This window comes from Melitaea cinxia, chromosome 13 (genome assembly GCF_905220565.1).
Source record: "Melitaea cinxia chromosome 13, ilMelCinx1.1, whole genome shotgun sequence".
Taxonomy (NCBI): domain Eukaryota; kingdom Metazoa; phylum Arthropoda; class Insecta; order Lepidoptera; family Nymphalidae; genus Melitaea; species Melitaea cinxia.
The window spans coordinates 13986437-14058525 of record NC_059406.1 but is presented as its reverse complement, the minus strand read 5'-3'; the positions used below and the strand labels follow the sequence as shown (position 1 = coordinate 14058525).

Genomic DNA, 72089 nt, shown 5'->3' with positions numbered 1-72089 from the left:
GAATGTTACAGGCTGAATCGTACTTAACACCTCCCGTCTCCCGGACGTTCAAGCTGAACTACACTAACATTTGTTTATCAGTCAGATACTGGGAACACCAAACAAAGCGTTTTGAACATTGTTATTCTTAAGCTGACGATATGAATTTAAAAAAAAATTAACATTATATTGAAAGTTATATGAGAAGAAAAAGTTGTAATAAAAAAAATTCTACATGCAAATTGAAATAAATTAAAATAGGTACTGTTTACGAAGCAGCGGAAAATCTTATAGTCTCATAGTTTTTTTCTCTTTCATTAGGTTACTAACTACCCCAATTACATTAGCTCTGAGCGCTTTGTGCACAGAATAGAGACAGGGTTGCCGTTTTCAGAATTTTACTTAATTAACAAAAAAAAAAGTATCGTGCGCTATCTCTGAAATTCCGTGATCGAAATTATACCGTTGGAATATATTTTTATTTGATCATTAGATATAAAATGATTTCAGTACTAACTTTACTTTAAAAAAAAGTGTTGTGTTAGTTTCACATGGAATGATAGAGTAATATTAGGATGAAGTGTAACATTTATTCATTTTGATTTGTTTTTTTTTAAGTAGATAATATTTGTTTAATTTTTGTGGTTTGGAATAAATTAATACAATCCATTTTTTTAATATTTTATAAATAAAGTGTGAAAACGCAAAAAAGGAGAAAATAAACTTTAGAAGGTTAGCAAAAACGTAAGTTGAAGAAGTGTACAAAAAGTAGAAATTTTGGTACAAGCCCAGCACACAGAAACGAACCAAGCAGAACCAACTTAAAGAATTAGGTGCTGTCAAAATTACTGTAGTAACTGACACACATATCTGTGTAAGCAAAACACCTGGTCTGTGTGACTCAACAAGACGGTGTTGTAGGAAAATGATTAGAACTGTCAACCCTGTCGACGGTTCAGTTTTACTGTCACAGTTCTTATGTCCTTCCGAGCTTTTTAATTTTTTTTTTTTCCGAGTGTTTGTAAATTAACTGTTATTCATGTAGTTTTGTTATTTAAATATTACTGTAATTTTTAACTGTCTTTTGTTACTGTTAACTGAGCTAGAGCACAGCAGGAAATCCTGTTGAAAATCTGGAGTGGCCCGTCTGGGGAAGTACCTCGACCTTACAGAAGGTCACAGATAAATAATACTGCTTTCAAGCAATATTGTGTTCCTGTTGGTGAATAAGGTGACCAGAGCTCTTAGGTCCTCCTTATCCCCCATAAGGGGTAGGGTCGGCTAAGCGCTTGCGATGCTCTTTGTGTTAGGCTTATAATCAGTTGAGCCGTACACTTATTTGCCTACCCAATTGTTTAAAAAAAGAAAAAGCGTGTTAATACATTTTGTTTTTCACGACTTTTTTTTTATCTATTCATCCGATCGACCAATAGGGATATATCCACCAACCCGCAGCGTGGTCAATTAAGCTGCGATCCTTCTCCTACATAGAGGAAGAGATATATATATGCCCTGTGTGGAATATCACAAGCTAAATCAATTAATCAATCAAAGATGTTGGTTTTGATAGTAAATTTATTAATAATAATAATCATAATAATTGTAAGCTAGTGCTACTTTTAATTTATTTTAATAAAAGTATTATTGCTATATAAGGTTGTCGCTTTACTGTTAATTCTAACTCAGTTATCTCAGAAAATGTATTTTCTTAGATAAAGCTTGCTCTTCACATTACCCTTATGCTTTTTGCTCTAACATTGTTTTAGTACAAACTAATTATGTTATTTCTTAGTAAGTTTTAAACAAAATAAAAATATCATGATTTTTTTTTGACAACACAAGAAATAAATAATGTACTAATTTCACATTTATTAAAACGGATGACGTATACATAAAAAAAATGTTTCTTACTGATTTTATATGAATAAATAATTTTACTGTTGTCAAACATATATATTTACATAATAATTGTACTTGTTCTCGAACAAACATAAACGACTTAAATTTACATAAATAAAAAATAAATTACTAAGAAATAACAAAAAATATGCATTATTAACAATAAATCAAAAATACTCATCAACCTCGCCTAAATTTATACGAAACCACATGACAACGACCAGCTTGCGAATACAAGAAGAATTATTCAAATCGTTACACCTGGTAAAAAGCTATGAGGTAATATGCATAAAAAAATAAATTCGAATTGAAATCCTCGTCCTTGTTTTGAAGTCAGGTAAATATAACATAAGATTTAATTTATCAGACTTGTTTAGGAACCACATAGAACAAATATTATAATTAAGACAAACGCTAATGATCTTGTCGACTAGAACTAATTGCTAACAATTTTAATTACTGCCTTTAATGACTTGAGAACTTAAGACTTGCATTGCAGGCATACAACGTCTAAGTTTTACATACTGTAGTATTATTACTTATGTTTGATAGTAAATTACTTACTGAAACAAACTTTATTTCTTTATGCCGTATTTAATTTAAAAAATTATTAAATTTCACGTAATTTAATTTAGTTATATCTGTTACAGATTTGCCATAACAATAAAACTAAGTTTTTTTTTCGGAATAACACATTAAGTACTTGCAAACTCCAACAAAAAAATTTTCAATTCAATTGCATGTATTTGTTTGACGTCTTCGGGAAATGTGAATTTTATTTTATTTTATTTTTATTTATTACGTTTTTTTTTTTTAATTATGAATGAAATTACTTAAATGCATTACTTATATTAAAGTACAATAAAGACTAAATGATTTTAATAGTAGAAGACCCGGAACCTGCTTAATGGATGAAAATTATTTTACATTTAAAGGGTTGGCTGAAAATTCCTGGCCAAGCTGTATTTAATTCATCACTTCAGCGTATCGCAGTCCACTGCTGAGCATAAGCCTCTAGAAGTTCACGCCAAAAATGGCGTGAACTCATGTGTTTTGTCTATAGTCACCACGCTGGGCAGGTCGGTCGGTACCGCAGGGCTGGCTTTGTCGCACCGAAGACGCTGCTTCCCGTCTTCGGCCTGTGTATTTCAACGGCAGCAGTTGGGTGGTTATCCCGCCATCGGTCGGTTATATTATATTTAATTCAAAATTGAAAAATTTATTTTTATTTAATAATGTACTTACGAGTTTAAAGTATAAAAATACCTACCGACAGCCTATAAGAAAATGCATACGTTGTTATGTATTATTTTACTGGCATAACTACTGAGCTGGCAGGTATAAACGGGTATATTAATATATATTGTTCTAGATACTTTCACCCACGTGTTTAATTAATAAATCTTACATCAAAATGAGCACTTTTTCATGGGAATTCGATGACATAGAGTAGCCTGCTAAGAGTCTAGTTAGAATGGAGGTTGACGAATTTAATATAGCCCGGTCAGGAATTTTCCACCCAATCCTTTCGCGATTTATCTTTAACATACTAACGGAGATAATTATTTAATTTTCATCCATTAAACAGATGGATGAATATCACGTCTAGTTCGGTCTCTAAATTTTTTTATTTGTTTATTTATAAAAGCAAGTAGACGCGTTGGCGCAACTGTCACAGCACTGGTTTGTGGCTGTTGCGCTAGCGGTTGCGAGTTCGATCCCCGCACATGACAAACATTTGTATTGGTCATACAGATGTTTGCCGCGGTCGGGGTGTTTGTGCAGTCCTTGTGGGTCTCCCCACCGTGTACGTGACAGCACGTTAAGCCGTCGGTCCCGGTTTAGTGGTAGGGAATATATTCGCCAACCAGCATTGGAGCAGCGTGGTGGATTAAGCTCTGATCCTTCTCTTACATGGGGAAAGAGGCATATGCCCAGCAGTAGAATATTACAGGATAAAGCGAAACAAAAAATGCAATAAAAAGCATATTATGACTAACCATTTGGCGCAGTTTGTAAGGGCTCTGCTTTCTGTTCCGCGGGTTGTGGCTTCGATTTTCGCTTGAATCTGGGTGTAATATTTGTATTTATATAACACTAGCGACCCGCCAACACAATTTTCTTTTTAATTCAACTTTTAAATGTATATTCCTTACTGAGATCCAGTCGAGAAATTCGAAATTAACAAAACTCAATCATCGTAAAAAATAGAGTGACAGCAATTACACCGACGATAATAAAATTCTATTTCATAACGAACATCTCACTTTTTCACTTGCAGTCTTAATTACGTATCTGTCCATCAGGTTCTTAATAAAAACTTTTGTAAAAATAGTATGATATATTCTAGATTTTAAAACCTTTACGCTTGTTATTGAGAATTTGGTTTTTTTTTTGTTATCAAATAATTTTAACAAACGTAATTGTTACAACATGTAGAAACAAGTAATACACACTGGGGGTGTGTGCTCTCGTGCACGCATGTTTGTGTGTGTGTGTGTGTGTGTGCGTGAAATGTAATTGTGTTCATGCGCACTTGCTTATGTACATACTTATGGGCGTTTTTGAATGTATGTAAGTAAATCGTTTACACAAAATGAAACTAAAACAAATACAGTACAACCACAGAGAAACGATGTAATTTAACGGACGGTGACGCGTCTCTATTACGTTGGTGGATTCTATTCAAATAGTGTGTTCACATTGCTTGCTGTGACACAGTTTACGTAATCCACGTTTGCTAACGCAAAGTACTACATCGTTGGTTCGAGAGAGAAACATTGAATGGTGTATGATATACTGCTTACACTTTTACGTCAAGTGTTTTTCCATGTTGAATTTCAGGTTCTCGTTATTAAAATTAGTTTTCTATTATATGAGGTATAGTGTGTTATATAATTAAACTTTTTTACGCAATACAACCATTTATATGTTATAGCAATAAATCATCATTGCAGCCACTTTTTCAATACCGGTTATATTTAAAATATTTTAATCAAAATCGTATGAATGAAAAAATAAAACTCGTATTCTTTCGTTATAATATATTCAAAAATCACGGATACAATCATCTTTATGAAGAAAATCGTTGAAAAACGTACGCTGAACCACTGCAACGCTTCAGTTTTCTCTTTTCAATGAATTATTCCAATTTACAATTTGAAATCATTTGTTCAATTCAAGCTCTTTAAGACTTTAAAATTTCTTTGGAATTTTTTTCACTGAATGGAGGAATTTCGCTGTACGACTTTCCTTGTTAATGAGCTAATGAGTGCTGTGTAAAATGGGGTTAATTAATTTGAGTTAATATTAAATAAGAACTTAATAAATTTCGTTTGAAATCTACACTGAAATTGTTAGCTAAAGAATTTTTAATTGGTTGAACATTTATCCAAGGATTGAATAGCTCGAAAGTTTTTAAAATCGCTAACAGATGTAAGTTGAGTTTGTTTATTCAAAAGCGATTCATTTTGCTGAACTGTTGATTATCGAATATGTTTTATTAAAAAATTGTATCTATGTCCATAGACACAAATTTGGAACACAATATTCTTATAATCTATTTAGGTAGGGCGCAGTAGAAATTATCTTGCTCAATTTTGCAACAGCCCGACCCCACTCCCTTGTGTTTCCTTTGTATATTATACATATAAACTTTCTCCTAGAATCACTCTATGTACTAACGAAAACCGCATCATTATCCATTACGTAGTTTTAAAGATCTAAGCATACAGATAGCGGGAAGCAACTTTGTTTTATACTATGTAGTGATTATAGTGTTTAATAATAGGTCGGCTTATCCGATCTATATTTTCTTCATGTCTTCAATTCACGTACTATAATAAATTCTACATAGTCTACAAGGCATGTAAGCTGATCTTACCTTTATTAACATCTTACGTCAAAACTATCGTAAAACATTAAATCTGATATACGTTGTTTAAATATTATATTAGAACATTACTTATACCATAAAAAATGATAATATATTTCTATAACACATTTGGTAGTAACAAATTTGACAAAATTTTATTAAACATTATACATATTTACAATTTACAACTTAGGAACTAAATATTTACAGAAAGTTTTGGTACAAATCATGTCCGCGTGGAATTGTGCCAAGAATTTTAATGCTGGCAGCATTTCTCCGTTGAATCGCTATGCCGATTCTCTGGGCAAAAAATGCACCAGCACTCTTGTCATCAGTGGAGGCAATAAGGCGAGGAGTTATCTCATTAAAAAAAATTTTTAGCACTGCTACTCCAAGGTCCAAGTATTTCGACTGCAAACGGCACAAAGATGAAATTTGGAATTAGTGACGAATATTTGTGCCGTTTAGTCATTTCAACTTTTTCCGCTGCGGCTCCCGTTTTTAAGGCTGTTTCCCTGACATCAGACGGAGCAAGTGTATCAACGCAAGTTGCGTCCTACAAAAGCACCCGTCCCCTTTCTCAGGAAACCAACGTCAATCCATCAGGTCTCTTGCCATCATCATGACTAATTCCAGTAGGCTCGATAAGAGCAGGAACGTCGATGGTCGCATGAGCTCTTTTTATGGTATTATTTAGGGAACCATGGCGGGAAAACCTACTGGAACTCTTGTTTCAGGAAAGGCCGTGTAGTCCGAAAGAATTAACCTCTTTTCCGCGCGAAAAACCACATTTACTTATATTAATAATAGGTCGGGGAAAAATTCTTTTCATATTTTCTAGTAGAAAGTTGCAATAAAGGTTGTATGATGTATTGTTTATAGTTGGTAACTTTTGATACCATAAAAAGGTAACCTTTTAAAATGAAATAAAAAAGTAAATAACTGTTTCCCGCCTGCCAAAATTGGTGAATCCAATGAAAAAATATCGGTACATTTTAAAGTTTTACTTTATAAAAGACAAAAACACGAGTCAAGCGACGAAAAAGAAAATTGAAACTAACCTAATGCAGTATCAGTAAGAGTAACACAAAATTAGTTTCAGCGTTTTCAGTCAAAAAAATTTGAGATCAAAGATGCGTTTCACCCTAGTCGGTCAGTTGTAGATAAACATGACGACATTTTTGAAAAAGTGGACCTAGATTGTCATTTCACTAGTTACAATATAGCTTATTGACCATAAAACAGTTTTGATCCATTTAGAAAAGCTGGCTATACAAAAAAAAAACTCGATACATGTTTGTAGCATGAACTCACTGAGAGAAACCTAATGGACATAAAATATAAGGATAACTAGCTAAAGGATAATAATAATACAATTATATGAATAAAACAGTAACAGTAAGTACCGAATGCTCACCTTTATGATAACCGTTAGCAGTGCACTGAAAGACGAACTTGAAAAACAAAAGACAACCAGCTAAGTAAGTATTATATGAGGAGTCTACTAAGTTGTACAAAATTTTGTGAAGAAATATTATATCAAACATTTTACGCCTGTTACAAAGAGATAATATAATAAACTTTTCTAAAGTATCTTTTTATAAGTGATTTGTAATATGATGGTGATAATTACTGGATGTAATGAAAAAATTTTGAACTTATTCGATTCTTTTAATATGAACTTTGTAACAAAAACTCCATACAGCAATCAAGAAAAGTTTTGATAAAGATTTAGTATAGGAATTTTAGTGTAACTTTTAAAGAATTTATTTATCCGTGGTATAAAACCTAAACTTCTAAAAGCTGAAGCCAGTGTGATCAATGTATGAAATAAATGGCAGGGTCGAATCCATTATTAAACTCAAGTCTCTGATTGTTGTTACTCTTTTTAAAGCATTTTGATTTATGTGATAGTCGTAACATATTACATTTTTTATGAAAATACGATATTGTATAACATTTATCCTATTAAGAAATAGATCAGACTCGCAATAAGTGAGTAATCAGTGTAGATCTTCTCGGCATTTATAACAATCAGTTACAAATCTGATTATTCGATACAATTTAGTGTCGTCAGCATACAAGAAAGGGTGATTATATTTTAGAATCCTTGACCTTTGTCATCTATATAAACTGAATAGCAATGGACCAATGTGGGCGCCATGAGGAACGCCCGAGGGCACGGAAAGAAATTGGTTAGAAAAACCCTTTGCAAAGACTGACTGACTTCTGTTGCTAATGTAAACTTGGACCCACCTAAGGATGCTGCTATGTATACCGGCACTCGAATTTTTTTTATTAGCAAATCGTGCTTTATTCTATCGAAGGCTTTAGAGAAATTTGTACACACGTCTACCTTCAAGTTGCCATCCATGGCATGTAATAAAAAATCATTAAAAATAACATGTTAGTGTCGACACTATGGCGTTTAAAGAAAGCACCACGTTCCTGAGAGATTAAATATAGTATATAGGTCTCTATATACGTTACTGGTGACCGCCCTTTTGAGAAAAGTACGTCACCATGTCATATCTGGTATCAAATAACATACGAGTATATCAATTAGTGTAACTTTAATTAGAGAATGTGATCCGACTGATACAGTATTAAATTACTTCGCTTTATTCCTCGTGACAATTTACAATAATATTCAGTATCTAATGACTGATTTTATCTATGATATTGTTTTATATCTATAATAATGGGTACTTACCAGCATATTCAAGGTAAATTATGGATTGTTGACTGTTTATGTAGGTATCTATGGTTTTATTTTTGTTTTATATATGTTTTTTCCCTTCAGTAGGATAAGACACCGTGTCAGACAACATATACACACGATTATCTAGAACAGGGGCTCCCAAACTTATTTTGTCTACTGCCCACTTTGAGAATAAATTATTTTATAGTGCCCCCTTTGAGCAATCTTTTAAATAAATATTAGTTGATGTTCATAACTTGTAGTCGAGAGTCGAAAGCTCAGTCTGTGTCTAAGAGTCCTTATAAATTAAATGACAAATCGCCCCCAAGCCTCTACACAACGCCATCATTTTTTTTCTGGCTCTCTTACCAACCCCCTTTTGTACTGCAACGGCAACAAGGGGGTGTTATCGCCTACTTTGGGAAAGGCTGATCTAGACCATGACATATATTGTTATTGGCATTCTACCTTGCAATAAGACATTTACAATTTATTACAGTATAGTAAAAGTTCAAAGCATTATAGATATTATAACATAACAACTTCATAGAAAATTCACAACACGAACTCTTTATCCCAAAGCATGTTGCTGAAATTGCCTTTGGCTTGTTACCAAAATTTTCATAGAATAATGAGAATCGCTATAAAATGTGCTAAAAGAAATAGCGTCAAGGTGTTTAACGGACGTGAACATCTTATATGACTTCGCCTTTCAGAACCGTCGTTAAAATTTCACACGTTACTTTTATAATTGAAGCCATAAAAAATGTTATAAGAACTTTTAAAACATTTAGTGTTATATTTACGTTGTTATAATAATATTTGTCGTAGGCTTAAAAGAAGAAAATATTACGTCATAAAGACACCTGTCCCTTTTTTATATATGACTAAGGTAAGCAGTTATCCTAGCTTTTGGAAGCCTGTAACAATAATTTGTTGTCGATACAGTGCATTCCTAGAGTAACAGAACTATTAAGAGTAATAATAAATAAATATCTTATAACGTACACACACCGTCGTCTGTTCCTATGGTAAGCAACTTAATGCCTGTGTTATGGGTAACAGCCAACTGTTATAACTATTTTTTTTTTTTGATAAATATACATTAAAATAATACCTATACAAATACAAATATTACACCCAGACTCAGGTGGCAATCAAACCCGCAACCCGCGGAACAGAAAGCAGGGTCACTACAAACTGCACCTACGGGCTAGTCAGAAATCATGTCTGTAGAGTATCTGTAAGTTCTGAAGTATCAAGACGAATAGTTTTTAATATTTATTAGACTTTTTATAGTATATTTAATTCATTAAGCAAAAGTAATTACAACTACGTTCAAATCTTAACATTTTTTTTTGCTAAGGGAGCCATGCTTAAATTTTGGAGTGAAATATATCCTTTGTCTTAGCCAGTGGTATGAACTCAAATCATACCCAATTCAGATAGATAAGCAGACATGGAATCGAAACACTAATTTTGGCTTCAATATCAGTTATAGAATATTCTCTAAAAAGGTTATAGTTAGTGTTTTCAATGGGCAGAATTATAACTAATATTGTTTATAATAAGTATAGATGATATACTGATGTAAGTACTCGGTTCTGAGAAAACGCGTTTTAAAGAAAGACGTACAAAGATGTCTCTGGAAAACTCGCTTATACGCGTGTGTAAGTGTTATGTATTTCCGCCGATCCGCAGCAAAGTAGCGTCGCTGTAAACGACATATTCTATGGAAATGAAGCTCCAGTTATTAGTTTAAACGTTTGTTCCTAAAAGAACAGAAAGTCCACAAAGGAGATTACAAAATAATAAAAAAAAATGATAACAAACTATTTTATCATTTTTTTTATTGTTTTTTTTTATTTAATTACTTACTTGTTTTGTTATTTAATAAAATTATTATTTGTTTTACAACAAGAATACTACGCTAATAAAATTTAATAAGTTAAGAAAACACCTTTGAAATTTTGTTTTAATTTAACTTGTTTCAAGGAACAGAAGTTTAATTGTACGTCTAAAGTTATTAAAAGTAATTATAATAAGCGTTTACCTATAGTTTCATCGATTGTAGGTATTTATTAAATATTTAGTATAAATATTCATAAACTAATTTTACCCTCAAGAGTCCTTTCACACTATTCAATTCCCATAAGCCCTTAAGGTTTTATTTATAAAATATCAATTTAGGTACATTGTTTTAAAATTACAAATCTTTGTGTAAAGGAGCTGGTAACCCTATTATTATCTAATTTTATTGTAGTTTTTCTATTTTTTAAAGCCTCACGGATCGACGGAAAGATATTTTAATTTATCAAAATGAGTATAACAGTTCACTGAAAATATAGATAAAATTGACACATTAAGATTATTAGCTAACTTAATTGATAGTAAAAAAATAGGAAACATTCAGCCTATAACATCCTACTTCTGGGCATAGACCTCTTTCCCCGTGTTGGAAAAGGATCGGAGCTTAATCCACTACGCTGCTCCACTGCGAATTGGTGGATTTATTCCCTACTATGAGTAACGATCGCTATTAGATACTCATGATGTGTGACTATCACTATCACGTATTTATAATCCCAACCGGGACCGACGGGCGCCTTAACGTGCTTCCCAAAGCACGGTAGGGAGACCCATAAGCACAGACATCCAAACCAGATAGAAATATTTGTACAAATAAAAACCCCGATCCCGAAAAACCTATCCCGAGCGGGAATCAAACCCGCAAAATGTCGGTGTTTTAGGAGACTCAAACCACTACACCAGAGCAATTGTCGATAATATTTAATTTAAATAAAAAAGTGGTAAAACCATTCGGCTTCACTACTAGACCCTAAACACACAAAAGTATAGTTTTTGTCGACACAAGGCTTGATAACGTATATAATTTTAATGTTGTTTATTGTTAGTATTTATTAATACAAACTTATTATAAAACTATTCAAAGTTTCATATTACAATGAAAATCTTTGACAGGAGATGACACCATGCTATTTTTAATAAGTACGATTTTATTTTTGTGTTACCCTCACATTAGGAATTCTAAACATTTTTGAATATCATATCAAAAAGTTACGGGTCTCTGTAAAGAACTCACTATAGACGGCGCCACGGTTCGCTTAAACCGAAAATAAAAATCATCATATCAAAGATTTCGCTCTAGCGGGTACATCGTTCCATAGCTTAATTGGCTAGAGCGCCGACACGGTCAGTCGGAGACGCGGGTTCGAATCCCACTGGAGCGGTCAATTTTTGATATGATATTCAAAAATGTTAAAAAAAAATTAAACATATAAACTTACTCTGTAAATGGTGAATGAAGGAATAGATGCTAAGGGCACCTATACCTCAAAAATCAGGGCAACTATCCTTTGTGATTGGGATAGATGCCCACGTATTTTTTAAATAAATTATAAACAAAATAGCATCTATTTACAACTATATGCAGACACAATGACCCAGTATATTGACGTGATAAAAAATATAACGGAATTTATTACTATTTATAAAATTATACAACCTTAAATACCTTTAAAACTTTGACGTGTTTGTAAATTTCGCCACGGAGACAATTACACACACGAGCCTAACGCGTCCTTCCCACACGAATATTTGTGGGTATCTGAGGTACGGGGTGACTTCGACTCCTACTTATGCGATTAATTTTTATTTGTGAGTTCTGGATGTTAGGTTTTTAGAACATGAAGCATCTATCCCACTGCGGCATCTATCCCAGTTTGACCATATTTTTTTTATCGATATTAAAGTCGTGCGTAACAATTTTAAATGTTCGTGACATAGTTTTTTTTACAACAGAGGGACAAACTTCTTAGCATTCCATGGATTCACCGTGCGGGTGCCGGGTCCATCGTGTGGTAGACGGAGAAACTCAGAGCAGTTTCCAGGACTTGCGACCGAGGTGTAGGTTTAAGGAAGCTTCCTTTGAGATGCGCATCAACGCTCACGTTCACTGCTCGAGTTTCCTGCCCTGCCTAGCCAAATTTGGTAGGAACCTGTTGAACCTTAGACACTCGTTCTAAAAGAAAAACTTACTGTAGTTCTCGACAGGCCAAGGTCTTTCAGAAGATTATAAAGAGATTTTGCTGGTATACCTCTCACTCCTACTTCTACAGTGTATAAATTAAGCACATAACCATTTTTGTTAAGTTCGTTTGTTAGATTGTAATATTTATTTATTTTTATTGTGTGGTCTTTAGGAATGTTGGTTTCCCACGGTACAGTGAGCTCTACCAGTGTAATGTGTTTAAAGTCTTCCTAAAATATTCGTTTATTAATTAATTTATTCATTAATATTAATGGTTTACATTAGTTTCAAGTAGCATGAATGATTTCGCCAATGTCACGTAGCATCTAAGAAGATGTACAATCTAATGACATAATCCACATGAAGGTCACGTTTAAAAGATAACGTCTTTAGAATATTAGGTATTTGATCTGACTTTATAAGTTTTAAGGCCTTCACTCTCACTATGAACAATGTTGCTTTTACGCGATTTACTGCGCTTATCTTTTTGAAATTCGCGATATTTCGGCGACGTTACAGACGCCATGGTCACAGCTAACACTGTAAAATTAAAATCATCCTAATTAAAAAAAAAAGTGTTACAAAATATGCTTTTAAATTTACAATCCTAGTAAAGACTTGCTGTATATTTTAAACAAATTTTAAAGTAACACGCAGCCAACTATGAAAGTAGTCATCTCACAAAGTTTGCTGTATTCATGTATGGTAATTTCTTGGACTAAAAAGTCTTAAAGTCGTTGTCCGGGCAGTAAGTTGGTGCATAAAATTATGATTAACTTCTAACTATGTATTTCCAACATTTAGTTTAAAGACAATATTTATTGCTAATTTAAGGATAAAACACATTGGACTACACAATTTGTTTAATCCTTTATAGAAAATGTTACTTTCATTTTTATAAATAATATTTCTAATTTTATTACATTTTAAACTATACTTTGAAACCTAATTGGTAACATATAGGTAATGGGAAGTATTATAAAGATTAATTTTAAGACAATTCTGATATATGTAAATTCTTATTATAGATATGTAAATTCTTATTATAGAGACTGGGGTAGTACCTCGACCTTACAGAAGATCACAGCAAAATAATACTGTTTTCAAGCAGTATTGTGTTCCTGTTGGTGAGTAAGGTGACCAGAGCTCCTGGGGGGATTGGGGATTGGGTCGGCAACGCGCTTGCGACGCTTCTGGTGTTGCAGGCGTCTATAAGCTACGGTAATCGCTTACCATCAGGTGAGCCGTACGCTTGTTTGTTGACCTAGTGACATAAAAAAAAAAAAAAAAAAAAAAAAAAAAAAAAAAAAAAAGATACATAATATATAATCTGTGTAGTTATTTTGTACTTGTACAATTTATATTAATAAGAGTCTGCCAGGGTGTTGTTTCTTTTTAGACAACTATAGTATAATTCTAATAAAATAAGTGTTAAAATGACGCCGCGTTGGTGCAACGGTTACAGCCATGGATTGTAGCTGTTGCGCTTGGCGGTTGCGGGTTCGATCCCCGCATATGACAAACATTTGTATTGGCCATACAGGTGTTTGCCGTGGTCTGGGTGTTTGTGCAGTCCTTGTGGGTCTCCCCACCGTGCCTCGGAGAGTGCGTAAGCCGTCGGTCCCGGTTGTTATCATGTACACTTGATAGCGATCGTTACTCATAGTATATCCGCCAACCCGCATTGAAGCAGCGTAGTGGATTAGGCTCTGATCCTTCTCCTACATGGGGAAAAAGCCCAGCCCAGTAGTGGATATACAGATATTACAGGCTGAAGCGTAAGTGTTGAATTTGGGACATATTTAAATAATATTTTTTAAATATTTAGGTAAAAACTTTTTTCCTCCGCAACTCAATCATTTCAGCCTATCACAATCTACTGCTGGACCTATGTCCATACCCATATTCCTCTAAATTCACGCCAAATATTTCGTTTTTGCACTGCATATGCGGAAATAAAGACTTCACTCCTGAATACATCTGCTGTTCATCTATCCTGATTAACACGTAACTAGAATTCTGATACTTTAACTTACTGGTGCTGATTCTGCAGATATCACATTCCAAAATTCCGTTTTGTTGTACGTTACTGTATATCCACGTCTACTACCAAACACACTAATACACCGTTAGTTTTTTTTAAGCATCAGTATTAAATCACTTTTAAAATTATTTTTTATAGCATTGCATTTCAATATTGAAACGATTTTACGCTTAATCTGTTTGTATTAACTAAAATAATTACGTAGCATATTCGTTTATTAATTTAATATTAATTTCACCATTAAATTAATGGAATAAAATTGAGTTTGCTTTAAATTTGTATATGGTATTAATTTTTGCAATGAAATTGTTATTAATTTACTCTTTGAAAAAAGCCTGTAAATTATAAATACAATTAATATTTGTAATATATTAAATTCGGTAAGTTACAAAATTGATTTAATCACTTATTTCGAGGCTTATATTAATATTCTTCTTGATGATAAAGCCATGAATGTTAGTTTTAATATAGACTGGTAGTTTTGGCGTTACTATACTTATTTTAGTGCGAAGAAATTTTTCATGCCTCGTTAAGTGATTATAAAGCCTCTCCTAGATCCATCAATCTCTGTCAGCACAGTCTTCGCTTGCGTCAGTGCTAGACAGATTTCTTAATAAAATAAGTTAGATTTTTTTTTGGATTTATGACATTTCTTTGAAATTTTTTTCTTTTTTAATTTAGCCGGTGGAAATTAGTCACTGAATATAAAATTAGATACATTTTTATAAATGGTACATTTTTCCAACTTGATCTATATACTTGTAATTGTTTTATTAAAGCATAAATTTATATGAAATTTATTTTCACCTGTAATTGTGATGTCACTAGTTTTTACTGTAGTGTGTTTAATGTGTTTTTAATTATAAAAGAAATGAATAACGACATATGTATGTTTCTGAATTAAATTTCCTTCCTTGCTACATTATATTATAGTTATTGTTTAAAATTGATACGAATATGTATTTGATTACTTTATTTTAATTAGGATTCTACTGAATCCTCGTCATTGATACATTCTTATAGTAGTAATGATTCAAAATTCAAATGCAAGTATTTACAATTCGATAAAATGAAGCATTTTTTTTAAATTATTAAATTAATTAAAATTTAATAAAAAATAATAATAATACCGAAGATCGATTACTCAATGGATTTGTGGATAGTGAATTAAAAAAATAAGTTAGATTGGATTTTGACACATTCTGCCTAAGTCTGCTCGTCAACATTAATTCATTATATAATATTTCCTGTACATGGATAATCTTTCAAAAGATCCTAACAAGGGGGCGTCATATCCACACTGCCACTGATAATGGACAACATTCACACAAACGGTAGCACACAATAAGAAATAATCATTCTTTTGGTCACTTGTCAAGAGCAGCACTCGAAACTCGATATCAAACGCTCTTCATATTGAGCTCATTATTACAGGACTGTCCAAAAAGGTCTAATATATTTCTCTAGTATATTTTTGTGTATATATACATAAATACTTGCGTTTATGCTGTTTATAATTTTTATATATTTTGGGGATGTTTACAATAGGTTAAATATAGAAAAGCAAGAAACAACCGTCATCACGATTGTTCACGATAACCATACAGCCTGTTACATACCACTACTAAGCATAGGCCTCTTACTCCATGTCGGAAAAGAATCTGAGCATTCACCACGTTGCTAAACTGCAGATTGGCGGATATATTCCCTACTATGAGTAACGATCGCTATTAGATATTTATGATAACAACAGCGACCGACAGCTTAACGTGCTCTCCGAGGCACAGTGGGAAGACCCACAAGGACAGACATCCGAACCGAAGAGAAATATTTGTATAAATACAAATATCCATCACATTCAGGAATCGAACCCACTTACCGTCGGTGTTTATTCGCTTACTTATTCGCTTGCTTAATACTATACCAGAGCAGTTGTTATGGGGATTTTCAAGATGGTTGTAATGCTAAAATACCGGAAAAATCAAAATGACGACAATCACACATAGTACATATAAAATATTACTTATAAATAATAAAGTTAAAATTAATACATAATATTGATTTAGCGGAAAAACAGAAATCTCAGATGTCTTCCAAACAACTTAAACATTCCAGTTTAGTTAGACATTACATTTATTGAAGAAGAAGAGCGGCGTATTATATTAAAATCCGACACTTCTACACGGAGAAAGAGGCCTATGCCCAGCAGTGGAATATTACAGACTGATTAATTTAATTAATCAAATAGAATACGTATAGATACTTTTAATTGTACTTTGTATAAACTTTAGCTCAATTATTAATTGGAAATTGGATTGCAGCTGATTATTGTAAACGTAATTATATTACAGTATCGTGCGCTGATCGAAATCTTTGTCTAAATAATTGCCTATTTACAAAACGATCCATAGAATATGTAATGTGGAAGTGATATATATTATACAGAACAATTTTTATAGACTGGGTCTTTTTTACCTAAAGTTTCATAACTTCATATTTTTTAAAGTAAATTTTTTTTTATTCTATTGCTCCAAAATTTTTCGTTCATCTATCACATGTCGCACGTCGCATGTTGCAAGTATTCGTGTGTTTTTGTCTGTGTATTAATGTAAATGTTTTAATTCATAAAAGTTTCACTTGCATCTTGGTTTCATAAAACCACACAATCTTTTTTTTATGAAGAGTCACGAAAAAATAGCAGATTGTCTAGAACTCAGATAGTCAAACACTAGAATTCAAATAATCGATAATCACCATTTTCTTTTATACTTACATAACTTTATTTAAAAAAAAATATAGCTATATCAGTCGGTCGTTACACGCATATAACAGCGTTAAGTTGCATATCAGGTCCGGATGTGCATGTTATAAGATATTTATTTATTTTATTTATTTTTCATTAGATAAATCTTAATTGCGTTGTTAGCTTAATATATGAAGAAAAGGAGGAATCTAAGATAAAATTAAATTGGTTATGATTTTCGATTCTTTTATTCAACGTAGGAAATACAGATTTAACGGCAGTTAATTACTAACTGTTGATGTTAGTTAATTATATCTAATAATGAGAAAGGTGGAGCGCTCATTTGCTACTGCTCCATTGCTAATTAAAGGATATTATTCTACTGAAGAGTAACGATCAATTTGAAGATTTAATCATAACAATTGACTTTGAAAGCTTGATGCGCTCTTTAGTGTTCTTTGAAAATATTCACAAAAAAAACATATTTGCTACAAATAAGTATTTCTACCAATATACAATACTACACCAAATTCATAGTAAATAATATTTTAAAAATAAAATATTACTTATTCATAAAAACAATTTACAAGAAGGTCAAAATGTAGGAAGCGGGGAAGAGTAATTTTAAACGCTAAAAGCTACCAATCTGGGTAGAAGTTGTACGAAATTTTGTTGTAAAGTATTAAATTTTGTGAACGAAAAATCGATTTATTTAAAAAAAAAGACGATTCTTACCATATTTCGCTTTGATTGTTACTGAATAATTGTGTTTGCTCGCAAATGAAAAAACCGACTTCAATTACATAGATATAGTAAATACAACGTAAGTTGACAAAAAAAAATTAACAAACGCACTAGTCGTCACTACGATTTTCGAGGGCTCTCCTCGATTTCTCCAGGATTCCATCATCAGATCCTGGCTTCCATATCACCTTTCCAACAAAAAAAATATATCAAAATCGGTTCATAAACGACGAAGTTATCCCCGAAGATACATTTAATATATAACTATATATAGGCAGTCCTGGTGGCTTGGCACGGTGCACTTGTTGTATCCTGCTAGTAGCTTAACCTAGACTCTTTCAATAATTAATTTGTGCAAAAGAATTAATTGCTACATAACGATCTATAATTTGGCTAGGCAGGGCGGACAACTCGAGCAGTTGATGTACATGTAGTGGGATATTACAGGCTGAAGCGACCGACGAGAAGTAGGAATGAGAGGTATACCAGCAAAATCTCTCTATAATCTTCTAAAAGACCTTGGCCTGTCGAGAACTGCAGTAAGTTCTATTTTAGAACGAGTGTCTAAGGCTGTACTAATAGGTTCCTATTAAATTTGGCTAGGTAGGGCAGGAAACTCGAGCAGTGAAGATGAGCGTTGATGCGCATCTCAAAGGGGGCCTCCTTAAACCTACACCTAGGTCGCAAGTCCTAGACACGGCTCTGAGTTACTCCCTCTGTCACACGATGGACTCGGCACCCGCACGTTGGGTCTATCGAATGCTAAGAAGTTAGTCTCCGCCCCGTTAACTAATAACTATCCCGCGTTCCGTGCTACGTACCTTTCTACTAAAATAACTACCTTTCTGCTAAGTGATTCCTGAGTTATAAAAAATTGGTGATATCATAAATTGTGTTTACTTCTGCCAACATTGACTACTGAAGCACAGTAGACCGAGTATTCAGAGACGATGAGCGAGAGCGATCTACCTCATTTCAACATATATACTAATGGTCGAAGTAAGTAAACTCCTCCATTTTTGAAGTCGGTTAAAAAAGAATATATTACTATACTTTTAAAATTTTATTTTATTGTCCTATTGTAACCACATTTGCGTACTGATTTGTTTGGTGCGTAGTAAATCTAAATTGTGTCTTCTTTTCTGAGTACAATAAAATTTATTTATTTATTTACACTTTTCCACACCAATACAAGGTTTTAACAGTATTACAAATGATATATAAATATATATATATATATATATATATATATATATATATAACAAGGTTCCACAACCACCTTGGAACTTAAGAAGCCGACCGATGGCGGGATAACCATCCAACTGCTGGCTTTGAAATACACAGGCCGAAGACGGGCAGCAGCGTCTTCGGTGCGACAAAGCCTGTACTGCGGTCACCAACCCGCCTGCCCAGCGTGGTGACTATGGGCAAAACACATGAGTTCACGTTATTTTTGGCGTAAACTTGTGGAGGCCTATGTCCAGCAGTGGACTGTATAGGCTGTAATGATGATGATGATATAAAAATAGAATTTGCATTAGTTGCAACAGGCGGCCTTATCGCTAATACAGCAGCGTCTTCCAGGCAACCTTTGCGCCAGGCAAAAATTTTAGTGAATAAAAAATAAAACAACTGTTTCTAAGCTTATGCAAGTTAGCGGATATATTCCCTAGTATGAGTAACGACCGCTATAAGGTGTCTGCGATAACAACTGGGATCGGCCGCTTAACGTGTTGTCTGAGGCACGGAGGGGAGATCCACAAGGACATACCTCTACACCAGAGTGGTTGTCAGGTACTACTTTAATTTAAACATCTTGTGTGGTGCAACTGACACACGTTCACACGTTTTTTAATTTCATTAAGTTAAGCCGTCTTACCAAAGCCGTTCAAGTAACACCGATGCCATTAGACTGTTCATTTGTATTACGTTAAAAAACACTATAAAGTACTTACTTCTTACTAAATCAGAATGTATTTAAAAATAAGACTTTCAGTTGAATGCATGTTTATATAAAATTTTCGTGTCAGATTATAAACATTAATCAACACTTTATAAAAATAATAATTTATAGTGTTTTTTTTCTCTTTATTTGGGTTAACAAACAGTATTACAATAGGTATAAAACAATCAGTATAACAACAAGTACTTTACGTCACATTAACACCGTTTACCATGGATTAAAATTACATATAAACCTTACATATAAAAATTACTGATAAAACTAGAAAATAAATTCTATATAAATAATATGGGATACCACATTCGATCCGAACTAACACATTCCCGAGAATATACAGATATTGAAATATATAAAAGCATATACAATATTGAAATCCAATACATACACATGATGCTACAGAGTATCTACAGTATTACCTATACCTACCGGCATTATACCGTTCTAGGAACAACAAGAGAAAATACATATCAACAGCATCGTAGCTCTACACTAAATTATCTGTAAATTTTGACTAGACCGTTGGCTCAATTTGAAATGACCTTGCTTTCTGCTCCGGGGGTTGTGGGTTTAATTTACGCCTCGAATCTGGATGTAATCTATGTATTTATTTATGTAAGTATTATTTATATGTATTTATCAAAATAAATATGTAGCTTAATCAGTTGACTGTTAGCTATAACACAAGCATTAAGCGACTTAGCTTAGGAACGGACGACCGTGTCTGTATATTATAGATATAAAAAAATACATAGATAAGTATAGTATTATTCATACTAAGTAATAATACGTTTTAATTTTTTTTTAAGTCAGCACATATACAATTCTACTTCAGCATAAAACCAAAAGATGGCTGTTCTCAGAGCCATCCGAATACTTTTGTAAGCATTTACAAAAGTAATCCAAGCGAGAGAATGTAGTCGTAGGGTTATAATTATAAACTCTTATTTAATAGCTGTGTATCGCCCGGATTATTGACCGTCCCCCCTTCCATGCCAGAGCTATTATAATTATATAGGTCACGATTCAAATTGAATCCTACAAACATATTCTTACGTCATGCTACAAAATAAATAACATCAAAAATAAGATAAACAAAACGAAATCGTATTAACATAGCGAATATTATGTAACACGAAAATTAAATTCGAATTTTGTAATAAAATAATGGCTTTGAAAACACCTACGCCCTCGGGCGAATGAATATTATCGTATAAAAAACAAGGTAACGAAGTAATAACAATACCTCGTAAAATAGAATTGAATATTTTTTATAAAAATATTTGACTTACGGCCGTTTGTTTCCTCGGAAGTTTGCTGCGGGAATTTATGGACATGATACGGTGTTCGAATAGCTAAAGACTTTTTGGTGGGCGCTAACGAACAGGTGATACTTCTGTGTTGAATATTCCGAATTTTTACGCGTATAATTTTCGTTTTTAACGAACGTTCGAAATTTAAATTCAAAGCTCTACGTGGTCTGAAAGAAATAGTGTGACTAAGTCGATTACGACATGTAATTATTTCGTGTATACAATTAGGATATTTAAATACTCGTTATATATATATATATATATATATATATATATATATATATATACATACATTACAAAACTTAAAAATTTATTATTTACAGATAACTGTGGAATTTTGTTCATTTATATTTCGTACCACACGATTATATTCGCACGGAACAGTTTCAATAATACTGGCTGCTGTAAGTTGCACAAAAAATGAAATGTCTGAAAATATATTTTACAAGATGCAAAATATATTGAATTCCAAAAACTATGGATGTAAAAAAATACTTTAAAATCAATAGCTTTGCACAGTTCCACGACAACTATTAAAGAGTTCTTATCTATGCATCTAGAAACTGTACCACGAATAAACTTATACCACGTTTTAAGTTAGACCTTCTGGGATACAACTTTGAAAGCCATATACAATCACGAGCACATGCTGCATGATATTTCTACATATAAAATCATACAAATAGATGAAAAGGCGAAAATAAGAATTTCGTTGTATATGTTACAATTTCATTATAACATGTCACATTATGTATTGGAACAAGATGTATTTGATTAATAATAATATTAAGTATAATAAAATAATAATAGTAGTAAGTAGTTGACTAGCCCGTTGGTGCAGTTTGTAGTGACCCTGCTTTCTACTCCGAGGGTTGTGGGTTCAATTCCCACCCCGAGTCTGGGTGTAATATAGACATTTGTTTGTGTATTTATACATATATAAATATGTATTATTTATAAGTAAGTTTATTGAAAAAAAATATGGAGCTATACCAGTCGGCTGCTACCTAAAACACAAGCATTAAGTTGCTTACTTTAGGAACAGACGACCGTATGTGTATTGCGTAGATATAGATATAAGTATAAAGTATTGGATTGTATAATTTAAAAAAAATGAATAACCATTTACCACCTGTTAAAAATAAAACGATAATTATATGATAGTATAGATTAAAGACTATTAGGAAAAAACATTGAGCAAAAAAAATAAACCTCTTAATGTTACTTCGTTGATGCGATCTTGTTAAGGACCCGTACACACTGGATACAATTAAATGAAACGCGACGACTACAACTGTCCTTAACATAAATCTACTTGCGATATACTAAAGGCACTTCACATATTAGGTAAAAATGTGAAAAAACATAAATCAATATATTGGACCGATCTTTATTGTGTCATATCCTTACTAAATTCAAATTTAATATTTGTAAGCCGTAAGTGTAACTCAACCGGACCGGCGAAAATCGGCGTAAAACGCTACAAATAAATATTGCTACGATTAGGACGATGATTAATATCCGAAAGCTAACAAAGCTCTTTACCCTCTCTCTTAGTAATACTTCTTCCTCATGTCCTATTGTCTGCTTATATTAGCAACACTACTTCATATGACAAGAACAACGTAGTAAGTTTAGTACAACCACAGTAGTAAGGCAAAATCAGTATGCAGGACATAAGTACGAGAAATATCAAGATCTAGTATAAAAAAAAGACGAGTTTAGACCACACGACTGAAGTAAAACTTCTGCACAATAGGCCTGCACTGTGTCTTAAATATACGAAACTTAACTGGTTATCAGAGAAAAAGAGAAAGAAACCTGTGCTCGCACCTCTCTCTATCTTACTCCGTTCTCCTCACCCGATAACACTTTTCGTAACGCTCTCGTCACGCATTCACCAGCTTACTCCCCAAGTCAACCGTGCATAAAGAAGTTTTACATCAAAAGTATTGTTAATACAGACGAAAAAAATGCTATGATTGACCAATATTATTAAAATTTAAAATTCGAATAAAATAATTGCTACTGCGGTTATGACGTGACAATAATATATTTGAGTGTGAGTAGGCCTTTACTCGTGCTGTGACAGAAAATGACGGTAGTTACCCGCGGTCTCTCGTAATGCCCGACCGTCAGATTGATCCGTGATGAGACTCATTGTGAATCGTGTCGCTAATACGTTGCTCTCTTTCTACTTCCTTACTATTTAAAAGAATCAGTTCTTTATTACCGGCCTTAATGAGCTTTCGAGTACGATGTAGCTTAGAGAGATTTTACAGCTTAGGAATTCAACGTTAAAGATCTGGATCAAAATGGCGGACGATTGTTTACGTGATATTTATACAATTAAGTGTATCGATATTTATTACCATCAATAGTTACTACTAGTGGTAAATAAACAAATAAATCATGTGTAAAATCGCACTGACGCGATGACTTATAATAAAAATAAAAGTAAAACATTTAATGTCATTAAAAATATATACGTATATTTTGATTGATTCGGCCTGTAACATTCCACTCCTGGACATAAGCCTCTATCCCCAAGTAGGAGAAGGAAATAGAGCTTAATCCACCACGACGCTCCACCGCGGGTTGGCGCCTAAATATAATTTTAATATTTATAGAATCCGGAATATTTCGCCTAAAAAGTATATTTGCCCTATCTTATAATAAATAAAGAATAATGAAAGTCACGTCAGAATAGTATGTGTTTTTCTTTCTGCGAAGAACCATCCAGTAACATGTTATAAGAATAAATTTTTAGTAGCTTTCACTGTCCCTTATTTCCTTGTCTCCTGTTTTGAAAAGCAGACACTTCAAGTCGCTCAAAGACACTTTATAATTTATTTATTTCACACATTGAACAGTAACGAGATTAAAACTTTTAACGAACCTGTCGATGAGTTATATTGACGTGACAACGTACACAGTCAATGCGACATGTAATGTACAGGATATTTAAATTTTAAACATGGTAAAACAATTCATTCGTTCAATATATTTCTGTATTTTGTGTATGTTCCATTTGTAACTTAATAAACAAAACCAACAGTATAATAGCAATAGCACATTAGTTGTTCAAGATTGTATTAATAATGAAAATATATGGTCTTAGTGACGCTGTGCATGCAAGACGAACAAAATTTATACCAAAAGACAGTTTTTCAAAGGATTAAATGCGAAGTTGTACCTCGACTTTTCAATGCAGAATTTCTTCCGAATCAGTGCTAGCTTTACTTCCATTATATTTAATTTAAAAAAAAAAATACAAAAAAAAAACAGAATTTTAGTTTGTAAAGTGACGATTCGAAAGTGCTTTTAAGCCTACACAAATAAAGTGCAATTATGATTTTGACTTGATTTAGATGAGATTATACTTAATCGATTGTATTTTTCTTTTTTTTTCTTTTACAACACCAAAAATTGATGTGAACCTCCTTTTCCCACCTTATTTTCCTTTCCTACTTTATTTTTTTGAACCATAATAATTTAATTATTGCTCATTGTTCGAGACGATCGCTTTGGTGTAATGGTGCGTGTGCCGTGTTAGCGGCTCCTAAACACCAACGATCACGGGTTCGATTCCCGATCGGAGTGGATATTTGTGATTATGCAAATAATATATTTATTTCCGGTCTGGTTGTTAGTCCTTGTGGGTCTCCTCACTGTGCCTCGAAGAGCACGTTATGCTGTTGGTACCGGTTGTTATCATGTACATCTGACAGCGATCGTTACTCATAGTAGGAATATATTCGCCAACTCGCAGTGAAGCATTAAACTCTAATCCTTTTCCTACATAGGGAAAAAGGCCTATGCCCAACAGTGGGGTGTCACAGGCTGAAGCCTTCTAGACTACAGTAAGATGAGATATTAAGAAACGGTGAATGCTATAGTGTTGACACTCGTCATTGACAAAACTGAACGACGTTAATTACTAGATGGCGTTTTGTTCCGTTGATTATTACGATATGTCATACTGTCTGCGATACGCCTTTCATATATGATATTAATATGTGACAAAATCGAATATCCGTCAACGTATTGGTTTAACGGGAGATATATCAGATTATGAGAGGATGTTCGTAATTATTTATGGTAGATATAATTTCGTAATATAATAAATGGGCAAAACACATGAGTTGAACTTGTGGAGGCTTATGTCCAGCAGTGGACTGCTGGGCATAATATAATTAGGCTGAAATGATGATGATGATGATGATGATGATTATGAAGATAATATCCGTCTTGTCTGTTTTATATATTAAACTAAATTTACGTTTCACTATGCTCTTTTTAAGGAGTACTGAGTTTTATGATTTAAAGTGACTAATTTCTTAGACAACAATATAGACTGAAGTTTTTATACCAAAACCAGTCCGTGAATATAATTCGAGTCTGATTTAAGTAGGAAACGTTTTAATCGTCATTTTTTAGTTCTTATTATATTTGTGACATATAGACTGACAGAAAAAAAGTTATGACTCCAGTATCGATTACATATTTCACTCTAAAAAAATCCAAACCTCTTTAATGTACTGAATACATCTGTTACGATTATTATCACTCATCATCATCATCATCACTTCAGCCTAATACAGAAGAGCAGCTGTCTGTATCTTTCTTACTCTGGTAAAGTCAGCGGTCCAGAGTTCGCCCAATCGTCCCTTTGATCTCAGAGCCTGATATCGTAATTATCACTTCAGCCTATCGCAATCTACTGCTGAACATAGGCCTACAAAGTTCGTGCCAAAAATGGCGTGTGTTTTGCCCACAGTCACCACGCTGGGCAGGCGGGTTGGTGACCGCAGGGCTGGCTTCGTCGCTCTGAGGACGCTGCTGCCCGTCTTTGGCCTGTGTATTTGAAAGCCAGCAGTTGGATGGTTATCCCGCCATCGGTTGGCTTCTTAAGTTCCAAGGTGGTTGTGGAACCTTGTTATCCCTTAGTCGCCTCTTACGACCCCCACGGGAAAAGAGGGGTGGCTAAATTCTTACTGCAGTAACCACACAGCATACAGTTATTATAAATATAAATAACATAAATTTATAGTAATATATATACGTATTTATGTTGTTAACTAGTCAAACGAAACGATTCTACGCGTTAATCTTGCTACGCCGTAGAAGCGTAGCGACGTCGTAGAATGCTATTTTCTATCTACGAATTCCACAACATATAAAACCTTAAGCGATTTTTTTATTTGTTTAGGATGGTTTAACAAGTAAACAAAAATAAATCCCCTTAATTTACTTTACTACACTAACTTAGTCTCATAAACAAACATGGGGGCGGACTCATACATATTTCAAAATCTCTTCCAAGACTTTTAGGGCCTTTCATTACATTTTCTCCTACGCTGGGTTAGAAAATAATTTAAAAGTCAAATTTAGACTACGATAGGCTGTAATGATGGTATTTCAATTAAATGAAGTTATAACAGTAGATATAATCTTATATTGTATAAATATTACTTTAAGTTTGCAAAATCTTATTCCTTAATTAAAATCCTGTTTGAAGTATTCATACATTTTCGCAGAATGAAATCCCGTAAGCAATTTCCCCTGTTCCTTTGTTTTGTCTAAAAGCGTCAGATAGGCAACCGGACGTTGTATTGTCGAGTCGTCTTTAAATGAGTTTTCTTATGTTTACTCAGAGTAATCTCTCGCGAAATTAAAAATACTTTTATATTAATTATTTGACGCAATAATAGACAATGTAAATAATGTATTATAATTGCCATAATGTGGTGTAAGGAAGCAGTTTTTGTACTTCATATCGATATTTTTTTATGTTATGTTAGACAAGATACGCGACGTATCATATTAACATATTACAAAAATCAGTAACATTATCATTTTATAGGATTCCCTGGATTCCTTTAACATCTATATTGGAAACTATTTTTTTGTATAAAATACGGAAACGGACATTTGGCTCACCTGATGGTAAGTGAAAAACAACATCCACAGACACCCGCTACATCAAAGGATAAGCAGGCGCGTTGCCGGCCTTTCAAAAAGGAATATGCTCTTCTTTTGAAGGTCGTATCGGTTCGGTAATTAATTTACATATTCAATGAAAATTAACTTCTATTAATCATAATTAATTAATTCTACGGAATTAAGCTTACAATTAACGTGCACCGTGTAGTACATGTACAAGAGATTAGGAATTAGCTCTTTAATAAATATTGTTCTTGAGATTCTGAGAGAACACATAATTGTAAATCATCAACTGTTTATCTATCATTTATCTGTTCAATGAGTTACTTACGGGCTTTATCAGTTGGACATAAAACAGACAATTAAGGCTTCTTTCATCTCAGGTTATAATTAAAACCTATTATTTACACAAGTTGCAAATAGAAGTGACAGATAAAGAGGAGATTGACGGTGAAAATATACGATATTTTTTTATCTATTAGACATATTTATTTATATGTCAAATAGCATTTTCATCAACTAGTTAAAACAGACGCTGAATCTTTGTTATTACGTCTTGATTTCCTGTGCTAAAATCGACTTCAAATACATTGTATCATCACAGGAATGCGACATTAGTTGAGAGTATTATTTGGCTGTGATCTTCTTTAACATACTTCCCTAGCTCCAGAGTGCTCCTGTACACTACTTTATATTTCAAAATAATATCGCAATCCTTTCCTAATAGTTAGTTACTTATGCATATTTTTATCTATTAATGAATAAGGAAATATTTAAAGGGATAAAGAAATTCAAGTAGAACGAAATGGTAATTGAGTTGAAGCGCTCGATTTTCTGCACATTTCCCGAAACGTGTCTCCGAATTTCTGGCTGTTAATTGACCACCAAATTTAACCCGGAATAAATATTTTAATTAATATCGTCAATGTTAATGAAAATGGAGTTCTATTATTCGACAGAATTATTTATAAAATATCTAGTGAATAAAGTTACATGATTTTTGAGAACTGTTAAATTAATGACATCATCATCATCATCATCATCATCATCATCATCATCATCATCATCATTCCACCAGCATGTGGCAGTCCACTGCTGGACGTAGGCCTCCACAAGTTCGCGCCAAAAATGCGTGAACTCATGTGTGTTGCCCATAGTCACCACGCTGGGCAGGCAGGTTGGTGACCGCAGGGCTGGCTTTGTCGCACCTAAGACGCTGCTGCCCGTCTTCGGCCTGTGTGTTTCAAAGCCAGCAGTTAGATGGTTATCCCGCCATCGGTCGGCTTCTTAAGTTCCAAGGTGGTAGTGGAACCTTGTTATCCCTTAGTCGCCTCTTACAACACCCACGGGAAGAGAGGGTGTGGCTATATTCTTTAGTACCGTAGCCACACAGTAATTAATGTACATATTAAATTAATGTACACAGTAAATTATTATATTAATATTTCTTGATTAATATCATTTATCATATCGGCATTGTAAGTTTTGTGGTGTGATGGGAATCTGTTCTTGTTAATTAGTTATCTACTAAATTAATTGACAGATCCAGGTAAAAACTGGAAAAATATTAGATTTTTAGAGTTCCTTGAGAACCAATTTTCATATAAGGCCTGGGTATGAAAAAAAATATGAGGAGTAAAATCTACTGAATGAATGACTTCGTTACGTTTTAGTTAACGACATCTATCGGAACCCAATAAGGCTCCGATAGATGGCGTTACTTGATTCGTTTATTTACCATTTGACATGGTTTTAAACTTTTTCTTAGACTAGTAAGCCTTTCTTGTGCTTATTTAGTCAATCGATCTGACGGAGTAAACTTCAGTCATGCGTCGAAGCTGACACACACCCTTTTTTAATTCTACTGAACTTACCACGATTGTCGTTTTGTACCTGTCACTATTTCGTGACTCTGCAGGCGCCATGACAATGGAGTGATTCTGTCGGTCTTCTCGGATTCTTAAAATATAAATGGCAGAAAATTCGTAGAATCAAAAGTTTTCATAATGATCGTGAGAGCTTAAAAATCTTATCTTTGAAATTTTATTAGAGTCACGTAGAGTGACGAACATTGATGCGATATGCATTAAATGCACAACGACGCACCGACTCAATAACATATTGCCGCTTTTCAAGCCTTATGTGAAATACCGAAAATTTCAGTTTCAGTATTATCCGTTTTATTTTTGAACATTTCTTTACATTTCCTTTTTTTAATACTTTATAAAATTGTAAGTTTTTCATTTAATTATTAGTGAGAATTATCGCTTCAGCCTGTAATATCCCACTGTTGGGCATAGGCCTCTTTCCCCATGTATACCCATCAGAGCTTAATCCACCACGCTGCTCCAATGCGTGTTGGCGGATATATTCCCTACTATGAGTAACTATCGCTATCTGGAATATATATTAGTGAGAATTAATTTGTTATAAAAACGAGTGTGCTTTAGACCACACTACTGAAGTAAAAGTTTTTTAGTTGCCCTTACAGTATTATACGAAAAGTAACTCTCTTTCTTTCTATTTTCACTAACTTATATCTCCCTCTCAACTTCCGTTCGCCTCGCACGATAACGACTCTCATAACGCTCTCGTCTCGCATTCACCAGCTGACTCCCTAAGTCAAGCGTCCGTCAACAAATGTTACTTCAAAAACATACAAATTGAAGATGTTAACAATCTTACCTATTAAAGTAATAAACGTAAAGTTTAAGATATTTAAATATTTTGCTGTCGTTACTTTGTTAAATCTAAACAATGAAAGGTATATTAAAAATCTTCACACATTTTTTTACTGATAAATGGCACTACAAAACTGTAGAAACGATGAGGGTGTGACAGTCCGGCAGTTAGACGTGGAATAATAAAGGTCACTGCTTGAAAGAATGATAAAATATAACCTAAGAGACATTTATGTGTCTGCACATTTGATACTGTTTATATTTTGTAGGTAAATATACATTTACGATATTATATTGTATATATCAATGAATGTTACATTGTAGACGAGATAGAAAGCAAGGCTACTGGTATAATATTATTTAAGTTAGATAATCCATGCTAATATTATAAATTTGAAAGTGAGTTTGATTGTTTTATCGTTCCGCTTTCACGGCTCAACGGCTTGACCAATCGCCATTAAATTCGAAAAAACACGGAACGGACATAAGCCTTTCATCCCGGAAAAATTCGTGGTTTCCGAGAGATAGCTAAAAACCGTTATAGTCACCCTGGATAATTTCCTACGAACGATTTCAACTAAATCACGAAATTATGTCAAAACTTGATAATGTTTCTATCTCATCATAATCTCAAGGACAAAGCAGTGAACGACAATTGTTAAATAAATCATCTTTATTGGTAATAGTTGCCTTAATTTTACTTTAATGCGTAGAACAAATAAAAGAAATTTTATTGTTTAATCTATCTATCTATAATATATATAAAAGCGAAAGGTCATTCATCACGAAATTTCCGAAACTATAACACCTAGAAACTTGAAATTTGGCGGATAGGTTCCTTATAAAGCGTAGGCATCCGCTAAGAACGGATTTTACGAAACTCGACTCCTAAGGGGGTGGAGAAACGGGGGTTGGAAGTTTGTATAAAAATCCTATGTTTTTGAAGTAAGAGACTTGAAATTTAAAATGTATGCTCTATATAAGATGAGAAGATGTCCAAATAATTTATCTTTAGATGGAGCGGTCAATTTTTGATATGATATTCAAAAATGTTTATCTTTAGATATCAACTCCCTTTTGGGGTTAAAACGGGGGATGGTAGGTTGACTCACTCATCACGAAATCTCCGAAACTATAACACCTACAAACTTGAAATTTAGCAGGTAGGCTCCTTATAAGGCTTAAATATCCCTAAGAATGGATTTTACAAGACTCAATCCCTAAGAGGGTAAAACAGGGGTTGGAAGTCTGTATGAAAGTCCTATGTTTTTGAAGTAAGAGACTTGAAATTTGAACAAAACTAAACAGAATAAAGAACAGAATAGAACAGAATAGAACAGAATAAGAATAGAACAGAATAGAACAGAACAGAATAGAACAGAACAGAATAGAACAGAATAGAATAGAACAGAATAGAACAGAACAGAATAGAACAGAATAAGAACAGAACAGAATAGAATATAATAGAACCGAATAGAACAGAATAGAACAGCATAGAACAGACCAGAATAGAACAGAATAAGAACAGAACAGAATAGAACAAAACAGAATAGTACAGAACAGAATAGAACAGAATAGAACAGAATAAGAACAGAACAGAATAGAATAGAATAGGAACAGAACAGAATAGTAGAGAACAGAAAAAAATAGAACAGAACAAAACTAAACAGAGTAGAGAACAAAATAGAATAGAACAGAACAGAATAGAATAGAACAGAATAGAACAGAATAGAACAGAATAGAACAGAATAAAACAGAACAGAATAGAACAGAACAGAAAAGAATAGAACAGAAAAGAATAGAACAGAAAAGAACAGAGTAGAACAGAATAGAACAGAACAGAACAGAATAGAACAGAACAGAATAGAATAGAAAAAGAACAGAACAGAATAGTAGAGAACAGAAAAAAACAGAACAGAACAAAACTAAACAGATTAGAAAACAAAATAGAATAGAACAAAACAGAACAGAATAGAACAGAACAAAATAGAACAGAATAGAACAGAATAGAACAGAATAGAACAAAATAGAACAGAATAGAACAGAATAGAACAGAATAGAACAGAATAGAACAGAATAGAACAGAATAGTACAAAACAGAATAGAACAGCATAGAATAGAACAGAATAGAACAGAATAGAACAGAATAGAACAGAATAGAATAGAATAGAACAGAATAAGAACAGAACTTGTAGAGGCCTGTTTCCAGCAGTGGACTGTATAGGCTGTAATGATTGGCAGGAAGTTTCTTATAGGACGTAGACATCCCCTAAGAAGGAATTTTACGAAACTCGACCCCTAAGGGGGTAAAACGGGGGTTGGAAGTTTGTATGAAAGTCCTATGTTTTTGAAGTAAGAGACTTGAAATTTGAAATTTATACTCTGTAGATGGTGAAAAGGTGTCCATATAATTTTTTTTAGAAAACAAATCGAAATTAAAATATTTAACATAAAAATATTTAAGGGTCGAGTTTTGCAAAATTCGTTCTTAGAGGATGTCTACGTCCTATAAGAAGCCTACCTGCCAAATTTCAAGTTTGTAGGTGTTATAGTCTCGGAGATTTCGTGATGAGTAACCTTTCGGTTTTATATATATATATATATATATATGTTGTTATGTTTTATATATATATATATATATGCGATATCCCACCGCTAAGGGGGTTTAATTGGGGTTGATAGTTTCCATGAGACATATACAGTAGCTATAAGTTCGCCTGATAGGTTATTTATACTGCAGCCTGAAAATAAAACTAAAAATGTGGTGTATAGAGAGGTTTTATAAAAATAACTATTAAATTATACTACCTGTGCCTTTTCAAAAGTTACTCAGCGTGATAAGCATTTCAAGTGACTGAAATAAAAAAATAATTTATGTTAAACATCTTGATCGTAGTCGTAGTCGCGGGCAACAGTTGGTGTATTATAAAACAAAGTCCCAAAAAGTGTATGTGATCGATTTCCTCAAAATCTACTTAACGGCTAAGCCGATTTTGATGAGAGTTTCACTGGAAGTTTGCCGGGAAAACTTTGTGACACACTGATTTCAACGCGGGCGAAGCCGCGGGCACAGCTAGTAGTTTTATAATAATACTAGCTGACTCGGCAAACGTTGTCTTGCCCACTAAACGCTATTTAAAAATAGGGGTTGGTGTTAGAAGGGTGAAAATTTAGGGTTGTATGTTATTTTCAACGCCAAATCATAATAAAGAATAAATAATTTATCTAAAAATTTAAAAAACATAAATTTGGTGTGGACTACCGTTAACATTTAGGGGGATGAAATATAGATGTTGTTCGATTCTCAGATCTACCCAATATGCACACAAAATTTCATGAGAATCGGTAAAGCCGTTTCGGAGGAGTTTGACTACAGTAGATGGTGAGAAATAGAAATAGTCATTTTTTATGTTAATGTTTACACGAATCTCACTCATTATAATGAGACAACTTTTTTGGATTTCATTGCGGCTTATTAAGTTTTTTAAATGCTCGACGTTTCGGATACTTTACAGCCTTTTTTTTGGAAGGGCTCCCTACCAAAAAACCCGTGACCATTTTAAACTTATAATTTAAAAAAGAATAAGGTGATTAAATCAAAACAACTACTTAAGCTGAACGCAAAGGGAGTGCTTACTGCTCTAAGGTCTATAAATATGTACATCATTTGGATGTCGGATATAAAGTCGTCTTAACTAACTAATCTTAGAAACAGACGATTGTGTGTCATTGTTAAACATACTTATTTATGTTATATACAAAGACTAGAGCGATTTTTTTTCGATGACGCACTGGTGCAGCGGTTCTAGCACTGACTGTTCGCGAGTTCGATGCCCGCTCATGACAAACATTTGTATCGGCCATATAAATGCTTTGCTGTGAACTTCTAAAGGTTGATGGATGGATATAAATGTTTGTCGTGGTCCAGGCGTTTGTGATTGTCTATTGTGTGTGTTTCCAAAAGGAGAAACTCCTCCTGAGGACTGAGGAGTGTGAAGCATTTCATAAAGCGTTTACTTGAGACGAATTGTCGAAAAAAAAACACCAAAATCTGCGTAAGACGAAAAAATGAGAATACAACCATTTTTGGCAGTTCTCTACATGTTACCAATTAAAACAATTTCATGTAAAGATACAGCTGAAAGTACAAGTGAAATAAAACTGGTGAGTGATTGAAGCGGTAATTGAGCCTGGTATCCAATTTAAATTGGAGTTTTCTGCTTTTTTTGTCTCTTAACCCAATTATTTATGTTCGATAAAATTCGACACAAATGTATATAAAGGTGATGAAATATAATTCGACAGCAACGCGTCATGTCCTCAAAACATTTAATATACTCGTATAGCGCCTATTCCATTGATAATATTGAGCTGAATTTATTTGTTATAAGTCTTAGTATTGTATGTAACCATGCATGGTTGGATACAAGTGTTGTGTGTCGTCGTCAACTCCGAATATTTGTGAATTAAACCACTTTCTTCCTAGAATACGTATATTTCAAGTAGCAATTTTACGTACGTAATTTTTTTGACGCTAGGAAATGCTTTTACGCACTGACCCCGCCAACGGCGATGTGCCAGACTACCCATTTAAACACAGCAATGGTGCTCTCACTCTATTTCGGAGAGTGAAGGAGCGAAGCTAGTAACTTGCTGGTGTTATTGTTGAAGTATATGTACATACCTACTTAATGTAAGACGCATGAAAGGACATACATCAAAATGTTAATATTACCAGTATCTCATATTCTAAATAACATATTTGTACCATTTCCAGTCAAAGGACTTCAAAATTGCAACTGCTCGAAGGACTGCAAGCGCAAGAATAAGTTCTAAATGAATTGACTCTAGGCCATATTACCATGTTGACACAATTTATAACACAGTTATTTCAAAATTAATAATGTTTTGCATTTTTTTTAATTTACTATAATTTTTTTAATAAATAAATAATTTACTCATACTCTGATATAACGATACTTTTAAGACTAAAAATAAAATGTACAAATAAAGTTTTCACCACACTCTCGACCACAAACTTCCTTCCATTTTATTTAGGTAGCACCACATTTGTTTCCTTTGTACTTTAATTTATTAGTTGAATTTTTAAGGCATATTCTCGTTTATTCGACATTTCCAAAAATAAAAAGACGAAATTAAATTTTTTGTTTAGTTCAATTGTTTTCAATGTTAATTATACCAATACTAAGCTTTGGTGTAAATTTCGTATAGTGCGATTTCAATAATATACAAGGAAAAATTCGCCTTAAATTAAGTGATATTGATACTTGAAATTGTTAATTATATCATTCAAATAAAACCACAGCAAAAAATGTACTGTGTGGCTACGGTACTAAAGAATATAGCCACCCGCTCTCTTCCCGTGAGTGTCGTAAGAGGCGACTAAGGGATAACACATTTCCATAGCTACCACCTTGGAACTTAAAAAGCCGACCGGTGGCGGGATAACCATCCAAATGCTGGCTTTGAAATACACAGGCCGAAGACGCAGCAGCGTCTTCGGTGCGACAAAGCCAACCCTGCGGTCACCAACCCGCCTGCCCACCGTGGTGAATATAGTCAAAACACATGAGTTCACGTTATTTTTGGCGTAAACTTGTGGAGGCCTATGTCCAGCAGTGGACTGTATAGGCTGTAATGGTGAAAAAATGTACTACTCAAAATATGAAGCAGCGCGATTTTTCCTGAAGTACGAGTACCTTAAAGTCTTCTAATACAGACCCATAGGACACGGTAACCGCTTACCATCAGGTAAGCCGTAAACTTTTGCCGACCTAATTCTATAAAAAAAAAAAACAAAAAACATACTATAACTACAAACATATGCATCGCTACCTCTAGACGTCATTAGTCCCGAATTAAAACTTGCTAATTTCTTAACATTCCTTCAAAACATTCCTAAAAATTCCTTCATTTTTGTTTATTACCTGCATAAAAGTACACCTACTCAAACACTCTTTTTTTTTTCTTGTTCTAAATTAAAAAACGGATAAAAGTAAGCAAAAGCTAGCAGTATTCAAATTCAAGTGCTTTTGAAGAGTATTTGAAAACGAAATTTTTGATTTAGAATAAAAGAAAACGCTTTCGCCTATGACCTTAACCTTACCATTTGATCTTCCAAGCGTTGGCTAACTTCATCGCAAGTTGGTGTCGACACGAATTCACCGCAGTCTATAGAGCGTTCCTGTATTGCGGCTTGTGGCGTATTACCTCTCCTCAAAAGCTTTATAATGTTCAAGTCGAACTTTACGTGTAAGTTTTGAATAAATTATTTACTTATTTTGTTCGTGGACTTTGAGTATAGTTATTTGCTAGTATGAGTACAGTTGTGAAGAAGGATTGTATTGAGTTAGACTTGCATGAAAAGTTCTGTAACGCAACAAATACAATTAAGATAACAAGAACAAAAAGTTAAACTCAACTAACAAAAAATAATAAATTATATGTAAAGAGTCTCTCATTCTAAACAAGAAATTAATCCCCTAAATTATCTTTTATAGGGAGACAGATTCCTCACAGACTCATCACTTCTCAGGAGTAGATCACTCACAAGTCTTCACTAGGTGAACGAGATCATATCATGATTTGGCACGCTTACGGGTAGAATACAAAATTATATAAGAACCAATTATATTAATTTGGTACGTCAACGATATTGATGCCATAAGATTAATTTTATATACAATAAATAGCTAACCCCGCAGACGTTGTTTTGCCATTTATGTTACTAACCCCCTTAACCTCCCCCCCCCCCTTATTACTTAGGGGTATCAAAAATAGATATTGGCCGATTCTCAGACCTACCCGATATGCACACAAAATTTCATAAAAATCGGTCCAGCTGTTTCGTAGGAGTATTGTAACTAACATTGTGACAAGAGAATTGTTTATATAAGAAGCTATGTATAGAATGGAACAATAAAAATTGATTTTAAAAATCCCGTTTTCTTTAAATGAAAAGCCCAATGGTTAGGACAGACGCTGAAAAGTATCACAACAACCAGCTATAGCAGTACAGCTTAAGCATTACTGATCTAACGCATTTGTCCATTTGAAGAGTGGTGCTTTATTATTAGTTAAGTACTTACCAATCATTATACAACACAGAATTTTTAGGAGAGTCTTAGGGGTCATTTGGACTTAAAAATACTTTTAAGATTTAGCATTTACATTCAATATCGTTTTTGATTAATGAAATACAAGCGGATTGAAGATTAAAACTTTGTGGTGTGTGTGTGTGTGTGTGTGTTTGTAAGAGAAACGCAAATAAAAATGGATCCAGAACATTAAAATCATTGAAGTATATATTATGTCTCTCTTGTCACAGTTTCTATGATATTTGTTTCTTATTTTATCATTATTACGATTTTCGTATTTTATCTCAATGGAGGCGTCATTAGATGTGAAACGTTATCTTTAACCGTAAATGGAACGTTTCGGAGGAAACCACCGAGATAGGGATCGAAGATTAAATTATCACTTAAATTCAATTAATATTTACTTATATATTTGGGTAATATTATTATTTTACCCTTTTAATGATGTTAAAATTGGTACTCTATGTTTGTTCTTTTACAAAGTAAATTCAAGTATAAATTAAATCCCTACAAAGATTTCCTGTGATTTCCTGTAAATGAGATAAAAATTTAAAATTTATGTAAAATCTTATTTAATACCAAATGCATATTAGATAAAGATTATTTATTAATAATGCTAGCTTTTATGCAGGAGTTTGAAACAATTTTATAATTATTAAATAATGTACCCGATATACTTTACTAGTAAATTCCTAGCAAATTTTTATCAACAATCCTCATTCCGAAACCGATTCTAAAATGTTTTTAAAACCTGTTTCCATAAAATAATATAAATATAATATGTTTTTATAAATTGACTGGAATATCATTATATCACACCGCTAGACAAGGTTAATTATCTGAACATGTACAAAATGTATTAATGTAAATAATGTACATATAGTAAATAATATTGATATCATAAATTAAATTATAAAAGTGTAGTTAGCAGTTTATATGTATTATTTAGCAGTATGTATGTATATTCGTAATGTTGAAACATTGAAAGTTGGCATATTTCGGAATTTCTGTCATAACTTACAAAGTTCCTACACCGTTGGGCATGAGTAGAATTTCAATCAAAATAACTTTATTCAGATAGGCTTCAAAAGCACTTTCGAATCGTCATTCTATAAATACAAATACATAGAATTTTAAAAGTGATTGTCATTTTTAAAAGTGATGCTAACACCGATTCTGAACGCATTTAGATTCTGCAGAGAAGAATCGGTAAGAAACTGCAGTTATTCTTTTAAAAATAATATGTAAACTGTGTTTTAGTACAAAATTAGTAATATCTTGCATGAAATACAGCGTCACTAAGTCCACGTCTTTATCATCTATATAATCCTGCACTATATAATAAGCTTTATCTATTATTTTCTTTTTGATAAACACTTTAAATTTATGTTGAAACAATTGCAAAATCGTTTCTGGGATTTTATTATATATTATGCGAATTCCATAACCCAGAGACGGTTACTCTGCGCAGTCGGAAAATTGAAGTTACAATTTTCTTATTTCTCTTCGTGTTTATAATGTTTTTATTACTATTTATAACAAAACAATCAATATTCTTGTAAATATAGATATTATTGTTATAAACATATTGCGACGCAATTGTCAATATGTCTTTTGAAAAGCTCCAAGATCGTAGTAGTCAATTTAAAACATTGATAATCCAAACGTACTTGTTCGTATTTGAACTCTGTGTCCTGGATTTTCATCCACGTATACACTGAACTATCTCGAATATGCTTCAACTTCTAAGTTGAACACGACGGTTCTTGTCCTTGTAAATTCAGTCATGCTTACAAATGAGGATAAGGTCGCAATTGATTCAGAAATCAATTGCCACCTAATGTATTAAAAGCTTTCATCCATTTCAATACTATTTACCCTATAAATGGTCAGAAATAAATATTTATTGTTTTATATAACTGCTTAGATAAACGTACCAAAGGTAATGCGGTAGAGAGGAACCTAAGCGAAACCTTCAAAGAGATAATAAATTATGTACAGAATACGTCATTTGTATTCCTCGACCTTTCCTGATGTGATTTAAAAGGGCGTTTATCCGGGTCTCGGACGGAGAGCCGGTCCGGCGGATCGATTATGAAAACTTATGTTGGATATAAAGATTCATGGGTTCATGAATATCGTGTTGGTGGTATGAAACTAAATTCTAACCACGGTTTCGCTTGTTCAAATTTTGTAATGGTATAATCAAGGCAACTGTTATTACATTTTATTAATGTCTACGAATAATTTGACCTCCACTCGGTACTGCTTTAACATTTTGCATTCCATTGCTAGACATAGGCCTCCCAAGCGTGGAACGATGTATCGCCACGGTTCGCTTAAACCGAAAATAAAAATCATCATATCAAAATTTCGCTCTGGCGGGTTCCATAGCTTAATTGGCTAAAGCGCCGACACGGTCAGTCGGAGACGCGGGTTCGAATCCCGCCAGAGCGGTCAATTTTTGATATGATATTCAAAAATGTTTAGAATTCCTAATGTGTGGGTAACACAAAAATAAAATTGTACATATTGAAAATGAATTATTTGAGGGTAGGTTTTGCGTAGCCATTTAAACGTAATATTTATGTTCTAAGCTGTTAGAGCGTATAATCAATTTTTACAAAATTTTGCAGTACTACCTGAAACCTGCGTGATACCGATTTTATGGATTCTCTTTATGATCGACTTCAAAATAGGAGGAAATTACTCAATTCGACCGTATATATATATATATATATATATATATATGTGTGTGTGTGTGTGTGTGTGTGTGTGTGTGTGTGTGTGTGTGTTTATATGTTTGTGGATAACTTCGTCATTTATGAACTGATTTTGATCATTCTTTTTTTTTGGAAAGGAGCTATCCCACGGGTGGTGCAATAAGGAAACTAGGATCTGATTATAGAATCCTAGAGAAATCGAGGAGAACCCTCGAAAATTGTAGTGACGACTAGTGCGTTTGTTAATTTTTTTCGTCTACTTACGTTGTATTACTTGTCGATGTAATTGAAATCGTTTTATTCGTTTGCTAGCATACACAATTATTTAGTTATATATGCAGTTAGTCTATATACTACCTCAAAAAACTAACTACTATACTAATTGAGATATGATGAGTGCTTTTTCAGCTCTCTCTAATAATACATATTTAATAGTCTTCCTTGTCGTCTACCTTCATTGTACTATTTAGCGATATAATTCAGTCGGTTTTTCTTCCGTTTGCTAGCATACGCAATTATTTATCTCTCTATTTCCGGCAACAAGATTCTATAAATAGACAACAATAGTGTACTTTACATATTACTAGCTACTCGGCAAACGTTGTTTTGCCGCTAAACGCTATTTAAAAATAGGGGTTGGTCGTAGAAGGGTGAAAATTTAGGGTTGTATGTATTTTTCAACGCCAAATCATAATACAACAAAAAATAAATATTTTTTTAAAAAAATAAAAAAAAAATAGGGGGGACTACCCTTACCATTTAGGGGGATGAAAAATAGATGTTGTTCGATTCTCAGACCTACCCAATATGCACACAAAATTTCATGAGAATCGGTCAAGCCGTTTCGGAGGAGTTTAACTACAAACACCGCGACACGAGAATTTTATATATTAGATGTATTAACAAATCCGCACATGGTACTCTATAGTATCCAAATATCATGTCGATTGAAAGAGTGAAAGTAACTTAGAGTCTCTGAATTACAGTGATGGTATAACCACAAGAGGTGTTTATCACGTGGTATACTTATTACACAGATAACAGCGACTGGTAAAACATTTGTAATTAGTGCGTCAGACCACAATTAACCCGCTAAAATGTTAACCCTAAATACCTTAATTTGCGTAAATGTTTTCAAAGGCAATTTATATATTGAAATGTCGAGGCAATTACCCCTAATGACCGTGGAATGTATGAGCTCTGACAGCTCATTGTAATATTAGCGTGCTTAAAATTGTATTTGACTAAATTCGTCACTAAAATACGCAGACATTTTAATATTAAACGCTACACCCATATATACTTAAACACTTTATGCTACATATAAACTTATAAGCTTTTAATGAAGCTTTTGTAAGGACTTCAAAATGACTGATGGTCATTTTTTTAATCTAGAAATGTGGCAGACTAGTTTACGGTCCGCCTGATGGTAAACGGAACAAGCGCGTTGCTTACCCTACCCTCCCCACCCTCCCCAGGATGTCTGGCTGCTTTACTCGTCACAGAAACACAAACTTTTTGAGGACATTATTATTTGACTATGATATTCTGTAAGGATGGGGTACTTCCCTATTCAAACTATTCTACGTTTTATACAGAATGTTTCTCTACTTTACCTGAACAAACAGTTAGTCAAATAAAAGACGCTTACTACTTATAATATCAGATTTTGTTATTTTAAGATTAAAATCCATTATATCCTTATTACTTATAAATACAATTTAAATCAGGATTTAGGATATTACATGATGAGAAATGTAAAAATCTTATCTTCGATCTTTATCAGTCAACACGTAATTAGGAGAAATAATGTTAAAGATTCACAAGATGAAATGTTTCTGACTAAGCACACCATTGTTATATGTTTGTGAATTTCCCCTTTAAAAAGCGTAGAATTTCGTTTAATGTTCGTTATATAAAAGATCGTATTTCGAACAAGGTTTTGATACAGGTAACCTACAGAATTTACCCTTAACATTTTGCTTGTTAAATTTACTGGGAAACCCTTAAAATGTTTCAAAAAAATGAAACAACATTTTTAAAAGATAACTTAAAAATAAAACATACACAACACGCCTTTGAAACTTTTCAAAGAACGATTTCAATAAATAAATAAATATTTAAAAGGTGACCTGAGCATACATAAATCCTATTATATTTAGGACTAAATTTAAACACTCTTCCCGTTGGTGTCGTAAGAGTCAACTAAGGGATAACATAGTTGCACTAACACCTTGGAACTTAAAAAGCCGACCAATGGCGGGATAACCATCCAACTGCTGACTTTGAGATGCACAGCCGAAGACGGACAGTAGCGTCTTCCTGACGCTGCTGCCCGTCTTCGGCCTGTGTATTTTAAAGCCAGCAGTTGGGTGGTTATGCCGCCACCAGTCGGCTTTTTAAGTTCCAAGATGGTAGCGGAACTGTGTTATCCCTTAGTCGCCTCTTACGACACCCACGGGAAAAGAGGGGGTGACTATATTCTTTAGTACCGAAGCCACACAGTACCTACACCTATTATTAACTCATTCATAATTTCACAGAATTTTTATAATTATGAACTATTTTTGCAAATCGAGATTTTGTATAAGGAGACTGACTATCGAGATTTGATATTCTGTAAGGTAGTAGAATTATATACCCCAGTCAGACTGCTCCAGATTTTTGGCAAGATATTTCCAGCTTTATGTAAGAGGCCTTAATAAACAAAGAAAGATTTTTAGTAAATATTAATAAAATTAAATTTTGAAATTTATTTAGGAATTTTATGTATCTTTTTTTGTTTTGAATGTTATTAATATTATTGCACGCTATTAAAATCGTAGTATAATTAATGTAAAATTAACTTTTTATTGAAGAAATAAAAAAGGCTTAATTATTATTATTATTATTTCCAGCCTTATCTTAACTAATAAATATAGATCTAATAGCAATAAATCTTTTAGAATAGATTGGTTTTCTACTATAAATAATTCTTTTTACATTAAATTCTAAAAAGTTATAACTATACAAAATAACAAAAATAAAAGTGAAGCGTAAGTTATTGATATTAAATTTTTGAAAAATGTGTAGGAATATTCTAATTAATTGAACCGTATCGAATGATATTTGTAATTTTTATCTTTGTCTAGATAAAACTAAGTGACAATTCCTAAAAATTAACATTCCGGAACGTATTCACAAAAACCCTAAAAACAAGGTGAAAACTTTCCGAGACTAACTTCTGTTTTTCAACGCGAAGTTTAATGTGGTACCTAAATTACAACTGTAGGTACTTTTTCTGTAAAAATATACGAGACATTTTAGAATAACGAAAAAGTATCTACTTAAAAGTAGTTACTTTAAATATATGTATTTATGCACTCAGCCTGTAACATCCCACTGTTGAGCATAGGCCTCTTTCTCCATGTAGGAGTAATAAAATAATAATATTAGTTTCAATTTCATTTAAAATTAATTTCAGTCACTTTATCAAGATGGCGTAATAACACGTCAAAAATCATAAATTCTCGACGTTATTATCAATTTCAATATTAAAACAAAAAAGTTGTATTTTACAAACCTTACTTTATTTTTAAAAAGCCTAGAAAGTTGATAAACCACTCTGTATAATAAGTAGCCTACAAACTGGATCATACGCTTCATATAATGCAACGCATTCCTTATCTGAAAGTAAAACCATTTTCTCCGACGTGTTTATTGAAGTAAACAATAACAGTTTTGACCGTGACCGAATTTCCCACTCAGACTTTAAAGAAAAAAACCAGAAATGTGTCTCTCAGGTAAGAACAATAGTGAAGCGAGACGGTGGTTCACAATCAAAGAACCTAGCGGAATTTAGGTCAGGCCGAAACTAGACGCGAACTCATCATACAAGTGCTTGGCAATGCTGAATTTTAGAGCACGCTCATTTTATTTGATTTCCTTTTTCGGTATTTTGTACGTTTTAAGAATACATAAATCGGTTTGAATTTATGATAAAATAGCACAGTGTTGGAATATATCTTGTTACATTCAGAGGAGTCGTTCCGAATTTCATTTCCAAAAAGTGTCAGATTTTGTTTTTTTAAAGAAGTTTTTTTTTTTTAAAAAGATCATAGCTGAAAATTCTTACTAATATTTTAATTCTTGTTACTTTTTAACTGACTTCAAGAAAGGAGGAAATTTCTGAATTCGACGGTATATACAATATTTTAATTATAAACATTTTTTATGTGTGTTCGCGGATAACTTCGTCGTTTATGAACCGATTTTGGTGATACTTTTTTTTGGAAAGAAGATATCCCAAGGATGGTGCCATGATAAGAATACCAGGATCAGATGATGTTATCCCAGAGAGATCATGACGAACCTTCAAAAATCGTGGTGGCGAATAATGCGTTTGTTAATTTGTTTCGTCTATTTGTATTACTTATCGTTGTAATTGAAATCGGTTTATTTCGTTTGCTTGCAAACATAATTATTTAGTTATATATGCAGTTAATCTATATACTACCTCAAAAAACTGGATAATCCTTTATGTTTGTATAAAAGAGAATTTTATAAAAACTCACATATTCACGAAAAAAAGATGGTCGTACAAAGATCGCCGGGTCAGTCAGTCAAGCATAATATAACATAATACAGTTCTTATTCTAACTCATTCTATTATATATCCAACGTATTCATTTTCCTCAAGACTTATCATCACAATGATAACAGCTTACAGGATTTTAGTATATCTTTTCGCCAAGGAACATATTTTCTTTTTGTAATATTCCTGCAAAGCCGAGTATATAATAATAATAATAAAACTGAATAGAAAAAGTAAGTAGAACTATAAAAATATGCTAATAGTTTCCAGGGAAACGCTCGCAAACGTCTTCAGCTTTACGAGATTCATTGAGGGCGTACAGCAGTGGATACTTAATTTTACCTAGCCATCCAACTCTCGCTATCTACCGCCGCTTTACAAGCACTTTGGCGAGACAAAGTACTTACATCCTAACTTTAAATAACACTTTATTAGACAAATTGTTATTTTATTTGGATATCTTTTATTGTACGTCGTGTGAGAATTACTGTTGGATAATGTGGTCGTACTAAATGATGTTAAAGTTGTTTATCTCTTTGTTCTACTAATTGGGAGCTTGAGAGAACATTTCAAATTTTTTAAGTGTACTATTTATATTGATTGATTAACTAACGTCTCAGTACAAACAGCAAACACAGGCTTATTTCTTGGTTCATTAGAAGTGTTGCAGATTAATCCACAACGTGCGCTGTTCCATTGCGGGAAAGCGGATAATTTACCTAATAATAATAATATTCTTTATTGCACACCATTAAAAGATACAAACAAATGTGTACAATTAGAGGAAGATCTACAAAGGCGGCCTTATCGCTAAGAGAGCGATTGCTTCCAGACAACCTTTGGGTATAAGACAGGGCACAGAAAAGCGGTTAGAAAGTGTTGAAAATTAGTTTGCCAAAGAAGTTTCACTTCTGACATGTGTACATTGTACGCACGCACTTTTTTTATTTAATGAAGGCATAACAACTAAGTACATAAAAAAGCTGTCTACATTAAAACAATATCACTAAGTTATACAATTATGCACTTAAATTAAAAATTTGCACAACATTGTAAGTTGTAACATATATTTCATAACGATATTTGCGAATGATCATTGCACGATAAAACTCACTGTATCGCAATTTTATCTACAGTTATCGACATTAGGAGAGATTTTTCAATAGAAAGTTGTATACTACTTGAATTTATTTCCTTTGATCTTAGCTGAAGTTGATTCTGTTGGCGTCAAAAACGACTTAATTGGAGACTTCAAACGCAATCTTCAAATTTATAGTAAGTTTTATTTTTTTATCAATTCTTTTTTATATAGGTAATGGTAATGTATTTTTTTTAATTGTCAGTATAATTTGAGGCAAAGATCATTTTTATTTAAAGAAAGGATTGGTGAGTAATCCGCACTTTACGAGTGCATACCTAACTGGGTGGGTTCCCGGTTGTTTATTTTTATTTTTATCCCCTATCCTAAATAAAATTTCGAGATTTTTAGGACAGATATATATTTAATTATAAAGCATCGAGCCAGATAAAAAAACAGTAGATATAGTTCTGGCTCCGTTCAATTATAGAATGTTCCCTGTACAACACGTACAAAAACATTACACCACTACTACGGGATTTACAATATAAATACGCCGTTTCAAGGTGATGACCATTTATTTGAATATAAAGGCGATACAATTTTGTATGGAAACCATATATGCATACCGTTGAACAAAACGTTAGCGCGATTTAATTGCGTACAGCGACATCTATCGTCGAGTTGCGAAATTACATACTTAGTAAAGTAAAGTATATGACAATTTATTATAGAATTAAACATTCCGCCCGCCATGGACGAAAGTTCATAACACTATTTCTAACAAAAAGAAAACGTTATACACTTTTGTAAATTATTAATTACTAACAAACAATATACTTAACTAACAACTTCGAACATACAATGTGAAAGAACAAAAACATTACATTAATACAAATCTTTAGATTGACAATTTTTTAAGTAGCAATTGGTAATATAATAATTTTAGAAACAGGTCTCTTTATAATTTTATCTTTACATCGTAGACTTACTACACGAGTGAAATTGTCCAGACCAGGGTGCTTCTCCAGTATTAGACCGTACAGCCAACGAGAAGGAGGAAGATCGTCTTCCTTTACAAGGACTACGTCTCCGACCTTTGGTTCATTTATTGCGAATTTCCATTTGTAGCGATTTTGAAGTTGGGTTAAATATTCGTGGGACCATCTACGCCAGAAGTTTTGCACCATACGCTGAGTCAAATGCCAACGAGTAAGGCTGCTCATAGAAGCCTCCTCGAAATTTTGCTTCCGGAACAAGCACAAGTGGTTCGCCAACTAAGAAATGCCCTGGTGTTAGTGGCTTTGGATCCCCTGGACTACTGCTTATTTGGGAAATAGACCTTGAATTAAGACAAGCTTCAATCTGCGATAGTACAGTACTCATTTCTTCGAAGGTTAAAGTACTATTTCTAACAACTCGTTTTAAGTGGTACTTTGTAGATTTGATTCCGGCTTCCCACAATCCTCCAAAATTAGGAGAATGCGGAGGAATAAAGTGCCACTTAGTACTATTATTTTCCAACCAATCGACTATTTCCGGTATTATACTTGATTTTTCCTTTTTATGAAGGATTTTAAGTTCCTTTGCACTTCCAACAAATGTAGTACCATTATCACTCCATAATTCAGATACATGGCCTCTTCTTGCAACAAACCGCTTAAAGGCTGCCAAGAATGCTTGAGATGTCATATCACTTACCATTTCCAAATGGATGGCCTTTGTCGCCATACAAATAAAAAGACATATGTATCCTTTGGTAGCGTGATAACCTCGTCCTTTAGTTGTTCTTATACTGATTGGACCTGCATAATCGACACCGCTACGTAGAAATGGTCTAGATGGTTTTACTCGAGCAATTGGTAGTTGACCCATTAATGGATTAGTTGGTTGTGCAGAATAACGAACACATGCTACACATTTCCGAATGTACATTCTAACAGCACTTCTTGCGTTAACAATCCAATATTTAGTTCTTAAATAATTTAGTGTTATTTGAGGTCCTCCGTGAAACGTTAAAACATGAGCTTCCCCTATGACAAGATTTGTAAAATGTGATTTATTAGGTATAAGAATCGGGTGCATCATATCATGGTCGATATCAGCGCTTTGCAATCGTCCGCCAACTCTCAATATGCCATCGCCATCAAGAACAGGATTTAATGAGGTAAGTCTACTATTTCTTTTAATTTGTCTTTTTTCTTTCAGGTATTTTATTTCTTCTTCAAAATGCTTAATTTGACACAAACGAATACAGTTAAGTAATGCTTCATTTATTTCTTCCTTGATTAGATATTTTGTTGCTATAAATTTTTTTGTATTCCTTAACTTAAAAATTCTTTTACAATATGCTACTACTCTTATTAACCTTCTCAATGAAGAAAATCTAGAGAGAATATCATCTTCTTCCACGTATGTTGCAGTATTACTTTTAACTTTTGATGTTTTGATTTCTAAATTAGTTTCCTTTATTTTACTTCGATCATAATTGAGTATTTTTTCTTTTAACCAACTCGGTCCCTTTTTCCAGAGTTCTAGTTTAGTACAGTCATCAGGCTGGATGCCTCTGGACGCACAATCAGCAGGATTTTCTTCGGATGGCACGTAAGACCATTGTGTACTATCTAAAATTGTAAGTATATCTGCTACTCTATTTCCAACAAAGGTCTTCCACTTGCTTGGATGACTACTTAACCATGCCAATACAACTAGCGAATCCGACCAAGCATATAGATTTTCCTTTGGAATTTTTAATGTAGTTGCTACTTCGTCTAGAAGCTTAGCAAGCAACACTGCCCCACATAGGTCAAGACGTGGAATGGAAATTTGTTTTATTGGTGCAACCCGGGATTTTGAGGCAAAGAGATTAACGTGTATTTGACCGGCACTGTCTTCAATTCGTAAATACACTACAGCAGCGTACGCTTCACTAGAGGCATCTGAGAATCCATGTAATTGAACAGTTTTGTTGTTATGCTTTAATTGAATCCAACGTGGCAATCGAAAATTTGTAAGTTCAACTAACGCTGCACGATATGCAATCCAGTCCCTAAGTAATTCTGATGGAAGTTCCTCATCCCAGTCGACTCCTGAGAGCCACGTACGCTGTATAAATACTTTAGCTTTAACTATGACAGGAGCCAACCACCCGAGAGGGTCGAATAATCGAGCTATATCTGAGATGATCTTTCTTTTAGTTATGGGTTGATCTGATGGAGGTAGGTTAACTCTGTACTCAAATTCATCAGTCTTGCGATTCCATTGTAGGCCTAAAATTTTGAATACTTCATTACTGTTAAAATCAATGTTATTTTCGACAATACTATCTTGCTTCAGTTGTAACTTCTCTAATACTGTTGGGCTATTACTGGACCACTTCTGCAATTTAAATCCTCCTCGGTCAAGTAACTCTGTCAATTCATTATAAATTTTAATACCTTCACTAACGCTATCACAACCACTCAGTAAGTCATCCATATAAAAATCGTTATAAATCCGTTTGGCCGCCAAAGGAAAATCTCTACCATCATCATCAGCTAACTGCTGCATACTTCTTACAGCTAAATACGGAGCAGCCGAAGTGCCAAAGGTCACCCTCAAGAGTCGATAATGCTTCAACTCTGCATTTGGATTCTCGCGCCAAAGAATCCGTTGGAAATCAACGTGCTCTTCGGTGATTTTTATTTGGCGATACATTTTTATTATATCTGCTGTAAGACATATTGGATAACAACGCCACCGCATGATTAAATGTCTCAATTCGGGTTGTAAAGTTGGACCCACTAATAGTTCGTCATTCAAAGATACACCATTGCTGCCCTTGCATGATGCATTAAAAACTACTCGGACCTTCGTAGTGCTTTTGTCTTCTCTAACAACAGCGTGATGTGGAAGATAAACAGCGTCATTTTCATCAATGGGTTCCACTTCTTCCATATGACCTAAAGTCAAATATTCACTCAATACGTGTTGGTAACTTTCCTTTAAGTCGGGATTTTTTGAAAGTCGTTTTTCTAAGTTTAAAAATTGTCGTTCACAGATTTCTTTAGATCCACCATATTTACATCTTGGATGGACATTTCTAAAAGGTAAGTTAACAATATAGCGCCCTGTCTCATCCCTTCTGGTAGTTTTTCGGAATATGGTTTCACATTCTTCTTCATCTTTTGTTAAAATTTTAATTTTATTATTAGGTTCTGCTTCAAGTTCCCAAAATTTTCGGAGTAATTCATTATCATCTAACTGAGTATGCATATTAATAATTTTAACGTTGAGATTATTACAAGCGTCATCCGCACGTCTTGAATAAATATGACCAGATAAGATCCAACCTAGTCTGGTTTTTTTAGGAGAGCCAGGCGGACCTTTGATTAAACCGTCTTCTAATATCTGGGCATATACCTCGGCACTCAATAATAAATCAATTTTATTGGGTACATTGAACATGGGATCGGCTAAATCTTCCTTTGATAAACCCTTAACACAATTTACAATAACTTTCCTGTCGGGTAAGAAAGATGTAAGTTTACTCATAACATGAGCCTTAATACTGAGAACAAAACTGGAATTATGAAGTGAATGAATATTTAAATTAACAATATATTTAGATTTCAACATCCCACTATGATCACTTCCTAATCCTGAAATAAGGCTCTTGTGTGGTATTTTCTTTAAACCGTAAAGTTGGACAGCGGCTTCGGTTATAAACGAAGCCTGAGAACCTTGATCAAGTAAGGCTCTCAACGTCATTGTTGCTCCAGATCTCATCTCGACCTTCACTAAGGCAGTGGCCAGTAACACTTGGCTTTGAATACTTGAGAAGCAGGTAACAACATTAGACTCACCTTGTGATGACGTCGCAGACACGACATCTTTAGCGCCCGAGTTATTTTCCTCGGACTGTTGAGGTGCAGTTTTAGGATGTAAGAGAGAATGATGGCGCTTTTTACACACTCGGCAACGAGTAGACTGATGACATGATATAACCGAATGATTCGGACCCAAGCAGTTGAAGCATAAACCCCTGGACTGAACAAACCCACGTCGTGAGTCTATATTTTCTTTACAAAACTTTTTACAAAAACATAACTTATGACTTTCTTTACAATAAGGACAAGCAGTAGCAGTTACATGAAATGATTTAGCAGTGACATTCTTATTACAGTGCTTTGAATTTTTATTATCACTAAATTCTAAAGATCTAAATCTTTGTTCTAAAAACAATTTAAATTGATCTATAGTAGGCAATTCTTGTGTTAAATTACAAACTTTAGCTTCCCATTGCCTCCTAGATTCAGTATCTAATTTAAGACATAAAATGTAAATTATTAAAACATCCCAATTGTCTATATTTAAATTTAAATTTTTCAAAGCATTCATACACTCATTGGTATTATCTAATAATTCTCTTAACGACTGAGACGATTCTGAAACAATATTTCTTTGACTCATAAACTTCTTTAGAATACAATTAATAATATACCTTCTATTATTGTAGCGATTTTCCAATTGATCCCAACATAAATTGTAATTTGAACTAGTAATAGGTATGTGACGTAGTAGTTGTTCTGCTTCACCAGAGAGATGTGATTTTAAATAGTGCAACTTTTGAACATTATCTAATGAAGCGTTGTTATGAATCAAAGAAACGAATAAATCGCGGAAGGAAGTCCATTCTATATAATTTCCAGAAAAAGTAGGAATTGTAATTTTAGGTAATCGTACATTTATTAAATTATTTTGACCTACTGATTCGTTAATTTGTAAACCAACATTATTTTTATCATTTAATTGCAAACCCCTCAACGTTTCCTTTAATATCGACTTGTATTCTAAATAGGCTTCCTCCGTCAAATCATATGTATCATCTTCAAAATAATCTGAACTATCTAAATTTTCTGTATCAAATTGACTTACAAGTTTTCTATGAGTGTCTTTAAATGAAAGCCATTGCGTTTCTAAATTTTCAAGGCGAGCTTCTACATATGTAAATGTTAGACGCTCCTTTGGAGACTTTTTAAAATTAACCCTACTTCTACTTATTGCTGAGGCGATATCTTTTTGCAATCTAATTAAAGTTTCCATATTATATATTTAAGCTAAATAGTAATTCTTACAATATAACAACAATGATTAAATGAAATGTTAACTCAATAAACAATATTATCTTAAAAGTAATTGACACAAATTTTAATTATTATTAATCTAACACTTAAAGTTCTTAAAATATTTTTCGAAATTTTTCTAAGTTACACTTTCACAAAAATTTTCTAAGTCTTTTAAACAATCAATTAATCTGGAATCACTTCTTGCAAAATAATTCTAAGTTCAAATTTTAGAAATTTTTCTAAGTGTTTTAACATTTAATTAGTCTGGATGAAATTGGACATAGGTTCCCCGTACCATCACTTTTTGCAGAATTATTCTAAGTCCAAACTAATTTTAAATTAATTTTACAAGACCAAGATTTACTTAATATTTTCACTCACTTTTTGCAGAATTATTCTAAGTCCAAACTAATTTTAAATTAATTTTACAAGTCCAAGATTTACTTAATATTTTCACTATTTATCACTTTATTCTGAATTTAAATAGTTAAAAGTACTTACAGTTTTATTTTCACTCACACTGCTAAACACTTTGTTGCTCACTGTACTTGTCGCCGACTGTACCCTGTACCGCCAACTGCTCGCTGCAACTGAACCGCTGTGCTCCGCCGATGTTGCAAAGTCCAGTCCTTATGCCACCAGTAGCGCCCTCTGGTGGTGGATGTCTTCAAACTGCTTTTCCTATGTGCTTCTTCATATACTCCATCAGAAACAATCTATTCCTGTGTCGGAGATCTTGCTTACACGTAATTGTCATCGAGTCTTCCCGAGTGATATCCGGCTCGAAGGACCAATGTACAACACGTCCAAAAACATTACACCACTACTACGGGATTTACAATATAAATACGCCGTTTCAAGGTAATGACCATTTATTTGAATATAAAGGCGATACAATTTTGTATGGAAACCATATATGCATACCGTTGAACAAAACGTTAGCGCGGCTTAATTGCGTACAGCGACATCTATCGTCGAGTTGCGAAATTACATACTTAGTAAAGTAAAGTATATGACAATTTATTATAGAATTAAACATTCCCCAAAAATAATATGACAACCAAAATATATTAAATCTACGTAATCTATATAAAATCTGGTATGTTGCAATTTTAAGTATATATTAAATATATGAAATAAATTAAAACCAAATTAAATAAATAATAATAATAATAATAATAATAACTCTTTATTGTACACCAAAAGTGAGCAAAAATACAAAAATAAAAACAGGAGTTAAGTACAAAAGGAAATATTCACGGAAGTCCTTGAAATTGATAAAGTCAGACTCCACTAGTAAAGTAAACACAGCTACAAAATCTTTACATTGTCCTAACGCTTATTTTCCTCGTCGAGAAAATGTGTTTCAGTTGGTATTGTTTGATAAAAATAAAACAGTAAAGGAACCAGGAGAATAATAAAAACACTAAATTCGCCTCATATCGGAAATCAACCTCGTTCGTTTGAACTGAAACAAATCATTGACCTCGGAGATTGAAGATAAAACTTTTTTTAGCCACTGTTCTGAAAAGAAACCTTATCTGTGCTAATGGCAATGTAAACAATATATTAACAGTACCGTGTATAGCAATCGGAGCTGTTGTAAAAATCTTGAGAGAAGTGTCAATGTTTTATTCGATGGAAAATAAAAGAAGGTTTAACTCAAATCAAGGCTTTAACGTCTTGTTGGTTCGCTTTCGACAAACATTGGTATAATTAGTTTGGATCTATTAAATCTAAATAAATTAATTTTATATAAGCAAAATAGATTTAATAAAATATTACGATATTACGATATATTTGACGATATATTTTATAGTTGTAAATATAAAATAAATGTAATGGCGTCAAAATCTCACAAAAGCAATATTTATATCTACGTATGTGTGATAATGCCTCGTATTTTTAGTATTAAACATGAAAACAATTTGTTTAACGTTATTTATTATTGATTTTCCCTCCTTAATATGTGCGCACTTCTAACCGCTGCCACCGTATCGTGTCCAGTACCCAAAGGTTATCTGGAATAAATCGCTCTTTAGCGATAAGATCACCTTTGTATATCTCGTATTGTATCTTTCTTTATATGTGTCTGTATTTCGGTGTACATTAAGATTAACTAAATAAATAAATAAAAGCGGAAAATGAAGGTTACTGCCTTCTACTTAAGAACAGCGATGTAAATATTTGTCACGGTGGGCGGTGGAAATTTGTGTCTCAGACACACGATTCACATCTCACTAAATGTACATCTAACTATATTAATATGCTGAAAACTTTTTCTTGATTTGAACCTATGACAAAACTAAATATGAGTAAAACTGCAAGAAACGGCTAGTGAAAAATAATTACAAAACAACATTTTTCTGCGACATAAATCCTCTTCGTGTAAACGGTAATCCGGTTGTACAGCCACAAATAAAATGTAACTGTAAATGAAACTCTGCAATACTATCGCTGGAAAGAATATTAGGTGCACATTGCTGACTGTTGGTTTAAACCTAGGTATATACTATAAGACTAAAATGTATTTTTAATAACATTTCAACGTAACAAAACAAAGGAAATTGTATATTTCTTTAAAAAATCTACAATATGTGATTAAAATATTTAGTCTTGATGTTCATTTGTTTCAAGAGAAACACGAAGTTATTAAAACGATTGCAAAGTTTCTCATTGTTCTTAAATGTTAACAATTGTTATAAAACAAGTGAAAGGTGGGTTTTGTATAATTTGATGAATTCTACGATATTTAAGTTTGCGTCGATAAAACTACTCTCGTGTAACTGTTATTAACGCGAAACTCTGTATGATTATTTGAAGACTCGAATAGTTTTTTGGGTGCTGGGAGAGAGGGCGTAATGACCAGAAGTGCAATAACTGATCAACTAAAGTTAACACACACACAGCTTAAGAAATGTTATAATAAAATATATATGAACTATTTTATTATTTTATGAAAACCAAAAGAAAACAAATAAGTCCATCAACTTGAACTAACAAACATGTAAGTGTGTGTGTGTCAGCCATGCGACTTGAGTTTACACCTTAAGAACGATTACAATAATATTTAAAAAGTAACTGTGACCGCGACTTCGCCCGCATAAAAATCACAAAGAAGCTATTTTTTAGTTCGCAGAGTTATAAAATAAAATAAGTCTAAAATAAAAGTAGCCTAAGATACTCCTTATTACATCAACTATCTGCCAGTGAAAGTCCCGTCAAAATCGGTCCAGCCATTTCAAAGATTACCCGAAACAAGTATACAGACAGACAGGCAAAAATTATAGAAAATGTTATTTTGGTATATGTACCGTTTATACATCCATATGCATTAAGTAAAAAGCGGTTATTTTAATATTACAAACAGACATATTAAAACTGTCAAATAAATTATTCAAATTGTAATTTAATAAAACAATAAAACTCGAATCACAAATTGACGCTTGCTATTTGATACCGATAGATACAGTAAATTCTGATATATTTTTGTACTCAAATCTTGCTACAACAATTAGCTCTATAAAGAGTCACTCAGCATCACAGCTGTTTCATTGTTTCACTCTATTTTTTTATACCGCTCGCATTCTTATGAAGTTTTACTTCATAGCAAGTTTACTTAATGAAGTCAACTCCCATAAATAAATAAGAACCTCCATTTTGTATACGGAAGTTTTATTATACGAAGATCAGTTATAATCAGATGTTAATAAAAGGTACGTCAAATCAGCGTTCATGGCTCATCGATAACCGAACTCATTATGACACGACGGAGGAAGCAATAGATGATATGGATTGGATGACGATCTTCACATGAGGATATAACTGATTGATATTGGCTTTATATTAATTGGATTCATCTAGCATAAATTTTCAATATACAATGTATTTTAGGAACTAGCTAAATAATAGAATTTCGAGTTGTATAGTCATTCGAGTAGTCTCCTAACTGTGTTTTACTGTGTAGTGTATTGTATTATTTAAGTAGTTTTAGCAGATAGACTGATTGATTAATTTAATATCCACCATCTCACTGCTAGATAAAAGCCTCTCTAACCATGTAGAAGAAAGGTCTAAACTTAATAAGAGGTATATAGACATAAAACACAAAAATACAAAATTAGTTTTGGCTTTAGTAATGACTAGCTTTGCGCGCAACTTCGTCCGCGTGGAACTTATAAAGGGGAACAATTCTGTTATAGATGATTTTTGCAAAAGTTTAACAGTTTACGCAGCGTATGCAGCGGAAGCTCTCAAAAGGAAAGAAAATCCGATTTAGAAACATTCTTCATTGGTGCTCCGCTACTAATGGTCTCAGCGTAATGATATATAGCGATAAATGGGCCATCTAAGACTGAAAGAAGTTTTTCAAGTTTCTCTCATAGATAGGATTAGAAATGAGACTATCCGCGAAAGAACGAAAGTAACCGACATAGCCCACAGAATTAACAAGTTGAAGTGGCAGTGGGCTGGTCATCTGTGTCAAAGGACCGATGGCCGTTGGAACAGACGGGTCCTGGAATGGAGACCGTGTCCTGGCAAACGCAGTGTGGGAGGTCCTCCGGCCCATTGGACCGACGATCGACCTAAGATTCCCGGTATAGGCTGGATGAGGATTGCGGAAAACCGGGATGTCTGCCGCGAACTTGGGGAGGCCTATGTCCAGCAGTGGACTGCAATAGGCTGAACTGAACTGAAAAAAAAACACTGAAAGAATTTTTCAAATCGGATCGGTAGCTCCTGAAATTAGCGCGTTCAAACAAACAAACTAACAAACAAACTTCAACTTTATAATATTAGCAGAGATAAGTTTGTTACAAGAAGGGAGGCATATAATCTATATATTACAGATGGCTCAACAGTTTAGAAATGTGTACTTAGTCCCTCAATCAGTCGGTCCAAAGGTTACCTGACACTAAGATTAGCTCATCACCTAATGCTGACTGACGTCGCATCAAGATCACTGGACGCCACAATTAACTAATTGAACGCATGCAGAGCCACGAACTTGAATTATGTATCCTGAAATGTCACAACAGTATAAACGGCTGTGTTTACACGGATGCCGCAGTTGTGCTTGTTACGTGTGTTCAGTGTCTGAACATCAATGAAAACGAAATCGGCTTGATTTCGGCGGCTTCAATTTCGGTTAAATTTCACACGATTGACATAAGTTCATGTGTCATGTATACGGTAGGTACAATGTAATATACTAGCAGTAGCCCGCGGCTTCACTCGCGTAGAAATTGACAATATTTACAAAGAGGAACTAAATTAGTGTACTCATATAGTCATTATATTAAAATAGTTTAGGACAGATTTACATACCACTTTTACGGTTCGCTAGAATGCTTGTCTATACTAATGTTATAAAGCTGAAAATTTTGTTTCCTTGTTTGTTTAAACGCGCTAATCTCACGAACTACTGGTTCAATTTGAAAAAATATTTTTATGTTGGAGAACTATCGAGGAAGGCTATTTTTGGAACAAAGTTCCTTATGTGACGTTGCGAAAGGGTACCTGCCCGGTAAAAAACATCCGTAAAAATGTTAAAAAAATCGCAATATTTTTATGTATAATCTATGTATGATGGCTATACAGTATCTTATGATGAATGCTATTATTATTGCAGTTTTCAATTATTATTATATCATTCGATAATTACTATATATTTTTATAAATCATTGTAAATAAAATGAAGGTGTTAGATAATTTTGTAAAGAAGTTTTTTTATCGATAAAAAATCATAATCGATAATCTATACCCTATACCCGAATAATTATTTTCTTAACCGACTACCAAAAAAGGAGGAGGTTCTCAATTCGACTGTATTTTTTTTAATGTATGTTACATCAGAACTTTTGACCGTGTGGACCGATTTCGACAATTCTTTTTTAATCGAAAGTGGTGTGTGTCAATTGGTCCCATTTAAATTTATTTGAGATCTGACAACTACTTTTCGAGTTATATCTAATAATGCGTTTTTACTTGACGCTTTTTTCGTCTACCTACGTTGTATTATACCACGTAACTTTTTACTGGATGTACCGATTTCGATGATTCTTTTTTTTGTTGGAAAGAAGATATCCCTAGTTTGGTATCATGATAAGGAAACAGGATTTGATGATGGGATCCCAGAGAAATCGAGGGAAATTCTCGAAAATCCGCATAACTTTTTACTGGGTGTAACGATTTTGATAATTTTTAATTTAATCAAAAGCTGGTGTTTATCATGTGGTCACATTTAAATTTTATCGAGATCTGATAACTAATTTTTGAGTAATACCATTACTTTTTAACACTTTATACCTCGAATATAACTTGAAATTAAAATTTTATAACAAGGAACTTCGTTCCTATCTGGCGTCCCACGACACCACAGGGTTTTTTTTTTCACTTTAACCCGTATGATACCGCGGGGCACAGCTACTTTATATAAAAATCCTACCCCTGTTTTACCGCTTTAAAGGTAGATAAGATTTGAAACACAAAATTTTAGGAAATTTACAGAATGTTTCGAGAGCTCTTAGATTTCCTTAATGAGATTCTACCGCAAAATTCCTTTTTAGTACACGTCTACTAACTATTGTATCTCTCTTTGCCAAATTTCATACCTGTAGCACAAAAACTGAAAGAGTTTCATATAAAGTTGCGAAAACCCTTAGACCCCTTTAATCTGAACCAATCGACATATCCGTTCTTAGCGGACGTTTTCTAACTATATACCACTCTGCCAAATTTTATCTTTATGCGTCTAGTGGTTTTTAAAATTAGTGATGAGCCATTGACTCAACGATTATTTTAAGTTCAAAATAACGACATAACATTATTATTACTAGTTATTCGCGTAATGCTAGTAGACCAAGAGCCCAGCACGGCCAGACTTTCGTCATTTTATAAAAACTGAAAGTTTCTCAGCGCATGCTCCCAACACAGGTTGAAGCAATAGCCAAATATGAAGTTTAACTCATGGTTACTTTGGTAGATACCAGGTATCAAATGCGTATAAAACTACTTCGCACTCGCACCCACGGCCAATCTAAATGTTTGTCTAGGTCGGGACTGGAGCTATCGAAATTGATCGGCTACTGAAAAAAACACTCACGGGCTCTTTGGTTATAGTATATTATGCATCAAATTTAATTTAAATGAAAGTTGTTACCATTTTTAATTTAAATTACAATTGACACGAATGTTCATTTAATGTAAATATTCGTGTACCTTTTATTTTATACTCATTTTATAGTAATTGGAACTGATTTTACAGAAGGAAATTTTAACTGTGCCTTTTCTCCTCGCTTTTCGTCATTATACTGTCACTACATTAATGAAAACGATTCACCAATCTTCTTTGAAATAATTCATTTCAACAACTCTAAAATTTTAAATTTAATTTTTGTAATAATAACTAGCTGACCCCGCAAACGTTGCGTTGTTGTGTCATATATGTTATTAACCCCCTTAATCCCCCCTCCCCCTTATAACTTGGGGGTAGGAAAAATAGATGTTGGCCGATTCTCAGACCTATCCGATATGCACACAAAATTTAAAATCGGTCTAGCCGTTTCGGAACAGTATTGTAACAACATTGTGACTCGAGAATTTTATGTATGTATAGGATAATAATATTCTTTATTGTACAACATTAAAATATACAAACAAAAGTAGTACAATTAGAGGAAGATGTACAAAGGTGGTCTTATAGCTAAGAGAATGATTTCTTAGAGACCATCGTTGGGTATAGGACAGGGCATAGAAATTTTGTTTAATATACACAGTCAGTGCTTATAATACAACTCATCAGCTGGACATTAATGTAATTAATCTACAATTTTATTTCATCATTACAGCCTATACAGTCCACTGCTGGACATAGGCCTCCACAAGTTTACGTCAAAAATAACGTGAACTCATGTGTTTTGCCCATAGTCACCACGCTGGGCAGGCGGGTTGGTGACCGCAGTACTGGCTTTGTCGCACCGAAGACGCTGCTGCCCGTCTTCGGCCTGTGTATTTCAAAGCCAGCAGTTGGATGGTTATCCCGCCATCGGTCGGCTTCTTAAGTTCCAAGGTGGTTGTGGAACCTTGTTATCCCTTAGTCGCCTCTTACGACACCCACAACAACAATTTTATTTAAAATATCAATAGTCTTGTAAAAAGTTATGCAATGTTTCCTACTCGTAATAGTGTATAATAAATAAAGGAATCCGTCTAACACTGATAAGGTTCGGAATCATATGCAACACAAGTACAAATGTCAAACATGGCTTTCATAAAATAATATTTGTCATGATCGGGGATCGAATTGCAAAAGTCAGCGTTTGTAACCAGTGTGCCAAATTATTGTATAATATTGAGTTACGAACAACATATACGACTTTTCATAGCAGCCAGCAGTTATGACCACTGCTCTAACCTATCTTATACTTTTTACAAACAAACAGCCCATTATAAAGCTCTATTTATGTATATTTCGTTGGAATAACTAACAAAGCAGCGAAATGTAACCAGTTGAGTATGTTATATTAATAAACATAACAGGGAATGGTTAGAAAATTATGAGTAATATTAACGTAATGGAGAATTATGCAAATAGGACCACTCAATCTGTTGACGCCGAGTTAAGTGAGTTACTCGCTTGAAATTTTCATAAATCTCGACCGCCCGTAAGTATTGACACGTAAATTAATTAAAACATACAATACCTCACTTAAATAACTAAGGTTATTATAAAATGTTTCATTTCGTATATAACTGGACATATAATATAATGATGCATACCTACTTAGATACCTGTTTATCTGTTTAAGTTTTTTTTTGACGTGACAACGGTTAATAAATCGATGAAAGCCGGCGGCGTGCACGAAAAATGATGACTCATTGTGTTACGCGCATTGTCCCGTTACGCTTAAACTTACGCTTAAGCTCCTTTTATTTTAGAAAATTATTTATTTTATAAATGTGAATTGAACAATAATTTTTTTGTTAAATTCAACGCGGATGAAGTCACGGGCACAGCTAGTAAAGTAATAAAATGAGAACGCATGTACACCTTTTCACAGATAATTACAACAACCTTTGTGTGATTTGTGTGAACTGCTGAAGAAACTTTTGTGCTTACTTGCAGCGCCACCATGTAAAGATTATTTTCTGCTATAAATATTATGAAAACTTAATTACGCATCAAAATATCGACCGTAAGGTCATACACATTAAATCTTCAAATGAGTAGCAAACGGTTAAATCCGAAATAAGCGATTGCTACTCATTTGAAGGCACAAAACGGCACATAAAGAAATTTAACAATATGTATAATTTTAAGAAGGAAACTGAATCTGAAAATACTAAAGTCGAGGCAATTGAGGATGAAAGTGGAAAATAATGTTACTTTAACAATGTATGTGATTCCTGATAACTAATAAAAGTAGTTAATTATTTTAATCATACGAGGAAAGAATGAAATCTGCCTTTTTTACTTTACATACTGTTTTCTCCTGTTTTTTTATTGGTGAGCTGCTGTTTTTTAGTTTCTTGGGGTTGGCAACATAGGTTATGATACTTAAAAAGTATATTCGAATTAAGATTATTCTCATTTTTTATGTCGGTCAAAAATTGCTCCGAAACCTACGCTAAAACAGCAACTTTGTTTTCATTTGATTGACCTTTACCACAAATCAATGGTTTACCTTTATGTTTACTACTCCGACTTTGAGCTGTATAGTGATAGTTCGACCTTTCCTAAGTAAACAGGCTTTCCAACAATATTTACTTTCATTACAAATTAGATTAATAACTCTTGAATAAGTTTATAGACACAAACTCACCTTTGTTTTCCAACTTACATTTTATCTTTATTTGACGCTTCATTAGAATTCATATTGCGCATACAATACAACCGATTGAAGACTTGCATCTAAAGGAGTTTGTTAATCGCTGAATTTTTGCCGATTTTATGTAGAATCTACATCTTACAATGTGGAACTTTTTCAGAATGTTGACTACACTAAGTTTAGTTTTGCGGTAATTGTTGTTTTAGAAGTCTATTAGGTGTTTCATCTATCTATCTATACATATAAAAGCGAAAGGTCACTCACTCATCACGAAATCTCCGAAACTATAACAGCTACACACTTGAAATTTTGCATGTAGGTTCCTTATAAAGCGTAGACATCCGCTAGAACGGATTTTACGAAACTCGACCCCTAAGGGGACAAAACGGACGTTGGAAGTTTGTATGAAAGTCCTATTTTTTTGAAGTAAGAGACTTGAAATTTAAAGTGTATGCTCTATAGATGGTGAAAAGATGTCCAAATAATGTATCTTTAGAAATCAACTCCATTTTGGGGTTAAAACGGGGAATGTTAGGTTGACTCACTCATCACGAAATCTCCGAAACTATAACTGCTACAAACTTGAATTTGGCTGGTAGCTTCCTTATAGGGCGTAGACATCCACTAAGAACGGATTTTACGAAACACGACCGAAGGGGATAAAACGGGGGTTGGAAGTTTGAATGAATCCATCCATCCACGATGGACAAAGATGAAATTTGGCAGGGAGGTAGATTATAGTTAGTACACGTCCGCTAAGAACGGATTTTGCGATATTCCACCTCTAAGTGCATTTAATTGAGGGTGATCGTTTGTGTAACAAAATAGTTGTAAAAGGAAAATAACGACGTTTGCAACCCTATGAGTTCAAAGAAACATTTATATTGATCACTTATAAGTAGTACAAAAAAAAAATTTTTACAAAATCTAACCATACATACTTTACTAGAATACTTTTTTATTTAGCCCTGTTGTCACGGAGTCGTAGTCGCACCGGACCGCACCTGACCGCACCGCCCCGCCCCTGACCGCACCGCCCAGCACCTGACCGCACCGCCCCGCCCAGGCCCACCCCGCACCGCACCTGTAACAAATCAAATCGACTACGACTACAACTAAGCCTACGACTACGACTACTATTACGACTACTACTACTACTACGACTACGGCTACGACTACAACTACTACTACGACTACGACTACTACTACTACTACGACTACGACTACGACTACGACTAAGACAACGACTACGACTGTGTGAAAAAATGTAACTATATATATTTCAGAAGAAGAAGAAGAAGAAGAAGAAAAGAATTTAATATTTGAGCGCAATATCGTATCGTATATCTCGAATCCAATTGTTACAGAGTCAATAAAATCATGGATGAATGTTACTTAAATTTTAATTTTTAGATTAGACCTAAGTCTCACTATGTACGATTTTATTTTTGTGTTACCCGCACATTAGGGATTCTAAACATTTTTTGAATATCATATCAAAAATTGACCGGGATTCGAACCCGCGTCTCCGACTGACTGTGTCGGCGCTCTAGCCAATTAAGCTATGGATCGATGTACCCGCCAGAGCGAAATTCTTGATATGACGATTTTTATTTTCAGTTTAAGCGAACCGTGGCGCCGTCTATAGTGAGTTCTTTACAGAGACCCGTAACTATTCAAAGTTTCATATTACAATGAAAATCTTTGACAAGAGACGACACCATGCTATTCTTAATATGTACGATTTTATTTTTGTGTTACCCACACATTAGGGATTCTAAACATTTTTTGAATATCATATCAAAAATTGACCGCTCCAGCGGGATTCGAACCCGCGTCTCCGACTGACCGTGTCGGCGCTCTAGCCAATTAAGCTATGGAACGATGTACCCGCCAGAGCGAAATTCTCGATATGATGATTTTTATTTTCGGTTTAAGCGAACCGTGGCGCCGTCTATAGTGAGTTCTTTACAGAGACCCGTAACTAAGTCTCACTATCTTAAATACTAGAATAAACAAACCTTTTATCCTTGTGTATGTAATACGCATGTGTAACTAAATTCCCACGATTTTTAAACACTAAACTGCACCACCTGCAAGTTCTATTACTAAGGCACGTAATAACATGTTGCTGTATCACTTCTTTCTTTCACAATAATGACAAAGATAATAATTATTCAGGCTACTGGTCCGTTTAAAATTTAGTTTATTTTCTTCAGAGTTGGTACTTTTGACGTAGGCCATTGTTTACGATGCTTTCGAGACCATTGCATATTTTTCCATGACAGAAACTTTAATATTTTTACTTCTTCTTCTTCTTCTTCTTCTTCTTCTTCTTCTTCTTCTTCTCCTTCTCCTTCTCCTTCTCCTTCTCCTTCTCCTTCTCCTTCTCCTTCTCCTTCTCCTTCTCCTTCTCCTTCTCCTTCTCCTTCTCCTTCTCCTTCTCCTTCTCCTTCTCCTTCTCCTTCTCCTTCTCCTTCTCCTTCTCCTTCTCCTTCTCCTTCTCCTTCTCCTTCTCCTTCTCCTTCTCCTTCTCCTTCTCCTTCTCCTTCTCCTTCTCCTTCTCCTTCTCCTTCTCCTTCTCCTTCTCCTTCTCCTTCTCCTTCTCCTTCTCCTTCTCCTTCTCCTTCTCCTTCTCCTTCTCCTTCTCCTTCTCCTTCTCCTTCTCCTTCTCCTTCTCCTTCTCCTTCTCCTTCTCCTTCTCCTTCTCCTTCTCCTTCTCCTTCTCCTTCTCCTTCTCCTTCTCCTTCTCCTTCTCCTTCTCCTTCTCCTTCTCCTTCTCCTTCTCCTTCTCCTTCTCCTTCTCCTTCTCCTTCTCCTTCTCCTTCTCCTTCTCCTTCTCCTTCTCCTTCTCCTTCTCCTTCTCCTTCTCCTTCTCCTTCTCCTTCTCCTTCTCCTTCTCCTTCTCCTTCTCCTTCTCCTTCTCCTTCTCCTTCTCCTTCTCCTTCTCCTCCTCCTTCTCCTTCTCCTTCTCCTTCTCCTTCTCCTTCTCCTTCTCCTTCTCCTTCTCCTTCTCCTTCTCCTTCTCCTTCTTCTTCTTCTTCTTCTTCTTCTTCTTCTTCTTCTTCTATTTCTATTATTCTTCTATTTTATTCTATTCTTATTCTATTATATTCTACTATCGAGCAGTGATCCTTTATTTCTTCAACACATTCTGTTACTTTTATTTTAAAAATTTATTTAAACGATGAAAAATAATAGTTATCTAAAAAATAAACATATTAAAACAAAAACACTTCTAATTACGGTTTTACTCTGGGCACTGTCCAAAACCTGTACACTATATATTATTTTTCTCCAACATTCACACCATACATTTAGTGCACAAAAATCGTCAAGGTCATCGGAATCGTAACCTGTACAACCTTCATGGGCCCAACCTTTACAGAAAGTACACTATACCCAACCCTCATCCAAGCGACTATGACCATATTTCTCAAGACAGTAAGCGCAAAGATCTTGACTATCTTCAGTTCTACTTTTTATCTTACCTTTATCTTTTTTCTTGCCGTATCTTTCTGACAGATTCAGCTTAGGTTTTTTTAAATTTCGACTCCGAGTTACTTAGAAGTTCATCTTTAAGAGGAGATGATGTGATTATTGCTGTTTAACCTCTGCGACAGGTTTTACGTTTACTGCTGTTTCCTACTCGAGGCACATGTATTATATCCGACGGTGATATAAGGTAGTTTGAATTAACTGGTCGACTGTTGCTCGGTGTCGTTGAAATAATACATGGCATATTTTGCTTGTAGACTTTGTTTTCGACACGCTCCTTCAGACACGCTCATTATAGCCTTTTTCATTTGTTCGACATCCCTGTCTAGTAGTCGGCATTTTATTACCTGTACACAAATAAAAAATTGTAAGCATATCGGGTTATAACCGCCTACTAACCGATTTTACCCCATACGGTTCTGCCCCAAGGTAACTTCAAACGAACATTTTGTTCATCACAACAAACACAAATAAATTTAGTTAAAACAAACATTGAATATAATAGATGAAACATATACAATAATATGCTAAAATGCGTACTTACATTTAATTCCATTAACAGTATACACTCGCAGTAGTTATTTTGATAAAAATTAGATCACAGCACCCGAAAAACAAAAAATTACATAATTCTGCAATGAGCATTCTGAAAAGCGGCACTAACAACTTTTTGTTGACAAATGGCTCTCATTGGTAGATCATACTGACAGAAGTTTGAGCGAGAAATTCAAACAACCAGCAGTTTTAGAGGCACACGGTTTTACCCCGGTGTACGGTTTTGTATGGGCCTCCCCTACATGATAACAACCAGAACCGATGCCTTAAAGTGCTCTCCGAGGCACGGTGGAGAGACCCACAAGGTCTGCACAAACACCCAGACAATGGCAAACATCTGTATGGCCAACTGTTTGTCATGTGCGGTGATCAAACCCGCAACCGCCAGCACAACAGCCACAAACCAGTGCTGTGACCGTTGCACCAACGCGGCGTCGACTACTTCTATTTACTAAAATATGTTTTATTATACTAATGATTAATGCCTTTCGCTTGTGTCCACCGTGTACATGACGTGCGGACCTATGTTCATCGTGTGAGTTTTACAGAAATTAAACAAACAGATTTCATTTTCATTGATGTTCAGACACTGAACACACGTAACAAGCACAACTGTGGCGTGCATGCAAACACAGCCGTTTATATTTTTGTGACATTTCAGGATACATAATTCAAAACATTTTTGAATATCATATCAAAAATTGACCGCTCCAGCGGGGTTCGAACCCGCGTCTCCGACTGACCGTGTCGGCGCTCTAGCCAATTAAGCTATGGAACGATGTACCCGCTAGAGCGAAATTTTTGATATGATGATTTTTATTTTCGGTTTAAGCGAACCGTGGCGCCGTCTATAGTGAGTTCTTTACAGAGACCCGTAACTATTCAAAGTACAATATTACAATGAAAATCTTTGACAGGAGACGACACCATGCTATTTTTAACCGACTTCCAAAAAAGGAGGAGGTTCTCAATTCGACTTTATATTTTTTTTTTGACTTTGTATTTTTTTTTTTTTTTTTTATGTATGTTACATCAGAACTTTTGCCCGTGTGGACCGATTTCGACAAATTTTCTTTTAGTCGAAAGGTGGTGTGTGCCAATTGATCTCATTTAAATTTATTTGAATTCTAACAACTACTTTTTGAGCTATATCTAATAATGCGTTTTTACTTGACGCTTTTTTCGTCGACCTACGTTGTATTATACCGCATAACTTTCTACTGGATGTACCGATTTTGATAATTATTTTTTTGTCGGAAAGGGTATATTTCTAGTTTAGTACCGTGATAAGGAAACCAGGATCTGATGATGAGATCCCAGAGAAATCGAGGGAAACTCTCGAAAATCCGTAATAACTTTTTACTGGGTGTACCGATTTTGATAATTTTTAGTTTAATCGAAAGCTGGTGTTTATCATGTGGTCACATATAAATTTTATCGAGATCTGATAATTACTTTTTGAGTAATCTTTGATAACGCGTAGTTGCTTGACTATTTTTTCGTCGATCTACGTTGTATTACTTGTCGATGTAATTGAAGTCGGTTTTTTTTTCGTTTGCGAGCAAACACAATTATTAATATGTACGATTTTATTTTTGTGTTACCCACACATTAGGATTTCTAAACTTTTTTGAATATCATATCAAAAATTGACCACTCCAGCGGGGTTCGAAGCCGAAAATAAAAATCATCATATCAAAAATTTCGCTCTAGCCAATTGGTACATCGTTCCATAGCTTAATTGGCTAGAGCGCCGACACGGTCAGTCGGAGACGTTTAGAAATCCTAATGTGTGGGTAACACAAAAATAAAATCGTACATACATAATTCAAGTTCGTGTCTCTGCATACGTACAATGTCAATCAACTCTTGATTGTGGCATCCAGTGATCTTGATGCGACGTCAGTCAGCATTAGGTGCTGAGCTAGGCCTTTTATCAAATAACTGTTAGGCCCTCCGGCCTATCTAAGAGACTGAATAAACACGTCAAGAAAACAATCGATTTTATTTTGATTTTTAAGTACATATACATTACGAGTATAATTAATGTATATAAATTTTGTAAAATCTTACCTTGGTATTCTATATAAAGTACGAAGAAACTTGAGTAAGTTGCTTCGTCCCCTTCTAATACTATAAGTTTTGCAACTATATACTCGCTTATCTAAAGAGAATTCAGTTCGACAAGAAAATTACAATTTTATAGAACTGTCTGAGTTTGATGTCTTGGGTATTGGACCGAACTAAGTAGAACTGAGACAAACTTTAAGCCTGGCTCTACTGGACAATTTTATCGTTTTATATACAGTAGAAAGGTTGAAACGTCGTGTACAACGATTTACCTCTGAAGCTTGGTTGATAGTTTTTATGTCAAGTGAATTGGAATCGACGGTTCTACAAATGCAGGTTAAGCTAACCAACAAGGATAAACGGCCAAATCAGAGAGATTGAAAACAAATATTTTTATCAGCCAGCACGGAGTTAAATCGATCTCACGATGATTGTTTTTATATAAAGCTTCTACCACCATTACACCAGAACGGTCAGTCTCCTAAACTTTCTCCTCGTAATCTTGTTACAATATAACGGATCATTATTGTTGGTGTAAATTCATTTCTTTTAAAAGGAAATATGATTAAAATTCTGAAAACATCTAAATAAGTATTCCTACAACTAGTTCCTAATTAATAAAATAAATTTACATCACTAAAACAAAACTTGAAACAAAGATACACAATGCGTTTTTATCGATAGAAGAATGATCTCTCCAAGACTACCTTTATGTATAGAACGCAACATAGTAAAAGCGACATAACAGATTTTTTTACGAAGTGATGCTTTATATTTTTAACCAAAAAAAAATTGTTTTTTCTTTTCTTCACATATAGTCCTATATATAAAAGTTATCTAGATGAAATCGTCACATAGAGATAAAATCGCTTTTGTACGTTTCAAATATAAGAATGTTTAAGTACATTACTTCTAAAGTGATGTACAATAAAAATATTCTTACCATCTATAACATTATTTTAAGCATATTTATGAAACGACAGAGTTTGCGTTGCTCACATTCGTTGTTTTTAAACACCTCTTGTGAGCAATCGTCGGATAGTCACTTTTTTATGTTTAAAGGTTCAGCTTAATAAAATAATTGTAATATTCCAAATAGTTGGTTATTTGTAACAAGTTGTGGATTAAGCTCTGATCCTTCTCCAATATGGGGAAAGAGGCCTATTCGTCCACATATTACAGACTGGAGTGAAAAGTTTTGTCAAGGGAATCAACGTAGGGCCGGATGGTGCCAGATCGTATCTTGACATTTTAGAGTAACAAATATCATGGACCCATCCGTATATTGTTCTTATTTAGAATGAGCATGAGATGAAACAACCTGATTTGGACACAAATTGATTTTGTTTACCAACAAAAGGAGGATTCAAATTGATCCACCAAAACAAAGTTATGTGGTAAAACACATAAAATAAGAAAAAAAAATCAAATTGAGTACCTGTTCCTTTTTTAAATCGGTTAAAAATCATCAAAATCGATACACCTAGCAAAATTAGGATACCTCATAACTTTCTTCTAGGTGTATTGATTTTAATGACTCTTAATTTAATTGAAAGCTGGTGCTTGTCATGTACTCCCACTTTAATTTAATTAGGATCTGACGAGTACTTTTTGAGTTATATTTAAGTTTTAATTAATTATTTTTTCGACTCCTTACGTAGTAAATTGAAGTCTGCTTATTCGTTTACAAGATAACACAACTATAGGCAGCTAGGTACCATCAGTCGGAGAACTTGTTTGCCACGCCAGTGTAGTAAATAATTCTCATGTTGTCTTGAGTATAGGTTTTTAAAATTTCATTTCACTTCAAAGCAAGGCTGAATTACTAAAACGCTTTTTAACGCTGTAGCTGTCCCGAATTTGAAAATCAAAGTCACGATTATTCAAACATTTCGTCTCAAAATTCGACTCACTTGACCCAGCAACACTCGTGTGGGACGTTCAGTCATCGATTCTTCTAAAATTCTACCAGTGACATAGATGTGAACTAAAATGTGCCTAAAATTTAAACATATCAAAATATCAGTTGTAGAAATTTGTAATATTCTCACTGAATTTCTAAAAATCTTTGTTATGTCTTCACAATGTTTTCGTAATCCTACCAAATAATAATATTTGGTTCATTTCATTGTATTAAATTATAAAAATGTGGTCACACAAAGTTGTGACACAAAACAATTGATTAGCCAAGTAAATACAATCTAAAAAATGTATATCCTTAACAATTAATAAATAACCAAGAATCTTTTTAATATGGCTATATTTCGTAGGCCGAAACTCGGTTGGCAAGTCACGAAACTTATTTGAACAAGTTACGAGTCGGGCCTCGCCTGATGAACAGTGAAAGGAGCCTAAATAGATGACCGAAAAGTTTTCCAACTAAAATAAGTGCAGATACAATTTCTATCCGAGGCAGCTTAAATTTTTCCTAAAATTTATACCATAAAGGGTGAATAAAGGTTTTTTTTTTTAAGTAGTTAAAACTTCGCAGTGTCAAGGTCTGAAAAGTTAAAATGACTATCTCATTTTGTTACTTTCAAACTCATTTTAGGAAACTCTTATGTGATCTCAGCTCGTTTACATTTAAAGTTATAAGTTTCACCTCAAGTTGTTAGTTTGATCGGATTTAACTAAATATTTTTTTTAATTTTTTTTTCTATAATAGTTAATCTAGACCAGATCGCGCAAATAATTTAGGCAAAGAAGGAACAATTAACAAGTAAAGTTTTAATAAGCAAATAATTATATCTTTATTTTTAGATAAATTCTAAATTTTTATTTAAATAATTACCAAAATCGATATAGCTAGATAATATCCAACAAAATCAAAACGAAGTAGACTTTCCATACAGTGATGCACGCAGTATTGACACGATTTAAGTACAGACTATTTTGTTATCTTTTAAAATTTATCCATAAAAATAAATAAAATTGGTGTGTCTGTTTATAATATTAAAATAACCGCTTTTTACTAAATGCATATGGACACACGGTACATATACGAAAAATTTTTTTTACAATTTTTTCTGCCTGTCTGTCTGTTTGTTTCGGCTAATCTCTGAAACGGCTGGAACGATTTTGACGGGACTTTCACTGGCACCTGATGTTATAAGCAGTAACTTAGGCTACTTTTTTGGAAATTTGCCTTTTGCAAATTTGTATTTTTTTATATCTCAGCGAACTGAACAATATTTAGTTTTAAATTCCACGCGGGCGAAGGCGTGGAAACAGCTAGTATTTAAAATATAATAAAACAACTTAATTAAAAAATGTTTTCACATTGTAAATATAGGTATATTATTATTTTACCGCTCTATGATGTAATAGTCACCTATTTATTTTAACAAGTGGTTTTTAATAAAAAATTGTTATGTTTTCGCCATATTTCTGCTACTAACTGTGCAAGAAGTAAATATTTGTACTTACTCGAGTAATTATTTGTGTCAATCAATTGAGTATATGTTGTTTTGACAAAAAAATACTTTCATCGCTTGAGGAAAAAGCATTTTCATGTTTCTCATTAACCTCACAACCGAAGATTTTATATTAACTATACAACTACATAAATTAAAAGTAAAACACTTTTAAAAAAGGCTTTCATTTAAAAGTGTTAAAAATAATAAAATAAACTTTTCCTTTAAAACTTTTACTATTAACATAATATAACGTCATTACCCAATTCATATCATATAAAGCTTGAAGTAAACAAAGCAAAAAAATATATGTAAATTCTATATTCAAACGCGCCATCTATAATCTAGATATAGAAATACGGCGCCATCTACCGGATATCTGTGCAACTTAGATGCCAAATCGCCATCTATTAGGATTTTATAGAACTAACCGATAAATAATACAAATTTAATTTGCAATAACCAATATTGAGTGCAATAATTGAGATAAAAACTACCCTATCTCCCAAGATGGACCAAATTACAGATACTTACAAAATTTTAAAAAAAATTTGTTCAATAGTTTCGGAGTTTATCGCTAACACACATCGTGAATCGTATATTATGATATATATATCGACGTAGGAAAGCATATTTGCTGTAAGTAGACAAAATACCTAAAGTGACTTATTACTACCATTGGAATCAGAAAAAAAGCCGCATCGAATGACCCGGGTCGTGTGTCTCTACGATGAAAAAAAAATTACATATGCCGTTGAAAACGCCCGTACTTATATTTTTTTTAGCAAGATTAAATGCTGTATGTAGACCAAAATCTAGTCATTTTAGACATTTTGTACTTACAGCAAAAGAAAGACTGCATTTTTTGCTTTACAAATACTTACTTCTTCCCATTTAAAAACTTAACGCTACTTACAGCATTTCTGTGGCGTGTGATTTTTACATTCGTTTACTTACAGCAAGTTTAGGGAACCTACAGTCTTAGTTTTTGTTATTTACAGCAAATCATCACGTATTTGCTTTAAAAGCTCACACCACATAATGCTTTTTAAAACCTGTGATTTTTTAGAAATTTGAGATAATGCATTTTGATAAATCATTTATCAATTCATTTTACTGTTACGCCATTGAAAAAATGATAGTACTTTGTAGTTGTGTCGCTGTTACCGCATCGCTACCGGCTCCGCCC

General features: G+C 33.6%; 2 protein-coding genes and 1 long non-coding RNA gene across 3 annotated transcripts in view; 1 reads left to right on the top strand and 2 right to left on the bottom strand.

The window, feature by feature from the left end:
- The window catches only part of LOC123659116, a 7471-nt gene extending 4701 nt beyond the window's left edge, over positions 1 to 2770 (top strand). Inside the window, exon 4 of the long non-coding RNA XR_006743980.1 lies at positions 2736 to 2770. This is a non-coding gene — a long non-coding RNA (uncharacterized LOC123659116). The remainder of the gene's footprint in view (positions 1 to 2735) is intronic.
- A 43216-nt stretch (positions 2771 to 45986) lies between these two features.
- Positions 45987 to 48939, bottom strand: LOC123659122. Its single transcript, XM_045594381.1, has 2 exons — positions 47472 to 48939; positions 45987 to 46465 (listed from the first exon to the last, which is right to left on the bottom strand). The coding sequence occupies exons 1-2, from the start codon at positions 48902 to 48904 to the stop codon at positions 46345 to 46347; spliced, it is 1554 nt and encodes a 517-aa protein (XP_045450337.1). The 5' UTR covers positions 48905 to 48939; the 3' UTR covers positions 45987 to 46344.
- Positions 48940 to 48959: 20 nt separating this feature from the next.
- On the bottom strand, positions 48960 to 51511 carry LOC123658924. The gene is made up of 2 exons (XM_045594215.1): positions 49167 to 51511; positions 48960 to 49047 (listed from the first exon to the last, which is right to left on the bottom strand). Exons 1-2 carry the CDS (start codon positions 51509 to 51511, stop codon positions 48960 to 48962), a joined length of 2433 nt encoding a protein of 810 aa, XP_045450171.1.
- Between the last annotated feature and the right edge of the window lie 20578 nt (positions 51512 to 72089).

Excerpts from the sequence above, each read along its gene's own strand:
- LOC123659122 (XM_045594381.1), bottom strand. The coding sequence starts at position 48,904 with ATGGATGACTTACTGAGTGGTTGTGATAGCGTTAGTGAAGGTATTAAA. Across the intron at positions 46,466-47,471 it reads AATAAATCACATTTTACAAA|TCTAATACTGGAGAAGCACC; the intron begins TCTTGTCATAGG and ends TTGGCTGTACGG.
- LOC123658924 (XM_045594215.1), bottom strand. The coding sequence starts at position 51,511 with ATGGAAACTTTAATTAGATTGCAAAAAGATATCGCCTCAGCAATAAGT. Across the intron at positions 49,048-49,166 it reads TTGAGACATTTAATCATGCG|AGTTGAAGCATTATCGACTC; the intron begins GTGGCGTTGTTA and ends ATCCAAATGCAG.